This window comes from Saccostrea echinata, unplaced genomic scaffold, assembly GCF_033153115.1.
Source record: "Saccostrea echinata isolate AGI-Se365-2 ecotype Australia unplaced genomic scaffold, CSIRO_AGI_Sech_v1 ptg000001l, whole genome shotgun sequence".
In the NCBI taxonomy this organism is placed as follows: domain Eukaryota; kingdom Metazoa; phylum Mollusca; class Bivalvia; order Ostreida; family Ostreidae; genus Saccostrea; species Saccostrea echinata.
Genome location: NW_026889750.1, coordinates 2,410,124 through 2,470,976, shown reverse-complemented (window position 1 = coordinate 2,470,976; position 60,853 = coordinate 2,410,124). Strand labels below are relative to the sequence as shown.

The 60,853-nt window shown below is 32.7% G+C and overlaps 2 protein-coding genes across 6 annotated transcripts in view; one reads left to right on the top strand and one right to left on the bottom strand.

The window, feature by feature from the left end:
- Positions 1-3,452: 3,452 nt before the first annotated feature.
- On the bottom strand, positions 3,453-36,684 carry LOC133182928 (signal peptide, CUB and EGF-like domain-containing protein 1). Of its 3 annotated transcripts, XM_061317802.1 has the most exons (24): positions 36,504-36,684; positions 29,979-30,617; positions 29,578-29,601; positions 20,711-20,830; positions 20,358-20,480; positions 18,955-19,077; positions 17,921-18,037; positions 17,438-17,554; positions 15,752-15,868; positions 15,537-15,659; positions 14,639-14,755; positions 14,321-14,443; positions 11,276-11,485; positions 10,930-11,049; positions 10,695-10,853; positions 10,296-10,398; positions 9,867-9,970; positions 9,438-9,602; positions 9,049-9,216; positions 7,871-8,032; positions 7,564-7,761; positions 7,216-7,368; positions 7,020-7,099; positions 3,453-4,512 (listed from the first exon to the last, which is right to left on the bottom strand). In XM_061317802.1, the coding sequence occupies exons 1-24, from the start codon at positions 36,541-36,543 to the stop codon at positions 4,369-4,371; spliced, it is 3,549 nt and encodes a 1,182-aa protein (XP_061173786.1). In that variant the 5' UTR covers positions 36,544-36,684; the 3' UTR covers positions 3,453-4,368. The 3 variants fall into 3 exon arrangements, with proteins under 3 accessions (XP_061173786.1, XP_061173796.1, XP_061173804.1); XM_061317812.1 differs by lacking the exon at positions 29,578-29,601; XM_061317820.1 differs by lacking the exons at positions 29,578-29,601; positions 29,979-30,617; positions 36,504-36,684 and adding an exon at positions 23,408-24,243.
- A 15,279-nt stretch (positions 36,685-51,963) lies between these two features.
- LOC133182913 (cleavage and polyadenylation specificity factor subunit 6-like) overlaps positions 51,964-60,853 on the top strand; it is a 17,811-nt gene continuing 8,921 nt past the window's right edge. For all 3 annotated transcript variants that reach the window (XM_061317787.1, XM_061317779.1, XM_061317771.1), the window contains exons 1-7: positions 51,964-52,062; positions 53,521-53,601; positions 55,448-55,552; positions 55,785-55,888; positions 56,256-56,422; positions 58,624-58,779; positions 58,983-59,068. In XM_061317787.1, coding sequence (XP_061173771.1) covers positions 52,003-52,062; positions 53,521-53,601; positions 55,448-55,552; positions 55,785-55,888; positions 56,256-56,422; positions 58,624-58,779; positions 58,983-59,068 — 759 coding nt within the window. In that variant the 5' untranslated portion in view covers positions 51,964-52,002. The remainder of the gene's footprint in view (positions 52,063-53,520; positions 53,602-55,447; positions 55,553-55,784; positions 55,889-56,255; positions 56,423-58,623; positions 58,780-58,982; positions 59,069-60,853) is intronic.

Sequence of the window (60,853 nt, the reverse complement as noted above, 5' to 3'; positions counted from 1 at the left end):
ATGTGCAACATGATATCTGAAAATGTCAGATTTACATCCAAAGACATTGCTCTGTTGCTAGAACACTAAGCATTTCATCGTCATATAACATTTTATAGAATTCTGACAATGGAAATGAATATAATAATATTTCTCTCAGATATGCGCCTTTTTTTCTTAAGCTTAAGAGAAAAATACACACTAAATTTTAACAAAATAGAAAATTTGTTAAATTTGCGTGATGGATGACGAACATGGGTACACTTTTTATAGCCAAGAAGGAAGATCAATAATAAAATGTGGAATCAAAGGAAAAGCTATCGTTCTTATTATTGTAAAGAGAAACAAGAGCTCCAGGCATGTTTTATTAGCGTTCTTTTTTTTGAAGAGGTCCAGTAAAATATGTAGGTACACCCAAAGGAAGGACCATCAATGGTAACTTTTATGTTCAAATTGCACTGAGGAAAGATAAACATACTTCCTGCAAAGGCAGTCCAAAAACCGCCCCAGGGTAATATTCTTGCACCTGGCATCGCTGCTGCAAATAAGCACAGAGAAATGAATGAAATTCTGGAGAAAAGAAAGTTTACAGAACTTTACAATCCCCCATATTCGCTAGATCTCAGACATTGTGAGGTCTTTTTATTCTAAAAATGCATGAAAACAATCAAAGGAAGATTGTACAATATTAGATATGTCATGGAAAGTGATATTCATCATTGTCTTTGGGCATCCCTAACGATGGGTATGCTGAGGTTTACTGTTCATGGGTACAAAGACTTAAGATATGTGTAAAAGATAACAGGGGATGCTTTGAGGGATTGAAAATGTTTAGAATATGTTTTACGCACTTTTCTTACTTTTAGATGACCTTTTGCATTATTTATCGAACGACCCTCGTAAAATGCCCACAAACTGTCATATCTTTATGAAGTAAGGACTAATTCTAAAGTTGATCTATCCAAGAGATGAGACAAATATCTCTCAATAAGCACTATCAGAGCAGCGCATTTTTGAAAACTGCAACCCAGAACTAAACTACATTTTGTCTAACATAAATTTTGGTTACTTTCAAATTACGTAGATTCTGAGCCATAACACGATAACAATTTGCCAAAATTGTTCACTATTGATAAATTTATCAAATACACAGTTTTAAAACCGCTAATTTGATACTTATAAAATATGTTTTGCTCCAAACTCTCTTGTGAGGTTTAGTTTTTCATTTTTTCCCCCTTGATTAACAAGATGTATCATTTCTTTAAATAAAAAATCAAAATTTGGAATATCTATTGGCAAAATTTTCTAACGCCGGCCTCAGTGTTTACAAATCGTATACATTACAAAAGTCAATACTGATTGTATTTTATGATAAAAGTAAAAGATCAGGTCGTTGTCTGTTAATGTTTTAAATGTGATAAATTTTATTTCACTTGTTGAGATGTGAGTTATACACCTTTAGAACCCGAATAAATCAAGGAAACAACAAACTGAAATTTTAACAAAATTTAATAAACAAAACAAAAATAACTTTTTACAACAAAATAATTAAAAATAATAGAAATGAAATTTCTATCTGCAGACCGTCCTAGGAAGTGTCCTGGAAAGTAGGGTTAACTTATCACAGCACCTCTGCTTAACATTTTCAGAATTTTGGTGTTGAATTTCCTCATACGTAATTTTCACAAATGAAACATTGAATATAAATTCACAAATAACACATAAATCACTGTTTCCTAAACTTTCATAATGCTGTGTGAAATATCTTTTGGTTTAATCAATATAATTTTCAAAGAGTGGAATTCTTTTAAACACATAACTTTTTAAATGCTGGTCCCGAGTTGTCCGTCAGGGCTGCCGTATCTGACTCTCTCTCACATGTGCTGTTGTAAATGCATAACCAAGACTCTCCCTCTCGCCCTGGACTGCCTCTCGCCCTGGATCAAACGCCTCCCGAAATTCGTAGTTTCAATATTTCCAGATTAAATAAGTTTTTAATTTTATTTTCGTGTGAAATGCTATAGCAACATATAAGTTGTGATATTATACAGAAAATTTGAGAAAATATAAACTTCAAATCTGTGTCTATGCACCTTTAAGAAGTGAATTTAGTTATTGGGGACATGGATGTAAATTGGATCTTTCCTTTTCCAAGAAAATGCAGTCTAATTTTTAAAAGTTGCAAATTTCCCCCGTGTATTGAAAATTTTATTGTGTGAATATTGCGTATAAAATCTTGAGGTTGAGGTTATTTGGTACCGCTAGCACGGTAGTGGACAATAGAAAAAGTGTCAACCTTCAAGGTAATTGAAAACAGGAAGCTCTCAATTGTTATCATTAATGTTTGATACTATTTTTGGAATGAAAGGTTGTCATATTTAGTTGATACATTGTAATTTGTAGTTTTTCTGATTTTATTTAAGAACAAAACTGTGTCATTGTGAAAATACTAGACAAATAGAAAAATAAGGGAATGAGAAAGTTGGTTAAAAACAAAGAAATGCTGGATTTTTTTCTTGATGTAAGTTCAATGGTAGCATGATTAAGAACTGGGTACATTATTTTGAGATTTTTAAAAATATTTGAAAACTAAACATTTGCACTGATATAAATTTTTGTCACATTCAAATTACCCAAATGCTGAGCGTGAACACAATAATAAATTGCAAAAACTCTTGACTTTGCTTTTCAAAAACTGTTTTATCAACAATCTGTTTGGAAACCGCTAATTTGGTCCTTATAAATATCATTGTTTTGCTCAAAACTCTGCTTTTAAATGTAGTCTAAATTTCCTTTTTTTGCCTTGGTGAACAAGATATTAAATTTCTTTAGCGAAAAATCACAGATCGAAATGTCTGTCGGCAATATTTTTTTCAAAGCGAACCCTATAGGCCTTAGCATTCAGAAATCATAAAAAAAAACTTTTCTAAAAAAAGGATGTTAAAAGTCAATCTAAAGATTCCATTTTATGTGTAAAGTGAAGGTTCAGGTCGTTGTAAGTTAAAATTTTAAGTGTGATAGATGCTGTATCACAATTCTTTTACCATCTTATATATGTATTTGCCGTGTCGTTGCATTAACCCATCTGTTCTTCAACAGAAGTTTTGCTCTTTCGGATTTATGTGACAATGCAAAGGGGTGCTCACTTACATGTAGCTGTTTCTGTACATAATTTTGTAATAGCAAAATATTACTAAACCTGTGTATTGCTGAAAATTATTCTAAGTATGTAATTGCCATAACCTGTTTGGTAATTTTTGGTAGGTGTCACATTTATCACCCTATTCTCTCAAAAGAATCCTCCACCTTGTGGGCTATGCCTGTCCACTTCTCTGAAGAAAATAATGTTCCATCTATAAATGGTCATGCATAGCCATAGTTATATGCCACTCTGCACCAAAGTCACAACAACGGTCGAAGAACTTTCAAAGTATTCGACAAGCTCGATTGCATCATAAATTGACAATATGATATACAAAACCTCAAATTCTTTATTTATTGTTAACAGAGCTTTACAATTAATATTCGATTAATCACAATCACAAAATGGCTGGCACAAACATAAAAAAAATCACGTGGTTACACGTGATTATTATTCTTCAATATACATATTTTCACGCTCAATTGTTCAGAATCCCGAACTCGATGAAAACATGTAATCCACATAGTGTGTTTTTCAGATATTTTCAATTTTCCTAATTATAAATTCATCTCTTTCAATAGTATAATCATATAAAATCAGCTGTATAATTATTATGGATAACAATTATTCTTATGATATAAATTAAATACACATGTATATGATAACATTTTTCTCGGTAGATTAAATAAAAACATGTAGGTAGTTTTTACTAGCTGTTATTTTTCATGAAGGCTTTAAAGTAAGACAATATTTCTTAGTAAGTCAAAGCGTTTTAAAGAAGCATTAATTTTCAAGCAATAAAGCATGAAATAAATTGTTGAAAGGAAACAACGATACGAGATAATATATTCATAAGCAAATATCATGTCCATTGTCTATGCTGTGTGAACATGAAAACAATTGTAAAAAAAGTCTATCAAAGAATACTTTAGAGTACAAAATAAATACTAATTTGGCATGTAATGAGCATTTACAATGTACATAAACAACAAACAACGCCTGCAATTGCAGGCTCTTCCGTCTTCGATGCAATTGCATCAAATAATCTAAGTTACAATGATCCATATACAAATACCTTTCAATCTCTCCTTGATATGTGATCTGAATCGAGACTAAAAATCAAAAAGCACAAGACAGCAGTATAAAGGTTAAGAACAGATACTGTCAAATCTTCAGTGTGGATTTGTTTGGTCAGCTCATGCCTACATTGTTTGTGGATCTGATGGCCAGAACAGATTGATTATTCCTCAAGTGGAAAAGAATCGCTGGACTTTCTCTGTAAGCAACTGTATAAAGGAAGTCGGCATCATTGTGTGAGACACGTTGGCGTATTTGAAATAATTGTATGGTTGCGAAATGACTTCCATCAACACACTCAGCAGCTTTCTGTCCTGTAAAATAATATTGCAATATTTATTTATTTATTTTTTTAAACAATTTTTATTCTGTTAAGAAGATCGTCTTTTGATGACTTTACGCTTATGAAATATACATGTAATATGAAAAAATCTAATCTGAAAAGAAACACGTTGTTACTTGTACATCAAGAGATAACAAATGCAGAGAAGACCAGTGTGTATGTTGACTTTGGAGGTAGGGGACACTTTGCAGTTTTTGGTCTATTCAAAGTTTTGAGGATTGACAAACATTTTCTTTAATTATGTTAGCGAAAACGGTAGTCTGATCTACCGTGATTTTATCTTAAAATAGAAATTGTTATAAATTCATAATTAATGTTTGACAAGTAATTAATAATGCTAGCCGTGACCCAAGTTGTTATTTGGTATTCATTTTGTTACTTTCTGAAGAGCCATTAAAAGGCAGAAAGTGCTTACAGTTAAAATGATTGTTCGAGTCTTGTGAATCTTGAAATCATTGGATATATATCAGTATTTTACTGTACCAAAAACTGGATTTATCTTAAATTATTTTACTTTTGGTACAAGACCAGGATGTCACAAACTCGTGCTAAAACGGAAGCAGAGAATAACGGAATGGAGAGAATTCTGGAAGAAATCTAAGGAAAAACTTCGATTCTTTGCAGTAAGTACGATTCATTAACAACTGCATTTCAAGATATAGATCGAAGCTCAAACCAGAATTTATAGGGGAAAACATGAAATTTTATTATCGGAGAGAAATTCTCACAGAAGAATTTAACAACCAGGATTATCGCACAAGAAATCGTTAAGGAATGGAGCGAAATCAACCTGAAAAAGGAAGCATGCAAGAAGAGAAGCCAAATGAAAGGTTTGTGGTTTAAACTTTTAAACGAAAGAAAACATGCATATTGGAATTCTCTTAAAAATGAAAACCTTGCCGCTATGAAGGATGGAGAAACAAATAAAATATTATTTTAGGGTAAAGAATATTGAATCAGAACAAAACGAGGAGACCAAAAATAGAATTAATCTTGCAATGCAAAACATTGAGACCGAAATCACACTTCTTCGTCTACGAGCCCCAAAGTTGAAAAGCAAATTTGAAAAGTGTGATACGGAAATTACAGATGTGTAGTAGGCAGAAGCTGTAATGGAAAATTCAGGATAAACTTGTCCATCTTTGGTAACAAAATACAAGAAGAGAAGAAAAAGAAAACAAACGAAATACTTGAATCCAAAATCGCACGGTTAGTAAAGCATGAAGCAACGTATGGCACAGAACAAACATTGCTAACAATATACCAAGGAAAACTCAAACACGGAATAAGAACCAACAAGTCAAAAGTATACGTAAATCCAAATCTTAAAATACAACTATGAAGCAAAATCCCTCGTAGGCAGAAATGGTGAAGAGAGGAATTAGGCAAAGAAATAATAACCCTGCAAAACACCAACCAGATTCCACCAATCAAATGTTCGACTTTGTGAACAAAAACGGTGTCAAAATCGAAATAAAATATGGAATGAAAAAACAAACCGCCCTCACCATGTCAATTGCAATCAACAGTTATATAACTTCGACAGGGATCATTTTTAAGGCCAGGGACGGCATCGAAAGATGAATGACAGCCCACTACCTTTTCTGGACCTCTTTCTACTTAAGGATGATGCCAAAATAATTACAGATCTTTACTGCAAAGAAACAGATTCGCAATAGTGTTTGGATTTTCATTCATGTCACCCATCGCATACTAAACGTAATATTCCATACAACATTGCAAGACGCATATGCACAATAGTAACTGATATATCTTTACAGTCGAAAAGGTTAGAAGAATTGAAATCATAATTTAAAAAAGAACATTATCCGGAGAATTATAATTGCCAGAATTGATAAAGCAAGAAAACAATTCCTACTTCAATACTAAGAAACACTCGCCGCAAGGATAATGGTGAAACGTACAATCCACGCAACCACAATATTTTGAGAACAGCCAGGGGATTTTTTCCTATTTTAGAACAATTTCAAAATTTGAAAGACGTTATCAAAGAGTCACAAATAATTAATACCAGGAGACAGGCACCCAATCTAAAGAAAATCCTAACCAGAGTAAGATTTACATCGGACAATGCCAAGTCGTCAAAAATGCCGTGACCCACGTTGTGGAACATGTGAATATCTGGCGGAGGGCAGTGCAAAAAGTCTAAATGTTGTAAAAATTAACGCCAAACGCCAACATGACCTGTAAGTCAGAAAATGTTATATACTGCACAACCTGTCCAACCAGTTGTGATACTATATAGGAAAATCCACCAAACTGAACGCACGTGTACTAGTCCATTAACAACAAATTCGGGGTCCTTATAGATATCCCTCCCTGGGCCTTGATAGTCCGTGCCTCTCTTGTTGCTCATGCAATAATAATGTGTAAAGCATGGTCTGTCAGACCTTTAAAATGACGAAAACAGCTGGATTAAAATGTTACCCTTTTACTGTGTAAAGGAAGTTTACGAACCTTTAGAATTGATTGATGTTGATAAGAACTGTACAATCTTCCATCTCTTACAATATCTTCAATTAAAGGTTGGTAATCCTCTGAAATAATCAAAGGCACTTTTAAACAAAATAATTTTCTACAGTGAAAAGAAAAGAAAAAAACATTTAAGTGTATATAGTAATCAAAATAACTTCAATGTTGACTGAAGGCTTACCGTTATAGGTTACGAATGGAATGGAGAATCCCCCAGCAGTGTTTTTAGAGTCAGACTTAAACTGGACCCATAATCTTCTACTTCGAGAGGTAAAAGCTCTTGGCTTCTCTGTAGTTTCGCAAACTTCATAAGTTGTAAGAGATGATGGTTTACCTGCTCATTAGATTAAATAAAAGGTAAAGGTAAAAGATTTAACATGGAGAAGAAAAAATCAGATGGTCTACTGCTGTTATATATTACAACTTCTAGAAAAAGGTAGGTAACTTTTCAACTGTTATTTTAATTCCGTTGGAAATAAAGAGCAAATTTTTATTAGAATAATCTTTATTTCAAAATATGAATTCTCACTGGATTTACGCATGACCAGTTTATCTCCACACTGATCTTCTTTTGGCAGGAATATTTCCGGAATGATCACAAGAATACGTCGTTTCTTTCCAGGCTTGATTTTCCAGGTACACTGGATACTGTTTGGATAGTCTCCCGGAAAGTTTGGACTCTCAATGTACCCCTGTAACTTCCCTATCTGTCCGCCACATTTTTGATCTTCAGAAAGGTAAAAGAGATAAAAATTTATTATGGAGATGATGATATTAATGTATTTATCTTAAATCTTAATATTTAGAAATAATCTAAAAGAAATCATATATCCTACTTTTGCAATCGGACTGGTTTGTAGACCCAACGAAGTCTGTAGAGGTACTGACTGGGCATGCGTGACAGAAGTTGAGTCCAGCAATTGGCTGATAGGTGCCTACAGGACAAGGCAGACACTGGTGTCTTCGAACATCAAAGAAATTCCCAACAGCACAAGTAACTGGAATACATGTGTACAAACGTGTATTTAAACTAGGTAAGTTAAAATTTTAATTTTCAGATTTAAGGACATTGGCAAGTCAAGGTTTTCCGGAGAAAAAAAGGTTTAATACATGGTTTTTTCACTTATGAAATAGTGATTGAGAATGATCTCCCGTGTAGAATTCTCTAAGCGGTGAAAACCAATAAAACGTATGTTTTCAGAGGTAATCAAAAGCACGTGTACTTCCTTTAACGTGTAGAATCAGCTATACAGGAAGAAAGAAAAGTGGTAATGGCTTAATTGTAAATTGTATTCAGGGGACAAAGAGCCAACATTTATTTACCATAATTATGCTCAGTATGCTGGGAAGGGATGTGACATATGCTGAAAGGTAGACCGACTGAGATCAGTTCTTAGGTTGTATGAAGGAAGCAACATTCAGTAACTACGAATAAAAATTGAAATAAATCCATGCCAATATTTTTATTTCAGTGTGTTTCAATCAATTCAGTCAATTACATGATAGAATCAGTCAACCAGTCTGACTCTCTTGACCATTGACTTTGTGAATAATATAGCTGTTAAGGGAAGTAACTCAAAAATAAAGATTGGTGCCGGTATGCCCTTGTCTTGTTTCTATATATACATTTTCAGCCAAAATATCTAGAAGTCATAGGAAATAAAGATACAATAATGTATATAATACAAAAACTATATGAAATAAGTGGGTTTTGGAGAATTATTATGGTGAAAAATTATGTAGGTCCCTTTTATCAACATTTTAAATAGGAAATGCAATGGGAATTGCAAAAACACTAATTTGACAAAATCTAAAAAAGAAGCTGGCTTGGTAGGTTAAACAATCCAGAATATAGCCTGTTTAGTACAATTAAACCTACTCAAGAGTTCTTGAAAAATTCTATTCGACAACCAGGAACCTTGCCAATGTCCTTAAAAAAATCCTTGATTCATTAGGAAACATTAACAACACACTTGTGCATGTTTAGTAAAAATACGTGTCTCTTGATGATTACCTTTCGTACTGCAGTCTAGGAAAGATGACCCACCCTCCTGTAATGTTGTTAAGCCAATACCACAGTGAACACAACTGCTTCTTCCGTACCCTGTTTGGTATTTACCCCGAGGACATTTCTTGCAAGGATTTTGGCCATTTGATGAATATGTTCCAGGTCCACAAAGAACTAACAGTAAAACGAAAATTAAAGATAAGCTATAAGTTAAATTGGGGACATAATTTCCAAGTGTACATAGATATAATTTTCTACTGATGGTATTTAATACTATTTTTTTTAATGTTGAATACCTTTTTAAATATTTTGTTTTCTTGATATAATTGCTATTAAATTTTGTTTCTATTAGCATGACTTCTGCATAAAGAGGGAATTTCATAGCTTTTAAGTACCTGAACATTCAGTTGTACTCTTGGCACCAATTATACCTCCCCCGGTCTGGCTGAGTGGACAGTTCTTGCAGGTTGTCTTTCCTTCAGAGTCCTGGTAGGTTCCTGGATGACACAACTCACATAAATTGCTACTTCTGTTGTAAAACGATCCCGTGCTGCAATCCACTGCAAGAAAAATTGAACATTGATTACGTAATCCTCAAACCTTAAATATCTTCATCTCAACATCTACCACCCATACAAAAACATACTGAGCTAGTGATTACAATGATTAATTAAGTCAAATATATCTTGATCTTGGGCCGAAATGATAAGCGGAAAACTAAATTTGCTTGTATTCAGCAAAAATTTTTGGTTAAACTTACTATTTATCAAAATGAATTATATCATCTAGTAATTACCCTTCAAAATTAAGTTATCAAAACTAACCGCATGCTTGTTCTCCCATTACACTGCCAGTAGGACATTTATAGCCGTATACCTTCTTCGTTTTCAGTGATCTTTTAGCGAAAGATACATCTTGTTTATCATATCTGTAAAGATATTTGCTTGGTAAGATAGATAAATGAAAATATAATATAGTTTCAAAGAAAAAAAATCATTTTTATTTACATCCCTTGATATTCAATATTTATTAATTATTAAATAAATAACTATAGGAAAACTATTTATCGTAGAATATAAAAAATATTTTAACTTCAATAAAAAGATTAAGAACTTCTGTCCGTCAGCTATGATATGCACTAATTTAAAATTCTCTGTATGTTTTCACATATCTGTAAGAAAATGAACATCTGTTAATGACCGCATATGAGTACCTACAATATCACTGTTTGGTAGTTATTAATCTATAAATACCTAAAGAAAAGCTGTGCCTTGTTGGTCATTTTTCTGAGTGTTTTATAGGCTTTCTTTAGGCGTCTTTCTGTCCTTTTAGTTGTACACGGAATATCACATTTTTCTGTAGATTTGAACATCAATGTTTGAAGTTCATATATCAATGTATTCCGATTCAATTTAATATTACTGCAATATGCGAAATACACAATAAATAGCTGTTAAGTTTTCAAATTTATCATTTTCTAGCATTCTTATAATTGTCCTCTTCCTAAAAGTTAACGGATATATTTGCAAGTATCTGAATTAAAATGATTTGATAGGATAACCATTCCAAAGTTACGTATGGTGTCATTTTGCTATTGATATATTCAGATTTCCAGGAAATCGCCTTTTTTTTAAAATTATTACAGTCCTTACTAGTTATGGCAAAAGGTTCCACTTCTAATTCCATTTTCCCAGCTATTACTGTTTTAGAGATGTCTCTTGCTAGTCTTCGGAATTTCTTTGGAATGTTCTTGCAATCTATTTGGACGTAGTTTATTTTGCACGAATTTCTGCATTTGAATTTCTTCAGTGCTGCAATAAAAGGTAGATGTTTCCTCACTCTTATACAGCATTGCTTAACTAAATTTGAAAGTAGTGAAGGACGTACTGTTAAGTTGGGTGGTAATGTTTTGTTTGACTTCTTGTCGAAGGCGTTTCTTGACCCGACATCTAGTGGCCACAAATACGAATCTTATTGTTTTGGTTACGGATGGAGCATGTGTATTTGCTGATGAGGAAAAAAAGAAAAAAAACTATAACATTTTCCCAATATCTGTACATGTATCCAGTGTGTAAAATTTGATTACTTTTCAGTTATAGAGTCTAATAATGACTAACAAAGCAGAGGTTAAACATAACTCCTCCATCATAAAATTTAGTTTAATCAAGTGATCGCTTAAATGTACTCGTATCTGTGATAAAAAATTAGATAACATTTTAAAACTCTATTTTACCAGAACAAAAAGGCAGGTCAATATTTTTGATACGATGAGACCATCGGAACTGTGTGCTTGCGCCACATGAGTAGTATGTACTACTTTTCAGGACACCGGACGGATGTGTGTTGGCTTGGCATTGAAGAGAACAGTATTGATCTGCTCCCGACTGTCTACAAGTGGCCACTGTCTTCGCAGGGGCTTCAAACGGCAAACATTTGTTCCACTCTGTGAGTTATATAAATGATTACATATTAAAAATATATTGAATTCTTGCATACATATGCTGTAGTAAGACATAGTGATTTTACATGGAGTTTTCGACAAACTCGCCTCATTTATTCATAAATTACATGGTTATCCCTTGTACACAAACTTTTCAAAACTTTTAAATCTTTTGACATTTCAGATACCGAGCTTTTCACTTTAAATTAACTTCTAATAATTTGAGAAACATTAATTTGCTTTATTAAAGATTTCGTAGGTTTATTTTTAATTTTTTTTTCTTAGAAATAATTGTAATCAACATCATGGAAAAAACACTTGCTTGATACGATAAAGCCTCTATTTACATACATGCAGTGTATTATTATTTAGTTAAAGTACGTATAATATAACTAGATTTAGTCAGTAATACCCACATGAAAGAGTTTGATTCCCTTTGTTCGTGGGAAGCTAGAAACAATAGTTATTCTGTAAGTTTATAAATACAAATGTATAAACATGTATCAATGAAATATATGGAGATAACGAACAGCATTCAAGCTCGAAAGTCCATTAAACAATACAAAATAGGTGCAGAGCAAACACGGACCTCCAAACATTAGAGTTGGGATCAAGTGCCATGGAGGAGTGAGCATCCCCTGCCGACCGGTCACACCCGCCGTGTGCTCCTTGTCATGATCGGGAAATTACGGAAAAATCCGTCGACAATTTAGTGTGTAAATAATGGCCTAACAATTAGTATGAAAAACGTCAGTCAGCATTTGACTCAATGATAAATTGTATTTGCTGACATGGTCATTGTATCGACCATAGAACTTACGAAATGATGACTTTAAACGAGAATGCTGATATTCTTGTTTCATCAACTTGTTTGTCAATGATTTATTTCGTTTTAGAAATTGTACAGAGAGATATATATACCCCGTATGCAGATGATGAAGGTATATTGCTGCATAAGTAAGGGAAGTTGACGATTGAAAAGTTAAAGTCATCACGTTTATCATAAAGCTTGGTTGTTAGATTACCATTAACGTCTTTTTCAAGTAAAATATCCAAATATGAAACAGATGTGTTAGACTCTGTGGTATCTTTTATCTCAAGCTCACCTGGATATATCGTATCGACATAAGAATGGAAATAGCCATTGTTAATTGACAATACGTCGTCGATATATCTAAATGTCGAGTTGAAGGCCACAGCAAGTGTTTTCTTCTTTTCACGTACAAAATTTTGGACAAATTCTGCTTGATATGAATACCAAAAAAAGGTCTGCTAATAACGGGGCGCAATTGATACCCATGGGAATTCCAATAGATTGTTGGAAGACCTGGTCTCCAAAAACCACATAGATATTGTCAATCAGAAACTCAAGCATCTTTTTAATGTCAACTTCAGAGTACTTGTGTGTACAATCAGAATGTTTTTAACAAAATAATTTTGCAAATGACCAATGACAAGGTAAGTAAATTTACGAGTTCCATTTTTTTGAAAAAGCAACTGTCAATGATATCAAAAAGCCTGGACTTTAATTTATCCTGGGAATGGTTGTGTATAAAGTTGAAAAGTCGTAAGTTTTTAAGCTGTTGGTTTTGGTAAAATCTTGTGATTTCAAATTTTCACTTGAGCCATGTGGCCCAAGGGTCTCTTATAACAGCATTTTATATAATAGGATTACCAGTCCTAAAATAAGGAATTTGATGAATTCTTCAAACAAAAGAGTTTTGGATAGACATTTTTGTGTAAACAGGCCTTTTAAATTTTCATCCCAAATGGTCCTCCTGGTTGAAAATGAAAATTCAAAAATCTACAGGACACAACCAATCTATTCAAAAAGATTATTGGTTACTGCGTAAAATATTTAACAAGTTTTCTTAGAAAAAGATTGCTTTCAACTCCATATTTGCCCCAAGGGTGTATGGTATATGAAAATTGCAAAACTCTATACATGTATAATGTTCCTCTACAGAGTACTAATCCCAAAAGAAGATTTAGCTACTGCGTAAAACGTTAAAAGAGTCTGGAAACAAGGTTTTCGACCCCAATTTATCCCTAGGGTAAAAATAAAAATATGAAACCTACAGGACATCACTTATCAAATTCTAAAAGATGGTATCGCTACTGCATAAAATGTATGCTCAATGTGTTTTAGGATGAAGATAATTTGCAGACGGACGGAAGGGTGGATCAGGATAACAAAAATATACCCGAACTTTCTTCAGAAAGTGCGGGTATAATACTAATTTTCTTAGTGAGTAGCAAGAGTGATAAAAAATCCATTTTCATAAGACCGCTTAATTAAATTCTCGGTCAATATCACCCCTTTTGCCTTCGGGCCTTTTCTCAAATATTGGACCTCAGATTGATATTGGTTTCTCAATATGTAGATAAATAGATGCGTCATTTCTTTTGCATTGTGGCACAAAACGGCCAAAATAAATATAAAATAAAACCAAAATACAATAATCATTTAAGAAATACAATTCCTTTATTGTGTATTGACGTTCATTTCAGATCATATCATTAAGAAGACACTATGTTAAGGTCTTAAAGTGGTCAATAATGATACAATGAACACATCGATGTATTTATAATATGCATTGTCAAAGGGAAATAAAATATAAAAAATGAAAAGATAATTTAGAAGAGATTTTAATTGGATTGAATCATATAATAGATTGATATAAATTCATTTACGAATGAAACAATTTAACATGAAAAATATATGGTGGTTAAATTCAAGAACTGAAATTATTTTAACCTTTTAATTTTTTCTTAAAGAAAAAAAAAACAATTCACTAGTCTAGACAAACATCTACTGGATTGATGTAGAGCACGTACCTATGCAATCTTTTCCATTGGAATGTATTTTATAGCCAGTCCCACAGAAACACTGAAAGCTTCCTTCTGTATTGAGACAAGAGTGCTCGCAGCCTCCGTTTTCATCCAGACACTCATTCTTATCTAGCAAACAATGTCAATGTTTTAGGCAAGTGGTGTACTTAAGCAATGATGATTCTACGCTTTTTGATTTGAATAAAAAAAATTGCAGGGAATTCTTAGATGCTCAGCATTATCAACATATGGCACCTTTTTTATCAACAAATATTCAATCTACGTTTTCTATAATTTCAGAAAAGCTTTCATTGTGAATGTAACCTGCACAGTGTGTAAAGCCGTAAATTTGGTATCCTTCCTTGCAGGTGCAGTAAAAGCTACCAGGTGTATTAACACAATTATGGTCACATGTTGTGTTGAGTTCGCATTCATTGATGTCTGTGAAAAAGATATATATATATATATATATATATATATATATATATATATATATATATATATATATATATATATATATATATATATATATATATATATATATATATATGATTTCATTGTAAAGATCGAAGGTAAGAAAAAAGAAACTTTCCCTAACAAAAAAATACTATAGTTAACTATAGTTAACTTGGTTATAACTTTGACACTATGAAAACTTTGATTTACTATAGTGATAACTTTGACACTTTGAATTACTATAGTGATAACTTTGACACTTTGATTTCCTAAACTGTTAACTATGAAAACTTTGATTTACCATAGTGATCACTATTAAAACTTTGATTAACTATGGTGAAAACTTTGATTTACTATAGTGATAACTATGACACTATAGTGATCACTTTGAAAACTTTGATTTACTATATAGTGATCACTATGACACTTAAGTGATCACTTTGAAAACTTTGATTTACCATAGTGATAATTTTGACACTTTGATTTACTATAGTTAACTATAGTAAACCATAGTTACCTATAGTATTTTTTGCTAGGGTTTGCCCAATATTTCTATGGGAAAAAAACCGTATATGCCCAATTCCTACGATGGAAATAATTTGCCGTTTCACTGAAGATCGAACTTTTAAAAAAACAAACTTTTGTCCAATATTTCTATGAAAAAAGGTCCCCAATTGTTACAATGAAAAAAAAAATATTGCTTTCACATTTCATTGCTTTTCCATGCTAACTTTTTTCCTTAGCTGAAATCAAGTGCAATACTTACCAACGCAGACTCGTTGGTTATACTGGACTTTGAAACCTTTTGGACAAACGCATTCAAAGCTTCCCTCTGTATTTAAACACTTGTGACTACATCCCCCGTTGTTGATGGCACATTCGTCTTCATCTAAATAATAATCACAAATACACTCTGTTAATACAGCTAGAAACCACTATGCTAAAAATATTCTGAGGAGAGATACATGTATAATGACAAACCTAGACATGTTTTCCCGTCTTGATGCAGATGGAAGCCCGTTGGACACTGACATTTTGGTCCCTCCAGAGTGTCTATACACTCTCTATCGCATCCGCCGTTGTTCACATCGCAGGATGCTAATACAAAAAAACCCCGGGAATCAATGTTATTAGTTTCGAGATAGGTTTACTTGAGTTTAATCCCAATGATGCAAACTTTGATATCGAGTAAAATTTAAAACAGTCTTGCAATTTAGAAGTTGTAGATTTTTTTTACGATGAACGAAACGGGTCTGGACAAAAGGTAACCATGCGTTGTGTTTGAGTAATTGTAACATTTTGCATAGAACTGTAGGTAACTGGTCTGTTATGTTATTTAATTTGTGTTTTTCTCTGTCATTTATTTTCAGCCGCATGTTTTGCAATATTTTTACATGGAAAATAAATGACATTCAACTCTCTGATGATCTTATTTTCTATGGTTGTGAGGCAGACATACATAAAGATTCTTTAAGATAGTAGGGTTCTGATTAGTTTAAGATCTGGATGTCGGATGCCATTGTTTTACAACACCGTTTTTTTGTAGACTCTACCTAATCATGAAAATTTGACTTTAATAACCTCTGTCTTTTCTGGTTTTCAATTAATATCGATGGAAGTATTATGTCGGTATTTAAGAATTGTCGGCAAATAAAGCAGAAAACATCACAAACTCATGGTTACTTTTTGTTATCGGGCTTCGTAGATTTTACATTTACATGTACATGTAAAGAAGAAAAAAAGTCATCTCTAATGTCAGATATAATTTCTACGTTTGAACCTGTCGAATAAAATCGACCCTCTAGATCTGTGCATGTAAAATAATATGTCTGTTGAGATAATGGAATATTTCTCTCTAAACGTTAGTGCACTTTGATATCCGATGAAATGCTCCAAGCTTTCCAGACATATTAATTACCAAAGTTGGTCTGCAAGTAAACATGACATTTTGCACTAGCCCCCCTTGGTTCCGGATAGATATCAGTTATAACCTTTTAATTGGAAATTCAATTTAAAAGTCATTAATACAAGACTTTTATGATTTTTAAATGACTGCTCGTATTATCAAACTTGTTAGAACATTGCAATAAACTGTCCTGGTATTTTGACGAAAAATACTATTCTTATACAATTATTCAGTGCAAGATGAAAAGAATGTCGGATATGAGTGATTGTCGATAAAGTTGTTTTTGAAGGTTTACTGATTATTTCCACGACCAGGGCATTAAAATGATGATCAAATAAACGAAATTTAATGTACCAACTGAAAATGCAGCGCAATAATTATTACAAAAAATGACTTCATCAATTCATTCAGACATTTACACGGTCTTATGCGCCATCTTGCCTTTTTTTTTTTATCATTTTGATTATTCTCATTATTGTTATGAATATCGGTTCATCGAAAGGCTATTTTTAACCAGATGATTGATTTATTCTTAACGTTTTACAATTGATGATCGAAAATGAATGATGGTGCAAAAATGCAATCTCTGTAAAACAAAATTAGTCTGTAAACATTGATCTGAAATAATTGACAATTAATTTTCAATGAATTTGTTTAAATAATTTTTTGTGCATGGAGTTTTCTCATCCTACGATATTTGTTTATAAAAATTATATTCCACTTATGCCTCTTTCGAGACCTGTTTTAAGTTCATGTTTTACCTATGCATGTCTTATTATTTTCCATCAGTAGGTATTTAGGAGCACAGCTGCAGACTGGTCCAGATGGAGAATTGGTGCAGTTGTGCTGACAACCTCCATTTCCAACAGCACAAGTTTCTGTTGCAAAAATATGAGAACAGAATAAAACATCTCGAGAAATGGAAATGCTCTTCTTAATTGCAGAATTGAATCAATTTGAAAGGTAAGTCACACATATGATATATATACTGAAGAGTTTGCATATCCCTGAAGTTAACACGTGTAAATGAGTGAGTCTCTGTAGTTGTACTTCCTAATATACAAATCCATCAACCTTTGAAGTAATTTTTTGTTGTGCCAGCAACTATTACAGACTTATCCATAAAATTATTCTATCGATAATTCTTTATCAGTTCAAATATCTTAAGTATAACTTTTATTTCGATATCTCTTTGTCAAAAAAGATTTGTTGAGAGAGGAATACCAGAACGCATGCGTACTAACGTTGACACTGTTTCCCGTCACTCATCAGGGTATACCCTGTTCTGCAAGCGCATTGAAGACTTGATCCCGAGCTACAGTGATGGTCACAACCTAAGTTCTCAACACACCATGTTCCATCTGATTAAAACGTAATACTCCTGATATTTTAACATGAATCATACAAGAGTCGCTACTAGTGATTTAGTAATAAAGGACATACGCAAGGTAGTTTGAACTTTATTGTCTTTTCCCTGAGTTGAAGAGTTCCGATACTTAAAGGAACTGTGTGCTACACTTTAATGTCTATATATGCTGTTGTACACTTCTTTTAAAACAAGTCTGGATAAACAAAACATCATGAATATATGTTTGGTAATTTTTGTATATTTTTCTTTGAATTATACATTAATTTCCATCAATCGATTTCTTTTCAAAACCCCTGGTAATGCATGATGATTTTTTGTCTACGAACATCTGATGGCATTATAATCTTAAATTAAGAATATCTTGAAAAATTATCAGTAGGTAAGGTACGTTGCGTATGTCCTTAAATTGAAGCAAATGCTATTGATCTTGTTTGATTTTCTATCGAAAAAAATATGAATAAAATTGTGTACACAATAACACAAACTTAAACATTAATTTTAACTTAGAGACGAAAGCAAGGATTATTCCCTAGTGATAACAGCGCAATATTTTCGCCAAACATACTTCTTAAAAACAAGATTTAAAGTGGGGGTTTTAGTGAACTTTGTTAAACACAATCTCTAATACAGTGAAAAAAGAGCATGGCAAATCATTGGCTTTGCCTTCAGAATAATATATGTCACTTATCCACTCGGATTAACATTAACAGCTAATCACCCTTAACATGTACTGAAGAATACCGCTGATATAAATTCTAATGAGCACGTTGCAATGTAAAACTAGTGGGGTCTTGTGATAAGAAGAAATTTAACCTGACAAAACATTTAACAGGCACTTTATTTATGACGTAAATTGCAGGCAATTGAGTTAGAAAGTTACATTGTTAAGATTTTGAAAAGAAAACTTACATTGGCAGGATTTTCCGTCCTTGGACAAAGAATAACCAGCATTGCACTTGCACTCATATCCTCCCAATGTGTTGAGGCATTGGTGCTGGCATCCGCCTTTGTTTTGTAAACATTCGTTCTTATCTAATGAAAGTATATCGTAACATAGCAAGTTTGTAAAAGTTGTGTACTTTAGAAGTGGAAGCTGTGATCTCATTCAAAATAATGTTTAAGAATGTAATGATGATGCCAGGAATTTTTTTTAAAATGAATATGTGTCTTTGAATTGATATCTCTAAGCATTATTGAAATTTTGTGCAATGTATTTTTTTTTTTAATTTAAAATTGAAAATTCAATTAATTCCGTAATGCTAAGTAAATCAATTTATCTAGTTTATCCTATTGATAAATTAAACTAAACTAAAAGCTCTTCAATATCAAAGAAAATCAAACAATACTTCTAGAAGATTGTAACAGTTACTATCTTAAGGCTTGGTTAAGTAAAATTTTTCCTATTAACTTTAAATTTTATTTTTTACTTCTTTTACATGGTATATAATGGAAACAAGATATTACATGTAAAAATTGAGAAATGACATCGGTCATATTGAATTGCATTTTCAATAAAACTTTCTTAATGATTTCCTCTCTCTCTCTATAGATTGCCTTTAGTTTATTTCTTTAATTTTCGCACACCTTTATTGAGATCTTTGAGCGCGTCTGTCGATTCATATTCAATATGTAAAAATGATTGTGCTATCAAATTTTAACATAAGATATTTTTGTTAAATATCATTTTGACGTATTAAAGTTTTAACAACAATCCGCAGTGTATTTTGTAATAACATAAAATAATCAATGATAAAATGAAATTTAAAGAATTATCTAAGACTCTTGTAAAAATTGAATCCAATATTAAAATATGTGATATTTAGTCCACTACAAGAAAACAGTTTTGTAGAAAGGATTTTCAAAGATGATTTTTTTGTCAAATATCTCGTTCATTAATTTGAGTGTCATTTTCTAGTTAGAACTTCTTTTTGTGATCTTCTTTTCTTTCAATATTCCCCTATGAAATTTTCAATTAATTATGTGGCCAACCTTGCAATTGGTCTTTAAGGTCTTGCTTTGATTAAACTTGAATCTATATTAGACAGACTTAGTCATTCTGAAGATTTTTGATGACGTCAGTTTGTTTTCGATGTTCAATTTTCTTTTTTACCCCTAGTAGATGTTGTAACTTTTCAAAAGACAAAAATGAATCTTGACGAAAATGCATCTTGACGAAATGGAATTGAAATGGTCCTAGACTTAGTAAAAACTATGATGAGATAGGAAACAGACGATATTATTTTTTGCGTTTCACTACTTTTGTATAAATGTTAATTAATTATATCATAAAACATATACTACATGTATATTACCGATACAATTGTGTCCATCATTGTCCAGATCAAATCCTGCTTTGCAGCTACATGTATAATTGCCTTTGGAGTTTTGACAGAAATGTACACATCCCCCGTTATCATAGTTACATTCGTCTATTTCTAGATAAACATATACCGATATTTTCTTTGAAACTCAGTGCAAAACTCAAATATATTCGCTGACTAAAAAGATCTTTTCAAAATTATTTTTATATATATATATATTATTGTAATACATTAAGTTAAGGATTCAGAACTATAAAATGAGTCTCATTAAGCAGGAAAAAATATGATGTAATGTTAAATTTCATAAAACAAAGAACTGGAATGTTTTTTCTTGAATGAATTACCGTAACATAATTTTCCATTTCCATAGTAACCGGGCTTACAACGACATCGATAACGCCGTCTCGTATTTATACAGATAGCATCCCTATGACAATTGTGTGTACCTTTTTCACATGCATTACCTGAAAAAAAATCAGAATAAAAAGTAATCAAAGACAAATTCAGTCACATCAGCCGAATGATAGCTATCAAAAAGTCCTCAATAGAATGTAATGTTCAGTTTACCATAGTTGTAAAATTACAATGTTAGTATTGCATTAAAAGAAAATTTTTGACTTTGCGCAAAATATATAGCCGTAAGGAAGAACTCTTTTTAGTAACCACTTCTTGTGGTCACTACTATGGTAACCAAGTCAATTGACGTCCTTTTACTTGTGACAGTCATCGATTTATCCTCAATTGACCCCATGTTACCTATCAGGTCAATCTAGGGTCAACTTCCTGGAGCCAGATGCATTTTGTTTTGGTCAAATTTCTCGTAAACACTTCCAGACACATGGTCATCACATACTGTGTGGTCTGATCAAAAGTAACGAAGAATTTCGAACTTTGAGCATTTTCTATTCTGTCCCTGATCATTTGCATTCATCAATGAAGAGTATATTTGAAGACAATGGTACCCTAAGACCCTGTGATGTATTATAAATTTTTTTATTGCTGTTAAATGCAAATAAAAGCAAAGATATTGTCTTGCTGTTTTCTTTAATGTTGTCGCAGACTGAACAACTTATTTGCTTCAAGGTTACGGCCTCTCAAAGTTTACAACCGGAAAAAGGCATTATTAATAGAAAAGACTGTTGACAGGTACAGAGTGGAGGGGTCTATTAAGCTTACATATCAATCATATTTGCGAACGATCCTTTTCACTGATAAACACATTTTATTATGTAAAATTAATTTATTGTTCAGGTAAGGTGTGGTCTCAAACGACCACCTTGTAGTAGACCCGTAAACCTTCTATAAATATTTTCATGCATTTTGCTTTTCTCTCTGAATTGAAATGATGTGGTCGTGGCGTATTATTTCAACTGTACTGGTTAAAACATATAAATGCAACTGTTATGTGAACTATTAAAAAGAGAAAACATTGCAGTTTGTTCCTTTTTGCTTTAAAAATGAAATCTTCTTTTCAGAAGAAAATATTTTTCTAATGGCGGATACAGTTGCAATTTTACAATCTGAATTAAATGACGTTGTATTCAAGAAAGATAGCAAAAATAGCAGGATGTTTATACAGCAGCAACTAATCTTTTATCTGCCAGTCAAATAAAAGTAAAGCTAGTTAAATACTGAATTTTTTTGACTCATTATTACACAGTAAGATGTTGTTTGACATTTTACACGTCGTTATGTAATTTTTTTGTGTAAAGAACTTTGATAATTACAATCTGAAATTAAATGGTTGTGTTTGAAAGCGCGATTTAAATTCTGTTTCTAGTGAATAACGCAAGCATTCATTAGGAAATAACCATCGGCATTAACACATTTATGTTTTGTTCATATCAGTTTAGGGTGCTTCTTATATTCAGCAGCAAGTCTTATTTTAATATAAGATATTATGATATTAAAATTGTGACTGTACAATGTCGAAGTTTCCATTGGGCTTATAAAACTTAGCAGAATCAAACTCTACATTGTGATAAGACTACTTACTAACCAGCCTGTTGAAATATACTTTTGTATTCATTACTGGGGTAGGGGGAGAGGGGAAATCCGACTACATGAGGGCTCCACTTCAAAGCAGCGACGTTTACGTAATCGAAAATTTAAGGAAATTTCATTACGTGCTTTCCTTTTTCAATCTTTAATGACATTGTGACACTCTCGCATTTTATAAAAGATTCATAAAATGTAATTGGATACTTGATCTAAAGGTCTAAAATGATGTTTCAAGTTTGCTATTTATCGTAACAAATTTTTTTATTTAAATCCTGTGTCAAAGTGAAAGATTGGAATTTACAATTACGGCGCTCTTTATTGAAAATCGGTTTCATAATTTGACAGAGAAATTTGACACTTTTTATAAATACAGAGACGATAGAATCTCATCCGATTGATATCAGAATTTCAGAAATGTGGTGGTTATAATAGATTTCAACCAAAGTGATGCCACTTTACATCCAGCAAAAGGTAATTACATCTATACATCAAATGATAAGACAAGTTTATTCAAATGACAGCATTGATCTACATATATACAGTTGATACAAAATGTGAAGAAATTCTTAGGATTTGTTTTTTTGTTAAATTGCCTTGCTATGTGATATCTTTACCACCACTACCAAAGAATCCATACCAAATAAGAGCAATTTTGCAAACATTTATTGACAAGTATTTTTTTTTTATATAAACTTTTCTGACGTTTGCACACTTTATCATCTTGAAGCAAATACAGGATATATAGCGCTGAGATCAAAACATAAGAAGCAGCATGTATTGCACTTTCCCTTCCGTAAAGACCCTCAACTGCTCGAGGTCATACGCATTCAAACTGAATCTGAAGCTAATTGTAATGTTATCAGCAGGAAATCATCTATATTGGTTTATCTAATCAAATGAGCATGGAAAACAAAAGAAAACAAAAGGATGTCTAATGACGTTTTGTGAAAATGCATGCATTGATATGACCACATGGTTGTGCTTGAAATCTCTCTCTCTCTCTCTCTCTCTCTGTCTCTACCTCTCTCTTCTTGACATACCTTTACGTCGTCGTTTGGTGCTATTCTTTTTACATTCCAAAACGTCCATTAACATTATTAAGAGGAGACACAAACAGATGACGCTGATTTTTGCCGTCATTGCCTTTTCACGTAACCCAGTGGTTAACACTTTCACTTTTTTATCAATATTTTTGCAATCCCTTTTAAGCAAATATTATCCAAAAATCAATATTTTTGGTAAAAAAGATATGAGTAACATACTGATGAAATTTCAATGATGGTGGCATTTCGGATCAAATTTTAAGACTTTCGTCAAAAAGATGCTTTTGAATGAAAGATCATAAATGTCCACAAAACTATATCAGCGGCATAGTTGAACGTGATTGGTTACTTGACAAGTTTGCCGTAACAATGGAACACATCATTGTTAAAAAGCCACAAAACACAACTTTACAATGGAGTTTGAAACGAGAAGTGTCCATTTGCAAAGTTCTTATTTTTCATCCAAAATAAGTGAAAAAATGCACATGTTAACGTCTTCAACATTAATATGATCCATTATTGTTTCACTTTGAATTCAGGAAACAACAAAACAGGAGACGAATTTTAGGTCCTCTTTTTATTGCCGCATCCCAAACTGCACATGGTTAAAAAAGAAAGAATGTTTATAAGTGTGAAACACGTCTTGACTGCAAAGTGCACTTCCTCGAGTAAACTATATCGTCATTTTAAATGCCAATTTCATTATCATTACGGTAAGCTAGATTCATTTTTCTGTGTGTTGTCGGGTTTAATCAGATATCAGCCGATGATGCATGACATTTAACAAAACAATACAACCTCTTTTCGTTGTCCCTGTCTCTTCTAAAAGAGTTCTAAAACCATGATAGAAGTCAGAGAAATCTTTGTTACACTTAAGCAATACGTTTTCCTAAAACGTTTCTGGTGTAGGTCCGAGACAAAAAAAAAGTTGTGGTCCCATATAGACATAAAATACAGTGAAGTATTCTTACACGTTTCAGTATATATAAAATAAAATATTCACAGATGGTCGCTTTTGTGACAGTGGAATCATGAATGTCTGTAGACCTTCAATCCTATTTGTTTTATTGCGTCTGAGGTCGATCCTAATTGAATGAAGAATTTGGCCATAAAATACGTGCTGTACGATAGCAATCTAAATGTTTCCAGAATCAAGATTCATTTTTTTTTTCAAAACACGGTATTGTCATAGCAAAATATCATTGCATTTTAGATCTGAAATGAAATTCATAAAAATTTTTCAATGTCATCGAACTATTTACAGTATATGTGTAATTTCTGGCAAAAAATGATGAATTTCCTTTCAACAGTATTTTATTTTCTATTTTTTATCAGTACCAGAGTATCGTGCTAATTATGAGGGCAGTTTAATTCAATATATATAGCCCTTAAATATCTTAAAATAATTGTTGTTATTTAAAACATTAATTGCAAGAAAATGCCTCGCCAGCACCGGATTGAATGCAATTTTGGCGTTATTTAGAGCTGAACTGTTATTAAAAATCACTTATAATCATATTCTACCTCCTACAATAATAAAATGCACAGTTTAAACCCAATGTGATCTGTATCAAAGCGCCAATTACTTGCTGATGAAACAGGCTAGAAACCTTTAAAGCGAAAATGCTGAAAGTAATGTTTAACCACCTATCTTTATCAGATGATTCACTCTCTGCGTCAATTACACCAAGTTCTTCAATCCATATTTAAAAAGGCCAGAAGGTCCAGCAATAGTGACGTTTTATCTTTAAAGTCAATACAAGTAGTTGCATATTTATACATCTTCTTGCTTACATGCTTTGGAACAGAAGGAATGAATATCAGTTAAAAATAATTGTCTATGTCATATCTCCGCATATAGATTAATTTTATATGATAAGAGATATAAATCGTTTGTTCTTTGAAACCTGTTATTTTATTTAATACGAAAAAGTTAGAAAATAAATTGTAGTCTTATAAGAAGTAAAGTAGAATGTCACTTGTAAATTTGCCATATTTATTGTCTAGACAAACGAAATGTGAACTTATTTGACCCTTTGTAACCGTGTAGATGTTCACATATAACGATATACAAAATATCACCTGTACATGTTATGATGGCTCATATACCATTTTTTTCATTATGGTATTAAAGACGGCAACACCGAAAAGAATTTCTGTGTATACATTACGGCACTAGAGTTTATCTTCCATTCACTTGGCGGGAATTACGGTAATAAAATAATAATTACATCGTCGGTCGTCTGCGATTGCACATAAAACTTCTGCCTTCGTGTAAACTGCGAGAGAAATTTCTTATATTCCTAGATGAGATACACGAGTGATGTCGTTTAGGCTGTTCCTTGATTGATTATTGCTCAATAAGATGAACCGTATGATGAAACAGTGCCATTTTTCAGCGTACATTGAAAATTTCTCAATAAGACAAACCATACACATGTATATGATTATATAACCAGTTTTTTAAAAATTATTATCAAAATAAGGAATTGCATTTGTTGTGCAATAGAGAAAACATTATCATAATTTCTATAATTTTTAGTTTTTACTGTAGCTTAAAGGTCAGGTTAGAATGAAATCTTGTTTATAAATTGAGAATGTCCTGCCATGGATGAGTCATTTCATTGAGCTTTTGGATCACATCATATTGATTGAGCACATTGATAATATGCTCAAGTTACTAACTGGTAATTTCACATAGCAGGAAATTTATGAAAGAGGATATCACCTTCATGGATGATTTACTTTAACCCCTTATTTTCAAACTTGGACAATGATTGCTCAATACTGGGCATGCTCAGGATACTTAACTTTTATGAACGTGCTCACAATGTACCATTGCGCATACCAATCATCCTTGTTTTTGAAAATGATTTTCATTAATGTCACTAGCTGTCGTACATTATGTTTTTATGATTATATATGTCACACATTAAATTTCATTAAATGGATTAATACATATAAGTTTTAATTCATTTAACCTTTATACGGCTGTTTTACAAGTTCTGTAAAACAGCCGTTAGACACTAATAAGTGATCCTTTCTATTTTTAGGAATTTTGTACGCTTGGCGGGAAGAAGAAATTTTCCAACACAGTAGTGTACAGTTGTTGGTTGGGGTTTAGAGCAACAGTTGATCTGTCGGTGTTCAAACCGTTGCCTAATGTTAAAGGCAATAGTTTTCACTCCGGTCTGAAAGATCAGCTGATGCTTGAGACCCCTGTCAACAATTGTTTTGTTATACACATATTATAAAGAACTTTTATATGATTCCTGACGCAAAAAGCGTTTCTAAACAACAAATGCCATGCCAAGTCACTTGGAATATATGCTATGGAGCTTTTCGTGCATTTTATAAGATAAACATTTATTTTTGTTATCATTGATTAAGAAAACGATTTTTAAATACTGTTATTCAGGTCTACTAATAACAGTTTGTTTAACACTTTGACAAAAATTGTTTACCCTGTTTATATAATCATCGTAAGTAAAAGAAGAAAAAGATTTTTAAAATAACTTTTTGTTGTTGATATTTATCAAGTTAAAACGGTCTTTTATATATATATATATATATATATATATATATATATATATATATATATATATATATATATATATATATTAGGGATGTCAAATCCGTCAATATTTAATAATCGGTTACTCGGACGTTTTTCCGATCGAGTACCCGGGTACTCGGTAAATATGAAATAAAAAGTGTGTTCTTGAGCCCCGTTTAGCTCTGATAAACCCCAAAACTGTTTTTATCACGTTTATTAATGTATATAAACATCGAGTCCAACGGAAATGATTTTTGCTACTAAATTTATTTATCAAATAAACACAAAAGACAAAATTAATACACCAAAAATTACAAATGGTTTACAGTTCTTGTTTAGCATCTACTAGTATTTGATCAATGCAAAATGAGGACAATCTGTTGCTCAGGTTTGATGATCAGACTAGCGAAAGAGAAGGAACAGAATTTGTTGAGATCGTTTAATATTATTTCATATGTTGGTTGTTTTCCCCCGTATACACTAAATTTACGACGCAAACTGACTCAACATTTTCTGATTCTTTAGTTATTTCTAAATATTTCTTCACTTTTGAAGTGGGTAGCGGCATTTTATGCATGTCCGATTTCGCTGCCGTATATTAACTAAATAATTTTAAATGATTTAAAGATAATATCATAGACCATACATAAATGATGTTGACTGAAAACAATCGTTGAAGCCATCCAAAAATTAAGGACCACAATACGTCAGAACAGCTGTGTACGAAATGATTGGTCACTAATTACTGTATATACACAGGCGATAACGGGTGTTTTACGGGGGTTTGCCAAACGGAGATCAGACTATAATTTAGTTAGAATATTCTAACTGTGTCTCGGGACAGGCCCTCACCACAGTTAGAATACGTCCCACTTGCAATGTAGCAAATCGGAGTGGATCCACTCCGAAATGATTCTGAAGAATACAAAATGAGTTGCACTGAAAATAACTACCAAATTAATCATAACAAACCTTTTTGAGATTGTATATGCCTTTTAACCTAAAAATTAATCTATATATATACGAAAATTCAACTCATTTTCTCAACGTTTTTTCCTCGCGTCAAATTTAACGCCATGTTGACTTTCGGAACTCTCTGGATTCTTCATAGAAAATGCACAGAGTTCGAGTTATCGCCCGTGTTATTTTGCTACATTGCGAATACACGGAACGAATTCTATCGTTAAACCGGGTCCGTAGGACAATATCATTTTAACGATAGAACATTCTATCTAACTATAATTGCTATCAAAACATATTTCACACTTATTGTTCCATACCTAATTATCGAATGGGTGCAAAACGGGAACACATGCACCTTTAACGGGTGTAGATGACGACACGCTAATTACCGTATGCATCTTTAAGTTATTTTTTGATAAGTTTTTGAAAAAAATATGTAGTTTGAAATAAGAAAAAATATACATCCGAGTAACCGAATACTATTTTTAGTATTCGATACTCGGACGTTCGATCGAGTACCCGGTTAACCGGGTACTCGTTGACATCCCTAATATATATATATATATATATATATATATATATATATATATATATATATATATATATATATATATATATATATATATATATATATATATATCTCTTATTAAGTCTTTGAGTAAGTGGTTTCCTGTAAAACATTGGTTTAGACTAAACAGTAGAAATAAAACATTTTGGAGCTCCTCCAAATCAATCCGGTGCCCTTCTTTTCCTGTGGTTTTTGCTTTTCATCTCAACACATCGAGCTCGCCAATTAATGAAAATCACATAAATCTAAGTCTCAGAAGACATTTTATTTACAGTGGCTTAATGAATGTTTATTTTACTTTTGCCGAAAGATAATAAATCAAATAATGTGCATAGGCTTTTCTTCGGGATAAAAAGAAGTTCCAATAAGATTATAGATATATGAGCTTATTAAGAATCAAATATTCAAAGGAAAAATCAGTGTCATTTTGGGATTTCTATATCATCAATTTATCTTTTGACCAAGATTGAAAATGAATTTAAATGGTTAGTAGGTTGTGTCAGATCTTTTTAAAAGACAGATATATTCTGTCAGAACTTCATATATCATGATCTTAATTCTTTCACAAATGACGCATATAATAATCACATTTAATGATACCCAAAGTGCTAAAATTGGAAACAAAACCTTATGCAACATTTTAAGGAAAAAAATATTTTAAAAACATTACAAATGTTGGTCATTAGTGCTCAATTCATTCATTCGCTTCCAAACAGGAAGTTAATTTAAACAAACCAAAAACAAAAAGAAGCCAAAACTCGATACCAAAACTTGACATCGATCTGTGAAAATCAAGCGATAATCGTGCAATATCGAATGAGGTAAAATTTTGTTTCTTCTCAACATGTGTGTAACATAGATGTGCGTATCATGATTTCAATAAATCAAAGGCTTTCTATTCCATATATCTATGTATGCAAGCTCTGATAACTTGATATCTGCATGATATATTTTGCTAATAATGTGCTTTATTATTAATATGAGGTTCAATTGATAAAATAGGAGGCTTTTTTGCTAGCTAGATATGCCACAACACAATGCCACTGAAGCGTGAGAAGTGATAATGTCTGTGCCGCCTACCTTGTGAGGGACGTCTAGATCTCCCTGCATAATATACGAAGCTTTTCTGTAAAACGTGTCATTAACAGTCAAATTGCCATTTGAATTTCTTTCTTGTTTGATCTTCCTTAGACAAAATAAATTTCCTACAGGAAAGATGCCAATTTCTAGGTTGAAAACCTATTCATGCAAATCCAATTTTTTTCACCATGATATCTTTGTCTTTTCTCAATCTTATACCTAAATATCGTACGAAAGTAAACATTTCTTTATCTAAAGGAATGGATATGAGTTTTTTAAGACAAGAAACACATCACCATATTTCCCAAGCATTCGACAACAAAGCTTGTTACAGATGAGCATATTAGTATATACTTAACATAAGATGATAGTTCCACTTTTTATACGGATATATGACCTACCTGGAAAAGAGTACAAGGAAATTGTGACATCACATAACCCACTACCATTTCTGTAATTTCCCGCCACAACTCGATTTAATCCAACATATAGAAAGTTGTCCTTTATTCCATACAAAGGATCCTGTCCACTAAGTGTAAACAGAAATTTAGATTCCAGAAAATCTTTAATTTTCCCAGACTTCCATTGTATTCTTTCATCACTAATATCCAATTTTACACGAGATCCTCTTTTAACAAAATTATCTGTAGTATGAATTAACAAGCCTCCGTTTGATGAAGCATCCATATGACCAGGAAGATCATTCCCATAAATCCTGAATTGCTTATTGTGAATCTGAGTTTCTGCCATGTTACTAGTAGTTCCATGGTCGCCACCATACCCATCTCCAGTTGGGGAATCAGAAATATCCAAGGTCCAAAATCGAGGAGGTTCCAGATAATCTAAGTAAAGCTTAGCTCCATGGTATTTTCCCGAAAAGTCTATTTTAAGTACGACTTGTTTGTCACATCGAGATCCAGGATTAGTCACAGGGGAGGTAAGAAAGGAAATAAATGGACTGTAACCTTTAACCACTCCAGACTTTAAGTTTATGTGGACATAATTGTCATCTAGAGAGTTTACTGTTTGGAGAAATATCACTGAAAGTAACAAAAAAATAGTATACATTTTGTTATGTTTTTCTAGAAAACGTGATGTTTCACCAATGTGAACAGTGACTCTCAAAATAGTTATTTTAAGGGTTTGTCTAGCACAAAAACTACACATATCATAAGTTTTTCCTTGTTTGAATTTTTTTCGTCTGTTTTCAGTATTATATTTTTATCAGACTGTCATAAATATATGTGCTTTTGTCATGCCAACACATTGGTAGACATGTTTTGTAGAACAATAGCCCATGCAATAGTGATAAATAATCAACATTACAAGATAATTGATAGTTGAACAAAACCGTAAGTAGAAAATTAAGATTTTACGAGAAAAATCGGGAGATTTCTTATTTGTTGAATTTGTTCTGTATTTCATGCTTATCAATTATTTTGTGTGCAGTAGATGGATTGACGTGTTTTTTAAGAATAACAGGTGAATCACATATTTGTGTATATCTGTCTTACTTCATTTCCATGACTAATATTCATTTTCTAGTATTAGAATCGTCATCTGGAAATGTTCACTCACATTTACATGTAACATTTTTATCCTTACCCAGAACGGCTAATTCAAACCTTAGCTAATCGAAAACAGATCATTTACATGAATCCACAAAAGATGATTTAAGTTCATAACCAATCACAAAGTACATTTCTAGAGAGATATTTCATTTTAGTCCGATTCTTAAAGCAATTTTTTTAAGTTTCGTAAGATGGAACCATTACCCTTCCCTGTCATCTACGGAGATGCTAGAACCACCTTAATCTCGAAATACTATTATTTGTGGAAAGTGAAAATTGAAACGTGGTTCATACTCCTTTTTCCAAATTTTCTCCAAATTTTACGTTCGCGGGAATTTTTTTTAACCCGTATGTGAAAATTTCATAATTATTTGCCTAATGCTTTCAACATGTTGACAAACGAATATAACGGACAATTTCAAAGCATTGTTCTATCGAGTGATTCTGCTAGATATATAAAATGCTTTAATATTTATGATGCCTTAAGAAAGTTCTCAATAATTTTATTGATGCAATATATTCTTTGCCAAATTAGGTGTTTTAAATTTACTTCATATTTGATAAGGATTTGGGTCTACTTTCTACTATACATGTATAGATCAATTTAATAGCTCCATGCAATTTATCATTTTAAAGTATCATCATTATGTTATGCTATCTACAGTTTTGTAACAAAAACTCTCTATGTATCTATTTTGATAATAATTAGCTCAAATTTCAGCCCCACTGAAAGGTGACTTATAATAAAATCCTAATCTAGGAATATTACAGATAGGTAACAGTAAAGGATCGCTGTTTCCTTCGATTTCAAAGAAATCAATCATCGAAAAATTGGAGAGGCTTTTATTTACTCATTTCCATGGGAAGTTAAAATATTCCAATACCATGCCTCTATCCTAAATATCCGTCTAATACATATATGTTCTTTTGATTTATATCTTTGATCTGACATACTGATTACTTAATCAGAAGAAATATAACTATTTGAAAATGCATCTTGCATACCATGAAAAGAAAACTAAACATTTGTTTACGAAAAAGCCATTAATTAAGTAAATACTTCATCGGAGATTTTACACAATTATAAAACATACGGCTTTGTTTTAAGGAGCTTTGTTTTATTTTCATAAGATTTTCGTATTTGAATTTGCAATGCAGCAAATGATGATATGAAATATTGGTGGATAAACTAAATTCATTATTTAGGGGCAAATCTTAAGTGAATTCTCTCCGGATGTATTAGAAGAGAAAAGGATAAAAAAAAATTAATGCAATTCCTTTTATCAAAACCCAATGATACTGTGTCAAAGCATATTTTACTTGCATAGGATAACGGTATTGAAATAAACCTCTTCCCGTGCCATAAATCATATTTGTAATAAAAGTCATTTCTTATCAAAAAAAATTGTCAACACTGCCATCCCAGAATTATTTTATCTTTTGAATGTCTAATTAAGCAACACAACTGTGTTGATTATCTCGATATGGTTAATTTCAGCAAATGTAGCGTCATTCAGCGGGAAAATCTAGCGCCAGGTGGAAGAATTTTTCTCACCTTTTTGCTTTGAAAATTTATTAAAAATTTCTTTTCTGACAAGTAAATAATTTATTACGTAATAGACCTACATGAACACATCAATAACTGGTGGGGAAACTCATTAATTTTAAGACATGTAAAAGACATGTTAAATTGCAATCAAAATCTTTAATATTTGCTCTTTTGATAATTTTACATTTCCTAGTAAAAAAAATATTCAAATGAATATTAAAGTGCTGTCACACTCTTATTTTGTTTGTGGTGTTTAGAACGTTTATGTTCTTAGTATATAGTTATGAGGCAGAAAGCACGATTCAAAAACCCGAACTTTTCTAAAGAATTTAAACTGATATGCAGGTCCACAACAGATCCACAATATTTGCCAAAATTTGACTTTCACTTTTTTACTACCAAATAGCAGTTTTCACATGTACCTAAGAATACAGCGCTCTATGTCTGCATGTGGTTAGGGAGAGTTATTTGAATATTCTGCATCAGATGAATAGGGTGAAAATAAGGAGCAGTGATCAATCTGATAAATTCTATAAACATAATATATCATATCATATTATTCAATAACAATCGTGAACAGAGCAAAAAACACGGACCCCTACTTGAACTGACTACAAGCGACACGGATCAACCTATTGGAATATAATTGTTTTGCTTTTTCCCTTGTACTTCCTTTTTAAACTTTTCTCTTGGAACATTTTTTTAATCGGAGCGATTGTACTATCCAAATGTAGTATTTCTATTGATTTTATGTCTTCTTTGTACCGGTCATGGTAGCCTAGTGGTGCGTTCGCTTCGTGATCAGGAGGCCTGAGTTCTATTCTCGCTCGCCGCGCCGCGTCAAACCTAAAACGTAAACAGAGACACTGATTGTTCCTTCGTCAAGTGCCCGGCATTAGATTGATTGATTGATTGTATATTTTTTAACGTCCCGTTCGAGAATTTTTCACTCATAAAGAGACGTCACCATATACCGGTGAAGTGCTTTAAAGTTAGACAAAACTCGGCACTCAGGGCCATTGAACAGTGAGGATTCTTTATCAAGCCGACGCCTACCGTGACACGAGACCTTGGTTTTTAAGGTCTCACCCGAAAGACCTGTGGCTTTCTCTTCAAATGCCGACCGCTTGGCGAAGGAACAGTCACTACGTATGTTTACATCTTAGGTTTGACGCGGCGCGGCGAACGAGAATCGAACCCGGGCCTCCCGATCATCCGGCATTAGAAGTGAAAGTCGCGGTTCTTTCGGATGAGACATTAAAAACCGAGTTCCCGTGTCACAGTAGGCGTTGAAACGATAAAGAACTATAAAGTGTTCAATGGCACTATGCCGAGTATAGGTCTAAATTTGAAGCCCTTCATCGGCTTACGGCGACGTCTCTATATGAGTAAAAAATTCTCGAAAGGGACATTCAGCAACAATCAATCAATCAATTTCTACTTTTCTAATAATTATATCTGATTTAGGGGGAGGGGGTTTTCTCTAATTTTCAGAATTACAAAATTGGTAGGATAGTTGTGTATGCCTTTCATATCTCTTATCACTTCCAAAACATTTTTTGTCAATTATGAAAGCTTAATTTTATTCTGAATAAGCTACAAATGAGTTTTATTGTAGCTATTTTTATTACCTAAAATATCTAAGACTAATTCGTAATCACTGATTAACAATATGATATTAATCTTCTATAAATTTACATTCATTAATGCGCCTTGTCTCGATGAATCCACTCTTTGCTAATGAAATTATCCAATAGAATTCAGACATAAAAAAACCTTGTTGACTTTAAAAACCAATTAACGGCCGTATAGCTTCATTTTCAAATGAATGACCATTGATATGTGCTTTAAATTTAAAAGCATGTTATCATGCGTTTCCTTTTTCACGAAGTAAGCAAAAATAGCAACGTAAATAAAAAAATCTAAATTGCATGTCATGTGGGATGATTATGAAACTTAAATGTAAACGATGAAGACAACAAAAAGTGATCAATTTTATAAATTCAGTAAAGAATACGAATCAAAAACATAGCAACACCAGAGGTGGGATCAGGTGCCTAGGAGGAGTAAGTATCCCCTGTCGACCTGCGAACTGTATTGATATGATAAACGGAGTAACCCGTAGTCAAATTAGTACTAGAATCGGTGGGAAACAAGTCAGTCAAAATAAGACTCAACGATAGGTAGTCTAACTCATATCTTAAGGGTTACAAATACGTTGTATAAAAATTGTTTATATCTTGTACAAAAAGATGAATAATGAGACATAAATTTTCAAATATTTAAGACAACATACATGAAGAGTAAAAGGGTATATAAATTTGGCTGTTTAAAAGAACTTATTAATAACTTTTAGCCAAGCAAAGAAGAAAAGGTGAATTGTGCTTATGAAGATTGTCCAAATAGAAAGAAAATATCAAGTGCAGTTGATTATTGTGTACTTCTAGTCTGAAACACATGTATAATATATGTTACATGTCTACTCATGCAAAAAAAAAAAAAAAAAAAAAAAAAAAAAAAAAACAAAAAACTTTTATTTGCGTTTTTATCAAAGATTTCAAAACCTTATGTTTCATTACTTTGCTTTAGGAAATATTTACATTATACAATAATAGTACAAAATGTTTTAACAACGTAAACTCTAATAATTTTTTTTTCATCTCCAATGTAATACAAAGTGTGTTACAATAACATACCGATATTGATTGTAAATTTGTGTATTCACTCTTGATTACTTATATTACAAAAACAAGGTTTGAAAGTTTAATGTTCATTCATTTGTTGAAGGTAAACAGTCAAATTCGTACTCAAGAGGTCGATGTTCTATATACAAGCATTCCTTGATTTCAGAGAAATGTTGCCGATAGTTTAACAAAGATTTTTAATGAAATGCATTGTATATACAAAACAACCAGAAAACGAATCTGATTCACAACTATTAGCATCATGCATTTCAATTCTAATTCACATGACTTGTTTATGTAAAGGATGACACTTTATTATGACATAAATAATGCCCGACACCGTCAAGTTAGTTTATGGACCTGGCACTTTAAGAGCGATATGTGTGTTAAATGTATATCTTAATTGTTGATAATTACTGATGTGGCACTACGATAATTATGTAACAACGGTGAATATATCGTAGTTGATTTGAGAATTTGTTAACTTTCGTTTTCTATCATTTTTCTTTAATGATTTCATTATTTCAAAAATTGCTATTTAACTGTTTTAAAAAGTCATATATTTTTGTATATATTCTAAAATATGATGGATTTGTCAGATTAAAAGCTTTAAAATATTTTTTTTTATGAAAAGCCAATAGACAATGATAATTGTTTGAAACAAAAAGGTGTCTAGTCTGATACATCAGTATAGGTTTTTGATATTAAAAATTTAATAGTTGTGGGAGTTTTTAATTCATATTTATGCATTAATGTACAGAAGTAAATGATGCACATTTTTGAAATTGTGAAATTTGGTTTAAAAACAAGTATAGAATGATATTTTTTTTTTAAATTATATTATTTATATTAGATGAAGAAAAGAATTAATATTACAAAAAAGTTAATTTGATGTTGCAAAAGCAAAATGAGATAAAAAGGAAAAGAAGAATGAAAATGGTCAAAGGAAAGTTAATTATTTAATTTATTTTACGCAGTTGAATAAAAATTTTCTTAAAAAATGATTCTGAGGTAAAAATATTGAATACTTTTTCATAGTTTGTCATATACATGTATTAAGATAAGTTTTATCGAAATTTAAACTGTGAATCATGTCAGAAATTGCAAGTTTTCTTAACTTACCTTTCACAATTAGTGATACCCATGATATATAAATCTCCATTGTGATCCTTCAACATTGGGGTATATCGATGATAATTATATAAATAAATGTAATTGATGAAAACTAAACATAAGTCCAGACATCACTTGTTATGCCACGGGTGAGATGTTTCGTGTTCCTTGATAGGGTGACAAGGAACTCCATGATCTTTTAAGGAATTTGATTGGTTGTTTCTCTCTTTGTAACTTCTTCTTTAATCCCGAGACTTATCTTATATATACGTTTGTCTTTTGATATCTGAAATAAAACAGGAATTTTGATATAAACAGTGGAGATCTTGTAAAAACCATAACTGTCAGACCAGAAATCATAAACGGGCTAAACATGTTCCATAGAAAAAACAATCCAATGTTACTCTCAAATATACTGACTTTTGTACCTATACCACGACATGGCTTTGTATTCCCTACAGTCGACATAGCAAATGCAGTAAGTTCAAGTATTTTAAATAGCTTACAAAATATTTCAAATACCTTTCATCAGATGATTTGTCAAGATAATTAAAAGTGTATCAGACAATTGACAGAATGTCATCAAAATTAGTGCTTTTCTTTTCTTCTTTACTCCATTTTTTAATAATATGTACTTGACAAAATGCCACCATTTCATTGAATTTAAACTATGTGGTATGACATCGAACTGCTTATCAAATTTTTCTTCAATGGGCAGAAAAAATAAACATAAGATTGCCAGACTATAAGCTTCACACAATGGACTTGCAGAAGATTTCCTCTTGTTCCCTACTTCAGAGGTTTTACACTGCATTAGACATTTTCCTTTCGGCTTTACCACTGGAGATATTTATCTGACAAAATTAAGTTCAAAATTCTTTTGTCACCTCCGAATAGAATTCAGCATCTAATACTGTAAATTGAACGCTTTCGACGTCTTAAAGACATAATCTGCTCGTTAAGAGAGTCAATCATTTTAGATGATTATAGACAGCGTAACTTTGTGGGCTCATTACTGAATGCAACGACAGTCAAAGATTATTTAACTTTTTAAAAAAAAAAATAATGAAGTGCCAACCTAGTGCTTTTCACATGCCTAGACTGATAAGTGCTGGGGATTGTAATACAATATAACTTCATAACTGAAAATCTTAAATTTGGGGATAGTTGTTTAAAAGAATAAATATAAATGACATGTTCATTCCTACTTGTACCAATCCTAAAGGAAAAGTAAATATTTTAGGATTATTAAATTTCAGGTGTAATCAATGAAAGGAACGGTATCTTAACATATTTTAAGATATGTCAGATACAATTTCAAATTAATATTTTGCCTTAATTTAGTTGTCTTTAACTTATTTTGCACCTGGTCCTCATTTTACAAAAGTATCTATTTGTATTCTTAATTCTAAATTTAAATTATGCATTTTTGGTTAATTAAAATAGTTTCTAGAGATCAAAATTTAACCGCTACGTATAAATTTCGCCCCCCCAAAAATGGCAATTTGAAAGGTGCTCTACGCTCGTCTTCTGTGTGCTAATTGTTTTACTAATCATGTGGGTCCGAACTAGTATTAAAATCTAATTTTCAATAATTAGTTAACAGCCTGGAACACGTGTCCATACAATAAGTAATGAGTCCCCATTAGTACACTTCAAAGTTCGTACCTGGGGGTGATGTCGCCTTGACCGTCAAAACAACTCGCTGTGATAATGTTAATTTGACCAAACAAACTTTGGGGGTCACTCGAACATCCATGTGTGTGTTTGAAATACATGCAAGTGCAGATAGACTCCAATAATAAACAAAACAGCATATAATTCACAGGAAAATTGAACATCTGTTTAAACATTTCAACAATCTAAAAATAGTTCTATTAACTGAAATTTACTTCAAATGAGTTCCGTGTTGAAATGCAATTGTCTGATTAAAAGATAACATTCCTTTCAAATGCTTTTTTGTAAATGACGCACTAATCAAGTTTATTTCCAAGGCTCTCTGATTTTTTTTTTTTGAAATGTCAATAAAATGGGGGAAAATATCATTATTACTCTCTATCATCTTGTGTATAGTATTATTAACCTAAACTTATAGTAAAGAAAATTTACATTCAATAACAATATGCGCTTAGTTGAAATTTTGATATTTTTAAACAATACAATTTTTTTCATTATCCAGTATTGTCCATAAATGAATTAATGACTGCTCTCTCAAAATTTAAAGTCAGCTAACTTTTTTTAAATGATCATTTTCAGAAAATTAATCTACATTCTTATTCATTCATACCTTGATGCGTTTTTTCCTGACAGTTTTCCATCCTTTGCAGCATATTATTTATTGCTTATAAAATCCACCAGAGTATAATGATGCCAAAAACATTCCATTCTTCGTTCCAAATGTCTTCAACGTTATCCGGAAATCTGTATGCTAATTCTAGTTCCTTTCTCTCAAAAAATTATCTTAAAAATATAGCCATCATATGCCATGTGTATGTAGAATTATCAAGGATTAACATTGAAGAATATAGGTTTACCGAGAGGTGGAGTAAATTTGACCTTTAAGAAACCTTATAGCCTCTAATTAGGAAAGCAAGTTTCAGTCATTCGGAGGTTCGTTATTGCCTTCGGGAGCTCTGGTTTATGGTTTTGCTATCAAATATATCACATGGGTATAGCATTAGGAACAAATTTGACAATTACAAGGCTTAATGAGCAGTCTTTCAACAGCTCGCTTAAATCGAACCGAGGGCTACTGAACATCAAGACGTACCTATTAAGTTTCCAATATCAACAAAAGCCTCGCCACATTTTGTATAGGATGGCCACATTTTGTACTAGACTCTCCCGAACGTACAAGCTCTCTATAAACGTAAAGAGTAGGTGATATATCATTTTCTTCTATCATTCCCTTGTTTAATCTAAGTTTTAAAGAAACCCGAGCCGAAAATTGGTCTGCTCTACTTAGGACCTTTTCTAATTAAAGAAGATATCTTTGGACTTTTAAAGAATATTATTTTGAACTGGTAATTGAAATAGGGTAGAGAATATGTAAAGATGTAATTAAGGCACCGATTAACAAAATTTTATATTTATGGGCCGATAAGTTTTATCTGATAAAATATATCTTGTCTTTGATATCGAATCAAACAAATAATAATTTGTATAATTTCTTTCTGTGAAGTATTCGGGAGCAGATGCTCATATTGGATTTATAAGACATCAATTTACCCTATACTGAATGAACAATAAAGTTCTTGTTTAAAATTCCCGACTGTTGTTTCATACCATCATTTTTAAGTATGTAGTCCCAGGAAATATACTGAAATAAAACTTCATTTGATTCACCATTACATTTAAACCTGAATTTTTATTTGATATAAAAGAAATTAATTTTTGTTTAACAATGTCAGCTAAATGTACAGTTGAGCATAGACAGTTGAGTGAAAAGAATCGTCATTTCATTTTTTGTGAAATTTGAAAGCAATAAAGTTTTCTTTCCTTGAAAATTTTAATGATATTCCATGCTGGATTAAGAAACAGAATATATTGGTTAAAATATTTGTTTCACTTATGAACCAATACCAACCAAGAATTTAATAAATGTATCACCACCTGCTGATATAATATACGTCATCAATGTCCATTTTGACTACTCACCTTATATTATCAGTAGGCCCCCTTTTTGAAATTAACTTTGCCTTTATCATTAATGGGTGTCATTTTGCCAAATTCTAATAATGCATAATATTTTTACTGTCCTTGTCAAGTCAGTTCTAGTAGCGACTATTTGTTTCTTTTTCTGTAGATGTTTAACACACTTAACCTTTGACCGGTTTATATATATAGGCAATTTAGTTTATTCCATATTAGAAACATCGAAACATTTGCTTCTTTAAATATTTAGATATTTTTCACCTTTTCTGTACAAACGACAATACTTGGGGCTAATGCTATTTACATGTGATTTCTTGAATAATTATCAACTAAAAACCTTGAATGACCATATGTGATTAGATGAATAGACTAACAACAGACAAAAAATGACCCGTAACCCAGGGACCGTTCTTTACCGAAATATGCACGGAGTTATATATGTGTTATCACTTTAATTCAATCTGAAGGAGGAATTTATATCGAACATTACAGATTGGACATTTCTGATAGAGTCGATTTTTTTTCATATATACATGTATATCCAATTTCTTCCTTTTATTTTTAAGATATTGACAAAGGAAATATTTTGGTCTCTTAAACAATGATATAATCTATAAAAGACATTTATTATATATTATTATTATATTATATTATATTATTATTATATACATTTATTATAAAAGACTATTATAGACATTTGAATTGAAATTCAGTAAGCATGGCAAATAATTCAGAATGTTAAGTGAAAAATTCTCGGGAAGGACGTTCAACAACAAACAAACAAAGGAACAAAAAATAAATTAGCAATTTCTAAAGAAATTTCGGGTACTGAGTATATTGTTGTTATCCTAGTCTCTTCTACTGTCGAACTATGTTCTTCCTCAGACTCCTCTCACTCAGTATATTTTACAAAGTAGCCTAATCATCCTTTGGAATATGATTGGTTGTGTCCTGTAGATATATGCAGAAAGGTTTCGGAAATTTTCATCCTGGCATCTAATCATCTAATTCATCTTTCATCTAATTGTGGGTCGAAAAACGTTTTACTACAAACTCCTGGTTTCCGGAACGCCTCCCTTACATTTTATGCAGTATCATCTTTTGGAACATGATTGACAATAGGCTTTTCATTTTCATTCCGGGCGCCAATTGGTGGTCGAAAAACGATGTATTTTCTACAAAAACCTGGTTTCTATAACTCTGTGATATATTTTATGCAGTAGTCAATTCATTTTTGGAATATAATTGGAGCTGTTTTATTACAGCAACTAATTAAATAATGGAAACATTGTCATTCAATGAAGTCATCCCAGGAGCAGATAACTTACCTTTATTTTAAGATGGAGCATTTCTGAATGTAGGGGTATTTTGTTGCAAATTTGCACAATTACAAGCAGGCTAGCCTAGTAATTGACTAGAAGCTGTCATAAGATATTCAAACTCGTACGTAAATATTTGCCTCTAAATTAATGTACTCTCCTTCATACCTGGGTAACTAGCGAGAGAAGCCACAATAGTAATTTGCATACATATAAATGTATCAAATTGAACATAAAATGCTCAGGTTAGCATGTGGCCAATTGTTCTCTAACGTTAAAGCATTTATAATATAACAAATTCATTACTAGTCTGAAATTAAACAAAAAAAATTAGAAAAGCATAAATTCTGTTTAAAAAGGAAATTTAGAAAGAATTTTTTTTGTGTTGAAAAATGTGTTAAAAATTTTCGTCTCAATTGGCGTCCTGAATGAAAACGAAAATTTTGAAGCCTTGTTGCACATTTTCCCGCCAAAAGATGATTAGGCTGTTGCATAAAATGAAAAAAAGAGTTCTGGAAACGAGGTTTTAGTACAAAATGTCGTTTTTCGAACCCCCCCCCCCACCACCACCATACCCCCATAACCTTGTTGCACATCTACAGGACACCACCAATGTTGAGTAAAGTGTAAGGGAATTTCTTGGAACCAGTTTTTTTTAATTAGTAAAACGTTGTTTTTCAACTTCCTATTGGCTATTAGAATGTAAATGAAATCTCCTAAACCTTATTGCATATTTAGAGGATAGCACCAATCATACAGTCCCTGAAACGTTCTACTTTCCCACTTGAACGGTGAGCGAACGCTGAACGAACGGTGAACGAACGCTGAACGAACGCAGAGCGAACGGTGAGTGAACGATGTGTGAACGCTGAACGCAACTTGGTGAACGATGTGTGAACGGTGAACGGTGAGCGAACGCAGAACGCGAACGGAGCGCAAACGCGAACGCAAAGTGAACGGTGAACGAACGGTGAACGCAAGATGAACGATATATTCGGAATGCCTCTGATCTTTTCCTTGCATTGAAACTATTTTATTGTATTATAATGTCAGGTGCCAAAAAAAAAAAAAATAAATAAATAAATAATAAATAAGTAAACCAATAAATGAATGAATAAATAAGTTAATAAAATAAATTCTCCAAAATTGTCCTAAGAAAGACGATTCATGCACATTAAGTTTTTAATCATACGATTTTTAACGCATTAAAACATTGCAATTGTTGCCGAACGCTGAAGTATAAAAGATATTTTTTTAGTTGGAAAATAAAAATGTCTATTCTTATTTGATAACAAATCAGAGAAAACTTCTGACTTATACAATGAATTAAAGCGATTGTAACATCCATTCATATATCTCCGTGTCAAGGCGATTTCATGTAAAGTAATGAAAAAAAATTAATTACAAAGGTCAGTGGACGTTTTGCATTTATACGCTCGTATTTAAAATTTTTAATACAATAATATATTATGTGTCATTTCTATTTTTCATGATGATTTATTGAGCAGACTTCTACATGTATCTGTAGATAGCCGTTATTATACTCGGACAACATAATACAAAGATACATATTCATATTATTTGTTATAAATTCAATTTTCAGTAATGATATTTAAGTAATATGCTGTTATAATTTTTATCATTTTTTTTTATAAACAGACAAATGAGAGAGAGAGAGAGAGAAAGAAAGAGAGAGAGAGAGATTCCGTTTTAGCCCCCCCCCTTCCTTTCAGGCTTCACTAAATGTTTGTACCTATATCAAACAATAACTCTGAATTTTTTTTCTAAATATATTAGACAGTAAAAGTAACTTTTTTTAATCAACAAATCATATCCATCTGTTTGACAGTATTACTCGTTTTTATTTTCCTGCTTCAAGTTCACACGAAGTCCACGTGCTTGTCCTGTCAATCAAAATCGTTCGACACTGTGCAGGTGTGAAAGTTTCGTCACATCGAAGACGAAGTGCGAGTATTTCCAACAAGTTATAACATTTATATTTATCCTTTCTAGATTTGATACCAACATTTGAATAATAAATGAATAAAATATATTGGGCATTAACACTTGAATTTGAAACATACTCTCCGCCGACACGTGTACATTGTGAACTACTATTGTTTTGTGACTTTTTTAGATGCATGTTTGTTTTGAGACTGAAATTTTTGTTCTAAAAAAGACCTTAACTTTTTAACAGGTTAATTAAAATTTTCTGGAAATACAGTACTGACTAAGTAACCGATTTAGGGGGAAAAGGGGGGGGGGCGGTATTGATCATATCGAATGACAAACATGTAAAGTTACGGTGAAGAAAGAATATTTTTTCTCTATAACTATAGACTTTACATACATGTATTATAGTAGCGAAAATTCTGTAGTGCATTACATTTTAAATAAATATTTCCTTTAAACACACTATCAATTTAATTCGCTCCAAAGATAATAAATTAACAGGATATCCGCAGTACTATGTATAACTCTCAGAACTAGTTCTATCATATTTTCTGTAGTAACTGAATAAAAAAACGCGTTAGAAATAAATATTTTCGTAATTTTGCTGCGTAATTATTTGACTTGGATAATTATATCTCCATTAACGATTTGTCGTCTTTAACAAAACAACAAAATGTTGCAGTGCTTGAAGTATTTGCACATTGCCCTTAGTTAAATTTAATATTTCAGCATCGTTCTACATAGGTACAGAATGTGCTTATAACAACATTTATTTTCCAGAGTAATAAATAACCTAATAGCTAAGTTAGAATAATAAAAATATATATCTTAGATATTTTCCCCCATGAAATAATGATTCTTCAAACACGATATGTTAGTTATTAAATTAAAAAATCTGTAACTCCTTACCTACAAAAAGATAAGTCCTTTCACTTGGGAGTTCCGAATGGCAGTGAAAACTGAACGATAGGTGAACGCTGAACGCAAGGTGAACGCAAAGTGAACGGAACGAAAAGCGAACGCTGAACGCTTTGTGAACGGTGAACGCGAGCGCACGGTGAACGGTGAACGCAAAACTGTGAACGGAGAGCGAACGGTGAACGCACGCTGAACGAACGGTGAACGCACGCTGAACGAACGGTGAACGAACGGTGAGCGAACGGAAAAATGGGAAAGTAGAACGTTTCAGGGACTGTATTTCAAAAGATGAATTAGATACTGCTTAAAATATAAGAGGAGTTAAAGGAAGAAAATAGAATGAAAGACAGATCGGAATAAGAATAGTTTACCCAAAATTTCTTCAGAAAGTGTGGATGTAATGAGCAAGGATCAAAGAACTGATTTTTTAATTTATTCAAAATCATACTTAACAAATATTAAAATCAGGCTACTTTGCAGTAGTTCTGACATACTTAATTATTTGCATAAATGCAATGCTATTGGTTTTATTTGTTTGTTTAACTCTCTTTGAGAATTTTTCACTCATTGAGACACCACAACTTGCCGGTGGAGGGCTGAAGTTTAGACCTGTACTCGGCGCTTAGCGGCCTTTGAGCAGTAAGGGATCTTTTTCGTCCCAGCACCTACCGCGACGCGGGACCTCGGTTCATACGGTCTCATCCGAAGGACCGGTCTCCACGTCCCGCAGTGGGATCCAAACCCGTGACGTAGGGAAGAGCTTCTTACTCCGCGACTCTAGAGCAAGCGCTCTAACCACTGAGCCATATTGGTTTTGTAAGTTGTCATTATGGATTCATTTGCGTTTTTAATACATTTTAATACATTTTCTTCCTTTCGATAATCCGTAATCCGGTCATCCTGAATAGTATCCATTGGTTACATTGTTCGTTAAAGTAAATCGAACAAAATATGTGGAACTTAATGTGTGTAAAAAATGTGTAACATTTTTACAGACACAAAGAATCCACTTAGAGCTTTATATTAATCTATTAAAAATCACTTTGCCGGTATGCAAAACTTCAACTGCTTTCGCCCGCGTGGCGCAGTGGTTATCTCTAGAGTCGCGGAGTAAGGAGTTGATCCTTACGTCGCGGGTGCGAATCACACCGTGGAAACCGGTCGTTCGGATGGGACCGTATAAACCCAGGTCCCGTGTCGCAGTAGGTGCTGGGACGAAAAAGCTCCCTCACTGCTCAATGGCCCAAAATGCCGAGTATAGGTTTCCAACGGCAAGTGGTGGCGTCTCCATATGAGTGAAAAATTCTCGAGAGGGCCGTTAAACAACAAACAAAATTCAACTGCTTTCATTTTTCTTAAAAGACAAATTTGTTGATACATTTGTACATATTGATAATAAAGGTTTAGAAATCTATATATAATTAAAAAATAATGTTCCATTCTTGCAGCTAAAAGCAATTTTGCATTCAGTATTCAAATAGAAATTTTCTATTCAAATGGCTTTATGGCTTATCGTAAAAACCAACATTATCGATATTCCAAAATTAGAACGTTTTAAAAATAAATTTATCTACGGCTATACATCTTATTTTAATGAATACATATATTTTTTTTTTAAAAAAATCATAGTATGAGACGAAAATTGCAATAATTGGATTTTTTGTATTCATGGTTGATAAAACTAATGAGAAAGCATTTTTATAGCATTTTCTTGCTTCATATAGATAACATGCTAATGATGATAACATTTCAACTTTCCCATATCTGGATAAACTGAAAATTATCGGAGACAATAATGGCAATGGAAAGTTTTGATGATAATCATAGAAGGAACAAATACAGAGCTTAGTCACACTTGTTTTATTTCAAATAAATCAAAAGAAAATTCTAAATCATGTTAACACAGGACAAAGATGATAAAACCCTGCAAAAGCATTGAAAAACGCACCTTGGTTAATCTTTTTAAATATATAGTTTTCATGTGAACTGCTTTGTATATTCTAATATATTTTAACTTTCCTATACTACCCTTTAGATCGAAAGTGATATTTTGTATAAGCACCTTTCATTTATTTTCATTTTGCACTAATCCTGAAAATATGTCAGGTATTCATACTGTCCTTTCTGACATATTTTATTGTTTTAAAATAAAATCTGCAACATGACGACTTTATCGTCATGTTGCAGATTTTATTTTAAAAAATGAAATATGTCAGAAAGGACAATATTCCAAAGATATTTCTTGCTTTTGTGAGGGGGATGCTCACTCTCGGTAGCAGTACTCTTGTTCCTTTGTTGTAACATAATGTGTTTTTCTCATGCAGTTGCTAGTTGCAACAAGAGAGCAAAGGAAAACATTAAAAAATACAAATGAAAACATATCTTTAGGGATGAAAAATAATGCAAGCAGTTTCCTCTCTCTCTTGTTCTCTCTTTCTCTCGCCAAAATTTTCTCCTAAAAATCTAACATTAATGTAATCATTCCGACGTGTAAAACTTATTGTAAGATAATTAAATTTCCGTTTCAGTTACCATTTGTTGTTGCAAACCACGTTAATATATTCAATTGATAAGGACAGGGTAAAGAAAATTGAATAGAAACTGAAAATTCTTATCTAGAGGGCATATCTGTCTACGGTGTAGAGTTTTATTGAAAAACGCCTCCAAATTTAAATTTTCATGAGGCTACAGCGCAATCTAAGGACCGCAACGACATTATATAAGTCATAAATCCACCGATTTAACCCATGAATAAAGTTTTGACAAATACGTGTTAATTTGACTAATTGTGAAAAACATATTAAATAACAGCCGCGGCCACCCATAAAATGTTCTCGTTTTAATGGAAATTTTTGATCATGAGAATAAAATTGTATGATTAATAATGGGCTACGCACCCAGTCTCAAACTCTAGAAGATAAGCGATGTGTAACAGATTTTGTGGGCTCAGAGGTATATCTGATGTTGTAATACGTAAATCGAATATCATTTCAAAAAGAGTATGCAGACCTTGGGTCTTAGTATACCAGTACTATCTTGTGTCTCTAAGAATGATAAAAAGTGGGAAAATTTTGGGGTGATATGATTGACGTTTAAAGAGAAAGGATGGGGAAAACCATCTTAAACCTTATACAAATGGACTTCTAGTTTCAGAAATATGAAAAATACGTTCAAACATTAATTAACAACATGATTTTCTTCTTTACACATTTTTAAAGTATGTATATGATACATGGTTAGTATTAAGTTATTTCTCCATTGAATATTGAAACTATCTTTAAGTTAGCTCAATATTCACTGAGAAATCTTGGGGGGGGGGGGGGGAGGGGTTCGATATACTAATACATATACATTTTCATATCATACAAACCGTGTATGCATTCCTTTTTAATGTATATAGCTTTACATTCCTCGGCAAGGAATGATAACTCCCGAAATTTATATTTACAATGAGACCTATAATATATTGAAATCTTTTTAGCAACATTTTTTCTTTTTTGTGCTATGCTAAATATGATTAAATATTTGCTTCTCAGAAATGAACAAAACTTGTCAATTTGAAAGAAATCGGTTTGTCTTTAAATAAGTGTTAATTGTTAGACCATTATTTTCACATTGCATTGCCTAGACGGATATTTCCGTTTGTCTGATCATGACAAGGAGCACACGGTGGGTGTGACCGGTCGGCAGGGGATGCTTACTCCTCCATGGCACCTGATCCCACCTCTGATGTTTTATTTAGAGGTCCGTGTTTGCTCTAATCCTGATTTGTATTGTTTGAATGGACGTTTGAGCTTGAATACTGTTCGTTATTATTTCATGTGTCTTTAAGTAAGTGCTTTTAAAATACATCATCATTTCTCTCGCCTCTGATAAAAATCTTAAATTTCATAAGTCGAGAAGAATATCAATCTGTATAAAACCATTATATCACGCTGCTTATTGACATGATTTTGTTCATATATCCCCTCCACGTGACCTACTGACCAGATACTGTTTTCAACTGTTTAATGAATGTCGTCACTTGATGCCGCATCAGACGACGTCACAGTGTAAACAATGGCTACAGAAGCTTGTTTTGCTTAGAGAAAATTAACTTCCTTGAAAAATCATCCACAAGATAAATTCGTTATGTAGAAACTTAATTAGTTGGGTAATATGCATAACGGTCCTGAAAAAAAATGCATGTTGGGCTTGGCTCACGCCTCGCCCAATATGCATTTTTGCTAGGATTCCACTATAATTGTCTACATATAGCTGATAATACTTCATTTACAAATACCAAATTATTTAAGTGAAATACGATATGCTTTTTACATCACTAGGACATATTTGTAAATTAGTTTCAACAAGAAAAGACAAGACATAATTCTACTTGACTACTCTAAAGCAACTGACAAGATTCCCCACCAAAAACTACTACACAAGCGTGGATTGAAGATTTCCATGAGCAATAGACAACAGCATGTCCTGAAAGAAGGTAATATCAATCCCATCCAAAGCTGATGTCCTGTTTGAAGTATCAAAGGTGGCAGTTCTTGGCTCGCTGTTATTCCTCACTTTTATCAACGATTTTCCAGAGGTAACAAACTAACCATAAGCTCGATTATTTGGCAAGAAGTCTTCTGCAATTTGCGGATGATTGCTTATTATATCATCCAATCAACCACAAAAATGATAGCAGAGCTCTGCAATGGCAGCTCTTGAGTATTGGGAGAGGGAGTGGCAGGTATAGCGCTTCACCCTCCTGAGAAGTGCGTGGTGATCCAGGTGGCTTCCAAGCGCAGGGTCATGCGCAAACTACGTCTCACACAACCATCAATTAGATGTGGTTGACTCGAGCAAGTACAGCTGTACGTAGCTGGGCGTCACCATTAGCACCACCCAATACTTTAAAGTGGGATAACCAGATTGATGCTATAACAGCAAAAGCGAACCGAACTCTAGGTTTCCTCAAACGAAATCCTAGAGGTTACAGAGCATCAGCACGAACCAGAGCATATGAGGCTATCATACGACCAACGACCAACATTAGAGTATGCTGCATTTTTCTGAAATCCTCACATATGTACCATCTGTTTGAACATCCGGATACAGAAAGTCCAGAGCAGCGCAATTTGTGACCAAAAGTTTAAAAACTGTTTGGAAAGACAATCAGCTAGTGTCTCTAACATGTTAAACTGAGTTCTTTGGGATTGGAACAACTACATATATATCAGCTAGAAGAGTCAATATCCGCCTCACACTGCTATTCAACATCCAGCAAAACTTATTAACAATCCCAGCAGACTTTTACCTGATCCAAATAGACAGCAGAACTTCAGTACAACATACCTTTCGGATTCCGCGCAACAGGAAGGATGCGTACCAGTTCTCCTTTCCCCACAAACCGTCTGGGTTTGGAACAGATTGCCACATCAGCCCGTTCAATGCATAGAGGAGTTCAGGTCAGGAATGGACAGTTCACCACCAGCCAAGATCGATGTGTGTGAAGTAAGTGGCCAATTATTTTAAACTTTTATATTTTAACCGTACATGTACATATTTAACCTGTGAAGTTTATTTTTATCCTGACCACCATGCGGAGTATAACGCTCACCACCATGAGTAAACTTCTTACTGAAAGAAGAAGAAGAATTAAGAAGTATAAATGCCACAATGACCGATAATTTTATTTGATATTTTTCACGTCCTTTTCGACTTTGTCTTTGCTAGCCAACAGCTGTGATCTGCACGCTCGTCTATTTCATGAGTACAAGTTTAGTATAAATTTCATAGTATTTCTAATAATATCAACTCGATTCTCACGTACACCAGGAAGGTAATATCTTTTTTAAATAAAAGGGGTGGGGTTTGGTGGGTAAGTCTCACTTTCATATTCAGCCAAATTTTTAAATATCTTAGATGTAGTTCATGTGTGGATATAGAGGGTGATCGGGTAAAGGGGGGGGGCTAGTATTTTGAATCTGAGATAAAATTTATAAAGGTAAAGTAACCAAAAAAAAATCAACAACAACAAAACAAAAAAAAAACAAAAAAAAAAAAAAAAAAAAAAAAAAAAACAAGGAATCCCGTACCCCTTAAAGTTCATGTAGGCTGGCAAACATCCTAACAACGACAGGGGTCCTGATCAACATGCATGTTACCGTTGGACCCCTGACAAATTTCATTCCATATCTTGCGGGCTGACTGCAGCGATGTCTTTCGGGGAAATTACAAAACTTGATTGTTTTTTCTTATTTTTCAACCAATCACTGTGACATTAATCCGGTCCTTTCGGTGATCTAAAACAATGCGTATAACACGTGCATTTAGGTGTCAACTGATTCCCTCTCGTCCTCGCAACGTCAGGGGTCCTGAGTCAACACGTTGCCGTTGGAACCCTGACAAATTTCATTCGATATCTTGTGGGCTAACTGCAGCGGCGTCTTTCGGGAAAATTGCAAACCTTGATTGTTTTTCTTATCTCTTAACCAATCACATTATGCCGTACATTTTAGTTGTCAACTATTCCTTTCTGTTTACATTATCTGTCTACTTCAATTTGATTGGGCCGTCACGTTCAGTCGGAAGAGCGTTCGCTCCGTGATCGGAAGGTCGTGCACACGTTTGATTCACGGCCGCGACTGACCTAAGTCGAGAAAAAATAGGTAGCAACTGTTCCTTCGCCAAGCGCACTCTGAAGTGCTTCGAATGAGACGTTAAAAACCGAGGTCGATCCCGTGTCACGGAAGGCGTTGGCACGATAAAGAACCCTCACTGCTCAATGGCCCCGAGTAAAGGTCTAAATTTGCAGCCCTTCACTTGGTATATATGGTGATGACTCTATATGAGTGAAAAAATTCTCGAACTACATAACAACATACAATCAATCAGTCAATCAATTTGATTGGTGCTTCTGAACACTTGAGAGAAGCAAGCCCGAAGATATCGAATGAAATTTGTAAGGGGTCCAAAGGTAACTTGTTAACTCGGGACCCCTGACGTTGTGAGCATGACATTATCTGTCTATCTCAGTTTGATTGGTGCTTTGGGATCTCGATGAGAGAAGCAAGCTCGTAGATGTCAGGGGTCCAACGGCAACGTGTTAACTCAGGACCCCTGACGTTGTGAGGATGATTGGCAAGATGAAAAAATACGGCTTGACCACAGGCACTAATGTTTCTGTAATATTTTTTAAACCCATTGGCACTTGATTCTGTAATGATTATTTTTAACCCAGAATAATTTATTCAATGGGTTAAAAAAATTATAATAATTTAGAAACAAGTGCATGTGGGCCCCTCGAGACATCCATTCCCACCAAATAGGTTTATCGTCGGGTTGTTGACAATTAATTATTTTTTCTTCATTTTTTGCTTGTGGACATTTTTTAATGATATTATTTTCTATTTTGAGTCAGCTTGGAACCCCCCCCCCCCCCCCCCTTGGAAAATTGCTTGAATTTTTTATGTTATTTTTACAAACTCCTAATACAATCATAAAAAAATTTAAATAGGGCCTATGCACTAATCAATCATCGTAAGTGGTTTGATATAATTTCTTAAATTTTTAACAAGTCGGCTCGCTGACATACAAATGTAGATCCACATCTTTGTTTGAGGGCTTTCCGGTTTTACATTTGTTTCCGGTTTCGGTTTTATTGTAAATGTTGCAAGGACAAAATGGCGAGCGATGGCGTGGATATTGATTTATACGACAATTTGGAAGAAGGATTTGATCAGGTAAACATCATATTGATCGAATATACTTAAACAGACAATGTTTAATTATATTGCAATAGTTTAACTATTGGTAGTAAGATATATGCACGCACAATGTAGATTTCTGAACTTCCTGTAGAAGCAACCAAGCGTGAACCTTCCATGATTTAGGCGGAAAGTTGTCCAATGCTGTCTGTAATAAATAGTGAGATTCTAAAAAAAATGCAAACCTGCTTTCATACAAGTTTTCGTTCAATTGACAACATAACTAGAAGCAATGATTCTCCTTTGCATTGATCTAGATCTCCAATATTAAAACTCAGCGTGAGAACATTCAACATCATGAAAAGGGTCTTTTCTTCAAGACCAAGCGTCGTATAACATAATGAAAATATTGCTGGTTTAAAGCAGAAATGTTTTACTTTATTTTTGTTAATATCATATTTCATACACACACGACTGCCACATAAATAAATATATATATAAAAAAGTCCAGAAATCAAAATGGCATGTTTTCCTTTCCTTGTGTACGAGACATCATTTCCCATCAGAATGTTAAGATAATAATCTGGCGGTGGGGACAGGAAGCATTTTTCCTGCTCATCAGTTGCACAGAGGGCTCCAACCATCCCAGCCATTTTTAGGTTATTGAGATGTTATTTGTGACATTAACAATTGCTGCTACAAGCACATTGACCGGAGATTGACCTCACCTCAAGTCAGTCCTTTGAATATGGATTTTATGAACCATTTGCATTTGTATAGATTATATATATTGACTATAAATAGACTTTATAATAATGGTTAAAAAGGAATATTCCAATGCCCTGCATGTAGGTCAGAATATATTATAGGCCCCATTCCCATTTGCAAAATCCCTCCCTTTTCCCCAAAAATGAACCCACAAAATTAACTTGATCAAAGTTCTGATAAAAAAAAAACCCAAAAAACAAAAAAAAAAACAAAAAACAAAAAAAAAACATGGTCAGGTTTGGAAATACCGATATTTAAAATGGACAAAATTTTAAGAAACTTGGTTAAAAACTTTTTTATGATTTATCTATTCTTTATCATAAGTGTATATTTCTTCAAAAACATCATGCAGTAAAATTTCCCAGTAAGTGATAAAATGTTGTTAAATTCCCAATTCCAAGGGCCTGGATCCCATTCCCTAAATGGAGTGGAACATTCCTGATTAAATTAATTGACATTCCTTATCTTTTGTATTTAAAAAAAAGAAGTCGGCTTCATGTACCAGAACGTTGAGGAATTAATTTATTTGATTTTCAGAGTGAGAATGACCTTGACTTGTAATAGTGCAGACTTATTCTTCTTTTTACAATTTTCCCATTTTGAACATTTTATGGTGACAATTTCCCCCACTGAATCCTGATGGCCCAGGACTAGGTTTAAAAGATATAGAAAAACTCTCTGTTGAGTAAGATTTCTTTTAAAATATTCTGTTTTTATGTGTTTTAGGACAATGAATTCAATGCTGAGGATGATCTTTACAATGATGTCATAACAGCCCCCTCAAGTGGTGAAAACACAGAAACTGTGGTAAGGGTCATTCAGAGTTAATTCTTCTTCATGAAGGAAATATTACACAATATATTGATGTACTCATTTATTATACGCCCGTCTTTAGACGGGACGTATTATGTTATGGCGTTCATGTCCGTCCGTCTGTCCATCTGTCTGTCTGTTAGCTTTTCTCGTGTCTGGCTCATAACTTTAATACTATTAGGCCTAGGATTATCAAACTTTGTCAGCTGATACTTCTTGGGTAGACGGTGTGTAGCGCACAAAAAGTAGGTCGTTCTGACCTTTAATTAAGATGCTATGGCCAAATATGGAAAAATCCTGTCCGGCTCATAACTAGAAAACTATTAGACTTAGAATTATCAAACTTGGCCAGTTTATGCATCTTAGGTAGAAGGTGTGTCGCGACCTATTTCAAGGTCACTGTGACCTTTAATTTAAGTGAAATTTAAAAAAAAAACTGTCTTTTTACTATTATATTACACAATCCCAAAAAATGTAAAAGTGTTGCAGTATCCTTATTAAAAAAATGTTAAAATCAAGAAAATACTTATTTTTTTCATTATATACTTTACAGCAATCTATAACAAATATAATGTTACAAGAGAAATTCCACCTCTCCCATGGGTGTAATTATCAAGCACTGGTCAAGGAGAATTTTGATAACAGAAAATTGCATGTCAAATTAGAGAGAAATTAATGAGTTTAGTGTGAGGAGCTAACTGGTAGAGCATCTCTGATCAAGCAGGTGTTATCTATATCTCTTGGGAATTGGGCAGAGGAATCAGCCATGTTGGATTACATAGTTTTTGTGGGCTAGCCTAACTTTTAAAATGAATTTGGTGAAAAGTAATTAAAACTAATTTGATATTGTATTATATGTATTATAAACTAATTTGATATCTTATATTAAACTAATTAATTAAAACTAATTACACTCGGAAGGGGGGGTGATATTGGAATTAGCATGCCGGTTCTCCATATGAATTGCAGCTTAAAACCAGTCTGACATTGAGTCTAAAAAAAAAAAAATCAAGTATTTCAAAAAAAAGTTTTAATTATGGTAGATAGTCCCTACAAATCTAAGAGTCAAGCAGAAACCTTATTAAAAATGTTGCATCAAGATTACATTTTTTTTTCTTTTTATAAATCTTTGTAACAAATTGAAAAAAAAATCTTTGTTTTCAAATTTAATTTCAGTATGACATAAATGTGCATTTTAATTGCACTACAAAGCAGATAGCGCAGATCCATTCATCCCTTGGGAGTAATGAGTGGACATGCATCCAGTTAAAGATTAATTAATGAGTTCAGTGTAGGAAGGCTAGCTGTCTCAATCATTTCTGTTAGAGCATATCTGATCAAGCAGTTCTTATCTGTATCCTTTGGGAATTAAACAGAAGAACTGCTGGTCAGTTTATAGCATATTTCATTTGATGGCCAGTCTTTTATTTTAAAATTAATTTGGTATAGATTAAGTTGTTAAGACTAAATTCATATTGAATAATATGATATTTTTATTTAATTTTTTGAAAATATCAACTAACAAATTTCAGAGCATCATGTCTCACAAATATGAAAGGGGGGGGGGGGCTGCAGATGGGCATTTGTCAAGCTCTAACACAACCAGTTGAGGATCTATAATGTAATATTTGTTATAATTCATGCCTACACCACAGGAAATGTATAAACAAATATTATAAGGAATGGAAAAATCATGGAAATCCATGTATCAAGGTTGACTTGATTTTCTTGCACTCTAAAATGTTTGTGATAATTGAACAATATTTGACGGGCGTATCATGCTGTGGTGGGGCACTTTATTGGCAATTTGATTCTTTATTTGAATTTTGTAATTTTTTAGCAACAATCAGAGCCAATAACACCCACAAAGACCACACCGTCAGTGACTGTTCCCTCGGGTTATACAGGTCGGAGAATCAGTCTGTATGTTGGAAACCTGACATGGGTAAGTATCTAAACATTTACCGGTACAATTTCTAAAATTTTCTCTAAACTACAATGAAGTTTTTCAGAAAAATTGTTAAATATTTTCATGTAAACTCATAAGCATGTTTTTTAAATCTTTCTTAAAAATAAACATGATTTTATTACTGAAAGTCAATAAACATTGATATTCAACCGTATTCTGAATATTTTTGTGAATAATAATATGCGTATACAAATTATTTCACTTTCAGTGGACAACTGATCAAGATCTTATTGATGGACTGGCAGCTATTGGCGTCACAGACTTGGTTGAAATAAAATTTTATGAAAATAGAGCAAATGGCCAGTCTAAAGGGTATGCTGCTTCTTTTGTATAAGTAAAACCTTTTTTATGGTCAATGCGTAATGAATCAAATGGAGGGGAAGCACTGGTTATAAATTTTTTTGGGAAAGTACACTTAAGGTATAGCAAATTTATTGTGATGATGCTTTACCATAGCCAACATATTAAAACCAATCAACACAATTCAATCAGACTGTTTTTAAATAACTGTTTAATAATAATAAAATAAATAATAATATTTGTTTGATTTTTGTTCTGCCCCTAAATTAATCCATATCATCTTCAAATTCTCAATTGTATTTAGTAGGTATCTAGTAAATGAATTGAATATTTTGGGTGTAAATTTTTGTTCTTAGCTGAATATATTCTAAATTTTTAGGTTTGCAGTGGTGGTAGTTGGTTCAGACAATTCATCACGGTTGATATTTGAGAAGTTGCCAAAGAAAGAGATCCATGGACAGGTGCCTCAGATCTCCAACTGTAATAGGCAGGCCTTGAGTCAGTTTGAGGCCCAGGCTCGTAAGGGAGAGCCCCCAGCACAGAATGGTAGGGAAAAAAATTACCTTTACCATCTACAGTGGCGCCTCGTTTATCCAGACGCCTCTGTCCCCAACGAAATTGTCCGGATAAATGAATCGTCCGGATAATTGAATCACATCTCAAAAAACACTCTCTAAGCATGTATATATGCACATTCTTGTTTCAAATGTGACAGCAAAGAAAAAAAAACTTTTAAATTATATTTTGGTTAAATGTTTTTAAAGCAGTCATTGATTAATGAAAAAATATATTAAAATGTAATTTACACAATAAAAAAAATGGATGGGCAATTTTATGCCGAGACCTCCTTTTTTTAATTCGCCTAGCTTCTGTTTGGCATGTGACTTCATGGGTTGAGCAAATTTTGATCTAATATGTTGTTTTATTTCGCCATATATCATAATTATTGAAGCTCATATATGATATGACAGAACTGTTCAGCTTCATCATTGAAAATGTTCAAATATAAACTAACCCTGTATATTCCCCGTATATTCATTACACAGGGTTACTATAAAATTAACTGAACACTGCAAGCTAACTCAAACAAAGTATTAAAAACATTTGTAAACACAAGCCATCTTCATGATTATCACTATAATTTTTTCTACAGACGCTAAGTTTGAATTTCGATCATTAAAAAATATCTTGAAAAACGTAATCAACTTCTGTACGTAACACCAGTTTTATATGTAATGGACGTTTGTAAACTGTAGTACATTAAATAGAGATATTTCTTCAATTATGTACTTTTCTATACTGTCTTGAGGGAAAAAAAGCGTTTCAAATACATTTACGTTTTTTAGAAATGGAACATCTTATTTTAAACTAACGCAATCGACATGATAAAGAGCATTACAAAATCGCTCGTTATTTATTATTAATTTTATTTACAACTGTCCAAAATTCTCCCGATGTATATATGGTTAGCAATATGATTTTGAAAGGATTATTATTTAATTAAAGCACAGTGTCAGCTAAATTCTTTGAGCTTCATAGTAAAGATAAACGTGAGATTGAATTAAGGTAAACACACGCTAATTATAGACGCTATTGTTTGTAGGTCACAGGTTACCGCCTTCAAACTGACTGCGTGGCCAGTGTTTTTACAACAATTAACACGAATGCAAGATAAGTGTGAAAATGTCGTTTCTTGAAAAATTACCGTCTGGATACACAAGTCATTTTTCAATGAACTATTATGTTTTGTAGTAGAAATTGACTGTCCGGATACGGAACGCGAATTTCCGGATTAATGAGACAAAATAACATGGAAAAAATCGGTTCCCAAAAAATATCGTCCGGATGGTGAAGCGTCCAGATAAATGGCGTCCGGATAAACGCGGCGCCACTGTATAATGTAATTTGAAATGTATTTCTACGACTGAGAACTCAAAAGTAGGGTTGGCTACCGTTAAGGATGAAACGGTACGATACCATACCGGTATTTTTTGAAAGGATACGATATTTTTAATGATACGGTACTATGCATTGATGAATGAGAATGAGGGTTCATTTTATAACAAATGTGCTTTCACCATTCACTAACCTTTCAATGATATAATCTAAAATGAGCTTATAAACTATATTCCATGCTTTTAAGAGAGATATTCCTAATATTCAAATTACAAACATTTCATTTCAACCTTTTAATAATGATCAACAAAACAATCAGTTGAATCCCAAACAAATTAATTTGCACAAATCGACTGTCTGCTTCACCCGGTTTCCATGACCCCTTTTGTTTGGTCGCACTAAATGACGAAACATTAGATAATGGATAGATCACATTTTTGCGACATTTTGCCTTTTTAATTTACATTTATTATCAGTTTTTATTTGTAAAATTAAAATAAAATTCATGTGAATGTATTTTGATTTTTTAAAAAAAAATATACGTATTGATTTACCTCAAATATTGATAGTCAAAAGTAAGTGAAGATTAAGAAGTACTGTTATTAGTGTATTAAATTTACCAGTATTTTACCAGTATTTTTGAAGTAACTATTCGGTACGGTATTGGTACCGAATACCGGTATCCAACCCTACTCAAAAGTACCATTTTGAAAACAATGTTGACAAATATGATTTATATATGTCAGCTAAAATAAAAAGACTCAATTTGTCTGCAGGAAAAAAAAAGGTACATGTATGATGGTAAACTTTATGGAGGCATAAGGTAATAAACTAATGCTGTTAATTTTCAGGGAATGCAAATAAAGGCAGTCATCAGAGAAGTCACAGTCCATCACGACAAACTCCTAAACAGGGATACGTAAATCGTCAACAGAGGCCTACAGGTCCCCAAGTATCTGGACCCCCACCAACCGGTCCTCCCCCAACAGGAGCCCCAATGATGCCAGGTTAGAGATTTTACTACAGGAATAAAAAAAGTTGATATTCCAATCCAAAGAATAATAACCATGAATTTTCAGTCAAAATGCTTTATGATCAAGTACAAGCTTTCACAATGCAAGCTGGATAATCAGCATATTATATGTAACATATAAAACAAGGAGAACGTACTTCAAGGATTATAATTTTGTCATTGTGATTTCATGATAAGGTATGCCTCCAGTGTCTGGACCCCCTCCTCAGGTGCAGTTTCCTCCTGGATTTCCTCCCAGAACTCTTGGTCCTCCCCCTCCTGTTGTAAGTACTATAAAAAAAACTTTTTCTTGGAATGAAATTGAGAAAAAAACAAATTCAATATTGCAGTAAAAAGTCAACCTGACTCCTGGATTGGAGAAAATTGTATCCATGGGGTGCTTAACAATAAATCAAGTCTTATGTGGGTTGTTTTTAAAAGTGAATAATCTACACCTATCCATGGTACTGCTTTAAGAAATATCTGCCTGTTTGGGTCAAAGAACATGGCTTTAAATTTTTTCCCGGTTAATTTCTTGGAAACATTGGAAGCATTCACTAATTCAGAGAAAATTCAAAATAAACGATGAAGAGTTTATAGAATCACAAGTCAGATTTATTTTCTTGGGTACTTCTGCTCATATTCCAAGATTATTATTATTATTGAAGCCATGATACTCAGGTAATAGGAAGGAATACTTAATGAACCATTGCAGGTGCTATAAACTATGTACATTTTATAATATCTTATTTGTAATGTCAGGGTTGTCCCTAGGAATTGATATATCAGGGAAAATAAAAAAAATTAGAAGGGACTGGGTGTCTGAGGTTCCTCCCCGAACAGGGGTTGAGGTGGAATACCAGAATAAGGCCATAATAACTTGGTTCTCAAGCCAGTTTTCTCAAAAATAAATGCGGGAGGGAGGCATTTTTTTCCTTTTTATCTCATAAAAAACAGACACGGGATTTTTGATTTTTTTTTTTAATATATTTATAATTTCAAATCTAGCAAGTTTTAATCAACAGTGCTTCAACATCGAGTGTAGAAAACAAGATAATTTATTTCCTGCTTCTTTCTCTTGCATCTTCTACATTCCGATGATTTGTGTAATCAAACGACAGCGTCCTAAAATCCAGACATGTTAAACTTACAGAACCCAACACTTTTAGTGATGCATCTGGTCAATTGCTTACGTAACACAATTAATCTAAGTGTTTCAGCACTATAAATAGTGCTTATGATTTTATTAAACATTGTCAAATTTATCAGTCTTTGGTTTACCCACAATAAATGAAATTTGTGAATCTTGCTGACGTCCAAGTTCCAAGGTTGAGGGAGCCGTCTTTGGTAGCATTATTGATCGAGTTCTAGCATGGAAAAACCTTCAGAAACCCCCACTTTGTACTGTGGAAGTATTACAGTCACTCCCTTATGAATTTGCACTGAAGTCAATGCCATCATGACTAAAATTAATCTTGACACCTTGTTAATTCGACGGCCATATTTGCAATTTTTAACTAGGCCATGTCTGGATCATCTTGATGTTTGTCAAATGTTTTACTGATTTCTAAAATGCAGTCAAAATGCAGTCGGGAATTCCGGATTTTTTTTTTTTGGCACCGTGCGAGCGCATGAGAGAAATTTTATTTTATTCATTTGAGGATAAAAATGGTTAATGCGCATGTTTGAATGAGATGCGAGTGGGCCTGAGAACTAAGTTATTAATTTTTTTAGGCCTAACCGGGGGAATATACCATTATAAGCGGGGAAATTCCATGGCCCTTGTGTCTTAGAGACAGCTCTGAACGTAAAGTTTTACGACAAGATTTTCAGATTACCTTCTAAAGATTATATATAAAAATATATCATAAAAATCCCTACCAAAAATTTCATGAAAACAAATTGCTTTTATCTCAAGTCCCTGTATGAAAAATAAATTCTTTGCAGAGTCCTTTTCTCAACAAAAATTAACTCTATGGATGGTACAGTGAGATTTTCTGGAGTCCTGGAGTTGGGTAGATTTTTTTAACGGAATAACTCTATTGATTATTTTAGTATTAAATATTTGA

Excerpts from the sequence above, each read along its gene's own strand:
- LOC133182928 (XM_061317802.1), bottom strand. The coding sequence starts at position 36,543 with ATGGAGATTTATATATCATGGGTATCACTAATTGTGAAAG. Across the intron at positions 10,854-10,929 it reads CATTACCACCCAACTTAACA|CACTGAAGAAATTCAAATGC; the intron begins GTACGTCCTTCA and ends CTTTTATTGCAG. Across the intron at positions 9,971-10,295 it reads AAGGCACAGCTTTTCTTTAG|ATATGATAAACAAGATGTAT; the intron begins GTATTTATAGAT and ends ATATCTTTACAG.